Raw genomic sequence first — 71727 nt, 5'->3', positions numbered from 1 at the left:
GGTGAGTTTGCAAGGTGCATTCACTTCAAATGAATTTCCAGAATGACACCAGTTTGGAGATATGCGTCATTAAAATCGCCGTAAGAATTCACGGTTGTTCCACTTATTCTTTTAACAAGACGCTTTTTTATGCATTGAAACAAAAACGTAACTGGAACGCCCATGTATTTCGTCCCAAACTTTGGTAAATAATATCTGGAAACTGCTGAAAAAATTTGAAACCCACTCGAATTTCATGTGAGTCCATCTTGAAAACACGGACGCTACGATTGATAAATTGCGACAAGTGCCATAAAGTCATTCATTAAGAAGTCAATTAGTGTAATCATGTTCATTATTCATTGAAGCATATTGATTTCCAGGGCTACTAGTCTCCACTTTTTCGAATAAGGACGCCCAATTAAGGAAAGCAATTATGCTCTCTGTCACAGGCGATATCTAAAATTCCGTAGAACCTGGACATATCACCGCGTATGCGACGGACAAATACGTTGCATAGGCTTTCTACAACTGGCGATGAAGTGGTGGCAAATCTACGGTTACTTGACGAACCATGGCATTCTACGCGATGATGGCCCCCGTTGCTGTCAACATTGAGAACAAAGCTGCCGAGTTGCACTACTTTTTTTGTGTGTGCATGGACGAAAAGTTGTTCAATAAACAACTCCACATTTCCAACTTTATTATGCACATTTCACTGCCCACCTACGTCCATGGGTTACACGTCAGCTATGGCCACACCACCACTGCTGAAGGGGCACTTCACCATGTTTGGGCTATCGCTTGAAAAGTATCGAACCGCTACGCCATTTATAAAACGGCTAGAATTTCAAACAAACGCCCCGCTATCTGCCTCTGCAGAAGGATCCTAAACTAAAGTGCATGGGTAGTTAAGATTGCAAAGATGTAAGCGAGAATGCTTTGGCATGTTTCCGTTACTTGTGGTTTCATCAAGCGATCCCCTATGGCCGATATAAAAGACGTTTCGCGTCAGAACATGACATTGTGGCAGAAGCAGTAACACAGCCGTAATGCGTCCTTTCTATGGAACCTACACTTCAGTTTGCAAACCAGTAAAATCAATAGCGACCACTGTCTTGGAAGCGCTTCATCGTTTATATAGGTCTGCCACCGACGCAAATGTATTTGATGATTAGTGATGTCGAACGCTCCCGATTGCCTTAATAACATGCCCACCTACGGATGGCAGCGCCTTCAAAGCCAGAGAACAGGTGCTGCCCCTTACAGAACGAGAGAAAGCTCATGCACATTCACAAACACCACTGAGCACGGTTGCATAGGCGATGCGTACATAAAAAGTGGCACAGGAAGCCGCCAGCCTGAGCGAAAGCCCATTACTTTTTTTTCTTTTCGGTTCAGTTTCGGAGTGAAAAAAGGTTGCAAGCTTCTGTACAAGTTCTGGTTCGCGATAAAACAACGGTATTCTTTTTTATTGTTTTAATTTATCATTTGTTCTTTTGGTGGTTGTTGTTCAGTTCGAGTTCGATACACGGGTTTTCAGTGTCCCTGCTGATGTCTTCTCAGGCCGTAAAAAATCATGAGAGAAGAAAATTTTAAAACACAATTTTAGTAAAGATACACATAATGGGAAGGGTTAGAAAGTACGCACTGAAAGAGCCATGCCAGTAAATTCTATTGGCTGCATTTGTTCATGTCTATAAATATTGGTAGCAAACTAACGTCATCGTCATCATCATCATCAGCCTGGTTATGTCCACTGCAGGGCAAAGGCCTCTCCCATACTTCTCCAACTACCCCGGTCATGTACTAATTGTGGCCATGTTGTCCCTGCAAACTTCTTAATCTCATCCGCCCACCTAACTTTCTGCTGCCCTCTGCTACGCTTTCCTTCCCTTGGAATTCATTCCGTAACTCTTAATGACCATCGGTTATCTTCCCTCCTCATTACGTGTCCTGCCCATGCCCATTTCTTTTTCTTGATTTCAACTAAGATATCATTAACTCGCGTTTGTTCCCTCACCCAATCTGCTCTTTTCTTATCCCTTAACGTTACACCTATCATTCTTCTTTCCATAGCTCGTTGCGTCGTCCTCAATTTAAGTAGAACCCTTTTCGTAAGCCTCCAGGTTTCTGCCCCGTACGTGAGTACTGGTAAGACACAGCTGTTATAAACTTTCTTGTTCCAAACTAACATAAAAGTCCTCAAATACGTTTTAGTAATCGCTCAGTTCCTTTTGTAGGGCAGTACCTGGTCACTGCAAACAATTAAATTTTTGACTGAAGTAATTGTAATCGGTTACCTTTTTGCTTTAATATCTACGAGTCTGACTGCAGCAAATGCAAACCCAAGACGCATTTTGCAAAGAAATTTTATATGCCTTCTTTCCCAGCGTTTGCTGTGCCTTCTTGGTTGGGGTTAGTTTCTGGCCGAATAAGACTGCACAATCGTGGACATAGCTCAACCGAAAACCTGATCGAGCCTGAAGAGAGTGTCACAGCAAAATGAGCCAATGGCCGACATTGCGATCTTCGGTCACGTGGGTTACGTGACTGGGGGTCTGTACGCCTTGCTGTATTGCCCGGCATGCACGGTATCGCTGTGCTGCAAAGCGCTCTGCAGAAAATGAACAGTTGTATTTAACTTAAATAGCTGCTTCACAGAGTATTGGCTTCACCTAAATTGTAGTATTTGGATTAGATCCGCATATTTCTTTTTTATTGAAGTGTCCAGTGACGATATGATACGGGAACCTATACACTTACCCATACTTTCCGCAAGGTTCCCGAAATAAGGCAAAAGAAAAGCTTCTAAAAAAAATGTGCGCTTCCAACGAGCTGTGGTAATAGGTTTAGGCGAAGCTGTCGATGGTGATTGAGAAGAACGGGCTGTTTTTGCCTAACCGTCATTTACAATTACAGAACACAAGAACAAGCTAGATCCATTTTCACCGAGAAGCGCATCGGTGAACATAAACATGAGGCGCTCGGTCGTGCCCATCCCACTCATGGCGACGAAGCAACGACGACAAAAGAACAGCCACGACAACATCACGGCGGCTGTATGAGGACAAGTGCGTGACGATGCTGGATTCACTTCTACAGAATAACAACAATGGAACGATCATGATGGCACGACGGTCGCATGACGACGGCACGATGGAGGATGCAGAGCCGTAGTCACGATAAGGCCCCGCGATTACAGGGGCCCTCACGTTGCGCGGTGCTGAAGTCGCAGTGTCTGTAAGCAGTCAAGTCTTGTACCTTAAGACGGCGGAAGCACAAAAAGGAAAGCGAGAACGCGAGCTAACAGGAAAAAAAAACGGGCAACACGCTATGATGCGGGCATGTAATACGTGCGGTGCCGAACGGAAGAGAACAGAGCGTGGATCCAAGGCCTCAGGTTGAAATCGCCTGTCACCCAACTCCTCCTTTTTCACAACGGAAGCATGCGCAGTCAGTCTTGTACAAATTTCAGTATGCAAACACTCGAAGCTGAAAACCCAACGACAGCGGACACTCTACACTCTATACACTCTACCATGGGGAAATCACAGTGCTCATCAGTGGCGTGCATATAGATTTACTTTTGTTTTAGTTTTCAAGGAGCATCACTACTGCTAGAATTGCGACACTGTGGCACACGTGTGATGCGTTTTCTTTTGGCCACAATGAGCCTGAGACGCAGTGTTTCAATGAAAAGTTGTTTTAAAAGCATGACGCGTGAATTGAAGAGCAAATTAACAATTCACGTGCCACTTGGCTCATGCCTGAAATACAAATCACTGCGAAAAGACACTCGAAGGTTGTTTTGGTTGGGAAGCAGTGCACCTCTTGAGATGGCCGAGCGCACGGATGTCCAAGGGTACGAAAATCCGGCATGGCTGTGCTCATTCTTGTCAGCACAGAGTCCGGTAAACACGGGGCAAATAATGTCATTGTTGCACTTCCACAGCTACTATTAACTGTACTAGGATGACCGAGCCTCCCAATATGCATCCTGCTCGCAGCTATGCCGCAAGAAAGATGGCAGACGTGGTCAGCGTTGCCGGATGACTACGCGCTTGCAATATGTTCCAGAAGTTACTTAAAAATTGGCAGCACTGCAACTATTGGGTGGTTTTTCATTTTTACATACGGCTAGTACTTTCGGATGCAAGCAGGTTTTGGGACTCGCATGCAAGACGAAACGCACAGATAGGCAGCGCCAACACAAAGGAATGATCACAGAAGATCACCAATCAAAAAGTACACGAAAGAAAAAATTGATGTTTCGAATAAAATTTGTTAATTATTATGATATTGGGCAGTTTACAGGAGTAGTTTGCAACAGCAGTTTACAACAGTAGCCAGGTAGTTTGTTCCCATGTGATATTACAAACGGGAATACGGAATTCTTGTGCACACTGACATGACTTGCTAGTCAACGTATGACTACACTGTGATTTCTCCTTTCTGAGTGTCTTCATGAGCCCTGTAGGTAGTGTGAATGCGACATCTGAAACTGACCATGGCAAAAGGGATAGACAACTTAAGTCTTAAATAATTCTAGGTAGTGCAAGAGGTGGAAGGCTCGCTCGAGTAATTTTGTCCGTTACAGGAATCAGTCGTGGGTAGTCGTTGTATATAAATTGCGCTGCCAACTTTTGAATTCTGTCGACTTTGTTCTTTAAATGGCTTCCATAGGGACTCAAAATTATATGTGCATACTTGAGGGTCAGTCCTACAGATATTGTAAGCATTTATTCTGCCTTGCAACATGGCGTATTTTGATTTTCTTTTGAGAAAGCAGTTTGCCTTGGACTTGCTTCAACTAAGAGTCCACCTTGGTACTACGGCTGTACTGTCGTCGTGGTGGAGTCGATGAAGAACTTTGAATATGGACGCGCTTGTAAAGGCGCGAGTGCATGACTGGAAACAGTTTTCAAAGAACTTGGGCAATGATGTCTTTCAGAACACGAACCAGGAGCCGGATGGCTTCCGACGACAAGAAGCGCCGTTCCATGGTAATTGATGGCATTCCATACACCAGGTTCGTGGATGAAGAACTTTTCTTCAAGGCGAAGCAACTTAAGCTGCTGGAATGTGACGTGGTGCAGGTAAGGAAAATGGCTTGCTTTAAGGTATTATGCTTGAAATAAAAGACAAGCCACGGACACAGGTATGGACCGATTTCACGTTATGTCCATATACTATTTCAAACGTCTGCATTCTTGTGCGCTCTGTAATACGTAACATTAACATTGCGTACGCTTACTGTCCTTTCGGGCCTTTGCAGTCGCTCGCTCATGACGAGGAGAGCATTCGCAACATGAAAGTGGAGCTCTTCTTATTTCCCACGCTAGCGAGCGCCTTCTGCACTGTCTATATAACATGTGCATTCACTCTAGATGCAGGTAAACGGCGATAATAAATGTATTTCTCCGTTTTCTACGCAGTAGAAGCTAACGTACTGACATTCAGACGCGGCACGTCTGCGGCACACACATTTATTAGCAACGGCCTGCCTTCCTGTGGCTAAGCATTTTTCTCTGCTGCTTATTGGTAATAACTAGAGCCCGGACTTTACGTAAATGCCTATTTCGTCCTGCACGCCAGGGCCCCATCGTTTTGGTGTACGACCAAAATTATGGGGTGGTTTAACAGGACTTTAGAGTGCCCTTGAATGCATATTTCTGTCGCTTGGTCCTATAATGCCTATTTGTTATTCTAGCAACTGTAGATGCTGTTTTGGATGCTCTTTTGCTGTTTGAAAGCATATTCTGTTACTTCTTTCCGCAGTGCATGACAGCATTGGCAGACGCTGTTGCTAATGTCAGACCACAGGCGATGTCACCTATTTGCAATGAGACCTTCCATACGAGCGCTCGCGTTGTCACCGTTTGTTTAGATTTTTACGGCTTCTCACTATCTGCCAGAGCAATGCCAGATAAAATCGTCATGAAAAGTCTCTGTGTTCGACAGGGAACAGGAAACTACATGTTAAAGTGCAGGCACGGAATTTTTCGGAAAAATATGTACTGTAGGCTGTAGTTTCGAAATACTTGTACCAGTCTTAAGGTCACGTACGCACTCCCGTATCAAGTCAAGCGCAAAAGCGAGACTTTGCGCATGGACTCTCTTATGAGAACGGCGTACAAAACGGCCTTACAGCTACCGTCAAGCACAAGTACAAGGAAATTACTAGCGCTAGGGGTATACAACACCTTTGAGGACCTAGCAAGTGCCGCACTCATAGCGCGGAGGGAGCCCCTCAACAACACAGAACAGGGAAGGCACCTTCTTCAACGGTTAGGGTACCCACTGATACCTCAGTACTGCAAAGAAGAAACACAACTCCTGCCTAACCACATTAGAGAGAACGTTGTAGTAGACCCTATCATCAAGAACATGCACCCCACCTACAATGAAGAGAGAAGAGCAGCGCGTGCCCGCATGTTGCACAAACGCTGTTTCAGAGACCCAGATACATACTACACGGATGCTAGCCCGTATCCCTCGTCGCCACGTCGTGGGCCCAAATACACACTCGCCGTCGTCAATCAGGGGAACCTGGTAGCCTCTGCCTCCATCCGCGCCACATGCAGCGCAGCAGCAGAAGCAGCAGCGATCGCTCTTGCAATTCGCGACGCCGAGAGCAAGGGAAGGTCCGCCCTCGTCCTTACGGGCTCACAAGCGGCTTGTGGGTTATACACGAATGCAACACTCCCTATACAAGCCGTTCAAATCCTGCGCCACTCACCAGAATGGACCCACGGTATCGTCTGGTGCCCCGGGCATGAAGGCGTGCGGGGTAACGAAGAGGCGGATTGCACGACTCGAGGTCTCACTAGCCGAGTGGCAGACCACACCATTCTTCAACCCCCACAGACCGATGAGTGACCCACGAGTTAACCATAAGCCAACAAATACTACAGGACCAACGCCTCGAAAGAACACAATACGCTAACCCACACAAAGCTCTCAAAAACTCCAGGCAAGGGACTGGCGCCGCCTGCAAACGAACATATTCCCACATTTGTCTCGTCTACACGCAATCTACCCAGACAGATATACGTCCCGGACATGTCCCTGGTGTAGCAACGACACAGCGACACTCGCGCACATAACACATGAATGCACCGACCGTCCGGGCGACGCAATTTCGCCACGAGTCACAACACACACACTCACTACGTGGTCTTAGGAGGCGATACTCTCCGAACTGAACCTGGGAAACCAACTTGCGACCCTCGACCAGGCCCGGCGAGCCGCGATCGCCAGTGGAGCCCTGCCAGAGGGAACCACCCAGGAATAAACTGTCAAACGGTTTCTGTAATAATAAAGTTTCTTCCTCCTCCTCCTCCTCCTTCTCCTCCTCCTTCGAAATACTTAATTTTGACTTTGATTGCGCCGTGCGTATAGTAGGCATAGTTAGCCGCGTAACGTCGGACTGAAATACCGTCGACGGTAGTTGCGCAATACCCTTGCTTCGGCGCCTGACTTTTTTATGGCCGTAGGTATACACAGGCCAATGGCGGCAACTAACCTCTGTGAGCAAAAAGCTCTATGCCTCACTTTGTCCTACCCTCCTCTTTTCATTTGAATAAACGAGGAAATGCATGATAACGAGCTCCGCCACGTAATCAACAAGAAACACCTTGCGATACATAAACTCGTAGTACTATAGAAAACAGATAGTTCTTGTTAAAATTAGGTTATAAGGTTTTACGCGCTAAAGCCACTTTCTGATTATGAGGCACGTCGTAGTGGACGACTCCGGAAATTTCGACCACCTGGGGTTCTTTAACGTTCACCTAAATCTAAGTACACGGGTGTTTTCGCATTTCGCCCCCATCGAAATGCGGCCGCCGTGGCCGGGATTCAATCCCGCGACCTCGTGCTCAGCAGCCCAACACCATATATCCACTGAGCAACCACGGCGGGTAGTTCTTGTGAACAGCTCGGGAGCTGTGCCGCATCTTGTCTTGTCTTGTGTCCCAAACAGTGGCGCATACCCACTATGGGGGATTGGCCAAGAAGCAGGCGGTTTTTCGTATGCTTAGAAGTAAAGCCAAACTAGATTTAAATTGTGGACCGTGAGACTAGAACTGTAATTTACTCGTGTGATGAAAATATTGTGAAGAATTTTGGTAGCATAAGTTAACGTACATAAATTAAATAATAGAAAATATTGATAATTTTAGAAAGTCAGCAAGATACTCTACCGCGCCATAGCACAAATGTGATGCTCGCTATGTTTGTGGCAGCGCTTTTCCAATAGGTATGTGCAAAGGTGCAGTCTCAGACAAGAAACGTGAAATCTTTTTTTCTATTTAAAGAAATTTCGGAGGCTCTTAGAATCAAACGCATGAATTCCAGATTGTGTACACTCAGCATTAAAACGATGAATTTACCTCGGTCCATCTTGAGTGCTTGTATTCAGCCAGCAAGTTCATTCTGAGGAAGAAGAGGTGAGCAAAATCTTGAACCAAAAAACCTAGAAATGAAAATCATGTGTTACTGTTCTTATCTATTTTAGCAAGATTTGTTAGTAAACTAAGCAACCATTCTTTTGTTTCGAAAGCAGTTGTTGACTTCAATACATTAGGCGCAAATTTTAGCTTCTTTTATTAACCATAGAGCAGCATCTTATGTTTTGCGCTCTTGCTCCACTCGATTGGCCATTGTAAGCAGGAAGGGTATTAAATATACTACACTATTTCCTTGTAGTGTTGCGGCATACAAGATAACTAACATGTGGGCTCTTTCGGGCCCAGCGAAATAGTGTCAAGTGGCTTTCCCAATATAACGGTTGCCTTTCGGACATCACAGATCAACGCTATGTCAGTTACTTATGTGCAAATTGGCTACACACATTCAATACCTCAAACAGTCATGGTTTTCGAACAGTTTCTAGTGCCCAGTCCTTGCCCTAATCTTCTTAAAATGAGGCCTCTCGTGTCTGTTTTACTCCCATAATGCCCACATTTTCAATGCCAAAAAATTTTCTTTAGCAATAACAATGCCTTAGAGAAGCGATGTACCTCTGCAAGCATTGCTTCAGCCCCTAAAGATTTCATCCTTTAAACGGAAATAGCAATCCCCGTGCTACTTTCTTTGCGCGGTACTGCGTCTAACCGCATGCATGTTTGCTTGCGAGGTCGTTCCTGCTTTGGAAAAGGATATACTACCGGACGCAGAGAAAGGATTATTCGTTGGTTTTGATTATACGTTCGTTGTGTTAACCTTTCTGACGAGCCCTGCAGGTTGCTCCAGAGGGTAGGCAAATAAAATTTCAACTACACGTGTCAATGACGTGTAATGGGGACTCCAGATTAGTTGCGGTTATCTGTTTTATTTTTACGTGCGCCTATATCGAACTAAACACACTAACGTTTGTCGCATTTCGCTCCCAGCGAAATACGGCTGGCAATGCCGGAAATCTAACCCGCTATTTGGGGGTTAGTAGCGTGACGCCATAGCCATTAAGTTCTCGGGCTAAAGGCGGTTTAATCTGCGTAGCAAACTTGCTGCACTAACAGTGTCTCACTGATGTGCAGGTGGCGTTTCCAAAATGGGGAACTCACTGGGTGCAGCAGATCATACAGCTGATTCTTCACAAAGGAGAGGAACCACGTGTCTTCGAGGGGTTCGTCACGTGGTCTCCCTTCATCGAGTTCCAAGGCGAAGAAGCTATCGAGGGAATGGACGCTCCACGAACGATGCGCACTCACTTGCCATTTCGTCGTCGACCGTTCGAGCGGAACGCAAAGTACGTCTACGTTGCACGAAACCCTTGGGATACCGCAATTTCGTACTATCACTTTATGGCCATGATACCCGACTGGGAGCTGCGAAATCCTAGTTTCGATGAAGTGATAGACTCCTTCATAAAGGGACAAACCGGGTTCGGCGACTACTTCAAGCATGTTGCAGAAGGCTACGCTCACACAGAGGAACCTAACGTTTTCTTTAAGACTTACGAGCAGCTTGCGCATGACAAACTCGGGACGATCATCAAGTTGGCCCGCTTCCTCGGTGAAGAGCAAGGAAGTCAACTGGAAGACAACGACGACTTACTTCAAACTATCGAGGATTGTAGCAGCGTGACGCACATTAAAGGGTTTCTGAAGGCAATTCACGAGGAACTGGCCCCTCATTCGTCAAGGATCCCGATATCCTAGCCATGATGGCAAAACTAGAGACTGAAGAATCTTGCACACAGTTTAGGGAAGAAGTCAACTTTGTCCGCGTTGGGAAGGCCTGTGGGTGGCGCGAAGCCTTGACAAAGCAGCAGCTGGCGAGAATTGAGGACAATATACAGGAGGCTTCGAAGGACTCAGACTTCATGAGTCTGTGAGCGAAGGAGTAGCAGGACGCCAAGAATATAGCCAGCGCTTGATACACAATTTTCCATGACAGACAAAGTGAACTCTGAGAACTGTGCTCGAAGAGATGTAAGAACTGAATTGCTATTCAAACTTACTACAGTGGCCACGTGTTTGCGTAACGACTAGCTTCACAAAAATAAATTCCCCTGATGGACTCTAAGCAGGTCACAGAGAAATTTCCTCGCCTGTTATCTTTATTACCGCAGCACCAACAAGGGTCGCCTGCATGGAAAAACGCGTTTATGATCGACACTTTGACGTCGCAGGCGTCGGCCGCAAACAGTCACTGTCAAATGAACACGACCGCAGCTGGCGAAGCCGTAATAACGGCGGCCACACTTTCGTCACGTCACCATTGGCAGTTCAAATGTCAGTCCTTGCAAGCACGAATTTGGTGTTCGCAAGCATTCGCATTTCAAACCGTCAGGTTCGTCGTCATTGGAAGCCAATGAATAGCCTTTACGTCGGCATTGGGAACTACTGTTTTAGGCTGCTCGCACGAGGTGCCATGAGGGCACAGAAGTCAGCACCAGTGCTCAGGCAAGGGCACTGGTGAGAGGAAGTTGTGAAATCGTATTACTCCGCACACTTGTTCAGCACCCCGGTAGCTTCCTTTAACGAGTTCATGTATTACAATGTCTTTCGAAGCCCGTTTAAATAGGGCTCTAGTTATATGCGAACGTTACAACATCTCATTTCAGTATTTCTTTCTGTAACAAATCTATTTGACATGCAGCGTTGTGCATTGTGTATAGTTTTGTTCTTCAGAAGCTCAGAATATAAGCCTGTTGAAGTTGCATCTTCTTGCTGACTGCATTCATTGAAAAGGTAACTATTTATTGAGCATGTGCTATCTTAACATGACAACATATTTAATATAGGGAGTCCAATATAGGGAGCCTTATTAGACTGGCAAAAATATACAAGCACTCTAAAGGTAAAACGAGTTCGCTCACACAATTTGTCCGCAGTAAAGAAAATAGATCACTGTTAACATACCCACAACGTTCCGTGATACTCATTCGGCCATGCATATACGACACTCCCACTTTCCCATGCTCATAAGAAAATTCGAGGGCGTTTCTACCAACGCAGTGATATTACCTGCACAGTACTTGTTCGTGAGGCGCCGTTGGTGTACAAGAAACGTTCTTGCGTTCTTAGCTGCAAACAATGTCTCAAGCGCGTAAGGGTGGTGCTGCATTGGTACACGGCATAGACCTGTGTTACGGCCTCATAGCAAAGCCCGAGCTCCGTAGTCTTTGTGTACTATATACGGTTGCACCCGCCGTCACTTTGTGTTCCTAAACGCATGACTATGGTAAATTAATGGCGTGTGTGCTGTAAGTGGTGCTGTAAGTGGTGCGTAGGTGCTGTAAATTTGTACACCATTTTATTATACAAGCTTGGCCCGTCGGCAAAAATACATTCCCGGCTTGGCAGACATTCAGCGTCTGCAGTCATCGACTATATGCGGCGTCTGCACATAGCATCGAGCGCGACTTTTGTGCGTTGTATTTCCTCTGACGGAGTGCTGGAACTTAGCACATAGCTGCCTCCCACAGTTCCTGCAAGCGCCTTCCTCTGGTCGACAATACGTGCCGGCGGCAGCCAAGGAAGTCCTTACAAAGTAAGTTCACCCGTCTCCAGCATCCTTATGAAGATTGCACTAAATTAAAATATGGGGTTTTACGTGCCAAAACCACTTTCTGATTATGAGGCACGCCGTAGTGGAGGACTCCGGAAATTTCGACCACCTGGGGTTCTTTAACGTGCACCTAAATCTAAGTACACGGGTGTTTTCGCATTTCGCCCCCATCGAAATGCGGCCGCCGTGGCCGGGATTCAATCCCGCGACCTCGTGCTCAGCAGCCCAACACCATAGCCACTGAGCAACCACGGCGGGTAAGATTGCACTATATCTGCAGTTGCATGCGCGACAGCTAAGCAGCAGCTCCGCTTTCAGAGGACTTCTGTTTTAGCTTTCGTTCGCTCAGAAACAACGTCGAATTGAAAATTTGTCACAAGCTGCGCGAAAGCGTGAACCTTCACATGCATCGCCGTTCTGGGGGAGAACACGTCAACACCGAACATGCATTATACCGTCCCCACGCATCAAGCGTAGCGTCAAAACTGTTGCTTTGCTAAACACCACTCAGCTGGAACAACGAGCCTCTCCAAGTATTTTTTTATGACCGCACAATAAAAAGGTTCGATTTATTACAAATAGACAAGAAAGCGACTGGAATTCGCGAGCTCTGAGCGTGTCCCCTGCGAGACTCTCCGGCAGTTTGCTGGTACGATTACATATAGCTCAGCGAATTGTCGCTTCGATGATTGGCGAAGCGGTATATTTTAGCCGGCTCCATGTTATCCAGTGACGGTGAATCTAGGTTGGCATTCTGGGTTAGCTTGTTCGGAGGCCCAGCACTACGCAAGCCAGGCTGTGCGGCTGGTGATGCTTGCGTGCCGCCAGCGTCCACTGCAGGCCGGTGCTGGTGCTAACGGCTTTAAAGAGTCGGAAACGTCCCAGTGGGCACTTTTTCAAGCAGCACTGCTCGCTTCAACCAAGTCAGCCAACCCTGTCGTTATGCCGCTGACGTTTCCGGCGGGCGCCGCAGTATTCGGCGTCTAATTGCCAGGAACGCTGTCCGGACGCTCCTCGGCCAGCTTATCCGAAGTACCAGCGCCGGCGGTGGCTTCCTGTGCGGTCACTTGTCCCAGCGCGTTGCTGGAACCAGCTGCAGCATCAGCAGCGTCTGTCTTCGACGGTTCAGCAAAGGTAGCGACAGGGTCGAGCGGTGTGCCTTCATCTCCCGACGACGTGTCCTGGCTGGTTGCAGAGAATTGTGCGGCCTCCTCGTACACGTTCCTCGTGATTGTGTTCATTATCTGAAACGTACAAGACACCATAGGCAGAACGGAAGGTTTGTTGCCGAGTTCTCGACGTGTATAAACGACCATTTACGGGGCATAATACTGTTGCAGCCGGCTAGTTGTTTTATTTCCAACTAAGTATTTCGAGTAAACAAGAGCCGTGAAAGCATGAAAACAGCAAAATCTACCCAACGATGACTTGCAAATTTTTCCCTCCTTCAACATTAGGTACTGCTCGAAATGCACAACAGCATGTGGTTTCCCGAGTAGCCCGACTCACAAACAGTTTTAAAAACAAACTCCAAATATTGTGAGAGCGCTAACTTCTTTCTATCTTTTTATGTCCTTTGTTCCTGAACATTCTTCCCATTAGTACCCTTCGCTATCGCCGTTTAAAGACAACGCTTACAAAATTCTGTAAACGAATTAGCGTAAAACTGATACCTCTGAGATATTGATGCATTCGGATATCAGTATTCCTAGTAAAGATATATATGGGTTGCTGGAGCTCTATTTAGCATAAGATATCGTTTCGCAACACTTATACTGCAAGTTATCAGCCATAATAAGAGCGACTGTGGAACTTTCAATGACACTGCTTAATATACGTAAATATCCGAGTCGGAGGTGCTCCTCAACAGCAAGCAAGTCAAAGTCCTGCTTCGTATATGACAACACTACAGGTAATATTGTTAGGAAATATGTTCATTTAGTTTCATTTATTTTATTTATTTAGAGCTTATTTATTTTATTTAGTTTACTTATAGGAAATAACACATGCTCTTATCTTTTCCACCCTACCCCACCGCATTTCCCCTCAGAAACCAAACCCAACACAAGCGACATTTTGCTCCAGCGAGGACACTCAATATTTAGCCGAAATTTGCTTAGGCGCCTTCTATAATTCCTGGGTGATACATAGCTGAAGTATGAATAGTAAACCTTGAAGGTCGACGTGAAATGGATGGCACACAGCTTGTGGCGCCTCGGTTCAAATCCACCATGGCCTTTAGCATTTCTTTATGTTACCAGATGTTTTTGTGTAATCAGATGTAATGTTCATAATAAAAGATAAAAGTACAAAGCGCGAAAAGGGAACGAGGACAAGATAACAGACAGGACGAGGGCTCACAATTGAAATATTGTTAATGCTCTTGTGAATCTAGTACTGAGGTATTCTTAAAGGTTCGGATAAATCTAGTACTAGATGACTCTGTTAAATTTAGCATGTCGTAGCATATGTCATCATCCGTGCGTTATTCTGACACGTACATTCATAACATCATTATTATAATGAACTTCAGTAGTGGTTCAACGGTCGACAGGCTTCTATCGTGCCCTCGTTTTTTTTTTTTTGTTTTTTTTTGGCTCAGTATCGTTATGAACGGAAACCAACTGGTCCAACTTGCTATATCACGGCAGACGTAAAGTGATGGACTGCAGACCCTGCCACGTTAGATAAGCAAGGTTAGGTTAGTGGCGCTCGCACGGAGCAAGCGCCGCCAACTTATGTCAGGCTGTACTTCTGAAAAAGTGGCGGTTCGGTGCGTTAGTATTCCCACAGAAGGTGGCGTTTTCTTTTTTCTTGGAAGAGGGGCGGGGGGGGAGGGGATCGATTCTTCGGCTATTCTAAGACGAAAATAAAACACGTCGAGTCTAGGTCCACCTGCAGCAAGGAACACTCCTCCTCTCTCAAGAAGTGTCCGGTGGGGCCTAAGAAGTGCACCCTCACCTCGAAAAGCCTCTCCCACGCGTTGACGATGGCTGGCGTCATGAATGCTCTGTTGCTGGCCACCAGCTGCTCGAGCGCGGCGGCGAAGAGGCTCTCAAAGTTCGCGGGCCGCACGCCGGCCCGAGGGAGGTGATTGGCGGCGTTCTTGCGGATCAGCTCGACGAACACCTCGTCGTCCTCGATGCACTCGACGATGGCCGACAGCTGGTGGCCCACGGCGCATGCGTGCGCCCGGAATTTGGCGTCGTTGCGAAGCGCGCGCAGTTCCTTGTCCCTGAACCTGGGGAACAGCTGCAGGTACTCGGGGTGCTTGGCGAACATGCCGATGAATATGCGCACGCCGTAGTCCGGGTTCCGCTCGCAGAACTTGCGCCAGCTTCGGCGAATCAGCTTCTTGTCGTGTTCCGTCAGGCCACAGCGCCGGTCGCTGATGCTCTTGCGTAGAACATTGCCCATCTTGGATCTTCTTCCTCTTCTTCTTCTATAGGTTGGCTCTTCCTCGGTAAAACTGCGCAAGCACACTGAGGGATCAACCGTGGATTGGTTGGTACGAGGTTTCAAGCAAAATTAATAACTATGAGCAGAAAATTTTGCGACGAAGCTGCATATGGCAAGGTTCTAGAAAAAAATTTTCGGGCGTCTATCGAACCATGTAGATTGACACTTTCTCCCCATACGTGGGCCGATCCCGAAGATAGTGCAATACCGGGCCGACCCGCGGCGGAGGTGAAGCATGCTTTAAGCACTCCGCCAACTTGCAAAAATTATTTATATATCTTAGGTTCAAATACCACCCCTATCAGGTATTAAGAAGATATCAGCTATTAAGAAGCTGATAAGAAGATGCTACGCTTTCACGCGCGTTGGCCGTGTCTACGTTCGCAATGCCCTCTCTTTGTCGGCGTTCCAAGCACATGTGCATCGTCTTTCCTTTCCTTTCACTCATCCGTGATGCCAGTCGCGTAACTGTGCTGGCCGCCAGGACCGCGACGCGTAAAGAAATGCGAACCGTCCATATGTGGCCCCCATCCCACAACCTTGGAACTTTTCATCGGAGCAACGGCCAGGTTTCAAAGGGAGTTTGTGGGGAACCAATTTTGTGTGGACAGCTGTGTTTTGTGTGACCGCTCGTGGTTTTCGAGTGACCTCACAGGCATTACTGCACAGCCAGACGTCGACCAACGCACGATCGCCTTGGTGGCGGTGAAGCAGTGTTGATTGCAGTGGTGAAGCACATTCATTGATTTTCCTGTAAGGTTCCAGTTCCCCACTTTCGTTAAAGCGTTTCTCTCTTTGTCCTAGGCAGAAGCAACAAGCATCCATAAAAGGTACTCGAATAAAATAGAGTGGTTAAACAATGTTTGCGCAACAGCATTTAAAGATACATAATACAATTCAAAAGAAAGTGTACTTACAAATTAAACTGCGGTACTACTTGCAAGGGAATCTGCGGTACACACTGTCAGACATAGGCTAAGAACCGTGAGATACAAAACAAAATTAAGTCTCATTGAGCAAAAGGAAACTCAAGAAAGAAAGAGAAAGAATCAAGCAAGCCTGCTTTTGCATTTCTGCCAAATATATACCGACATTTACGCCAAATTTAACTCGCAGGTGTGCACATCAAATTTAATACAAATGTGAAGATCATGAAAATAGCGAAAATCACAGTGTAATTAATAAAGAGATGCGCTTCTGTGGACTGTCTCCGAGTTTCGCCAGGATTGTCTTTGTTTCTTGGTGTTTCCTTCTGAGAATCAATCGCCTTACAGATGTAGGAAACGACGCAACCGCTTTATGGTTCGATTGGTGAAAAAAAAAAAAAAACTATGTGAATATGCAAAAAGTGGATTGCTAGCTATGGCACTTCTAGTCGAGCCGATGGCTGCGCGCCAGTGACAGTGATGATATAGAAACACAGTGTTTATTTCAAGTGACCAGATCTTCACTACAGCACCTTATAGCACTCACCATATTTATGCTCCTATTTCACATACACTTACTGATGCGCTGCTAAACAACGTCTTACAATAGCCAATGTAAATATTTGTTCGGGTTTCTCAGATCCCATTTGGTACATTTCTCACAAACACTGCGAATGTGCAGACTCTGCTCGGTGGAGGAGAAGTATTTTGTTAACGATGTTTGAACTTCAAGTTATGGTCTGACGTCATGTTGAAATTGCCGGCCGTCATTCCTGGCGCCGGACAGATCGAATATGTCACTGACGCACTGCGTCATGGAGCGTTTGATCTAACAGCTCTTTAACGTTGTCATGAGGGGCATTTGTGGTTAGCTTGTATGTCAGTGAAACAATTGTCGGCGCCCTTGTACCTGGCGGTGTCAAAAAATATACTGCCTGTATAACGTACATTTTAAAAGTCTCCTACATTTCGTTTCTCATTCGCGTATGCTTCCTGTCGTGCTCCCTAGAAGTTGCTGCCACACGAGCACGACAAGTGCATCTGTGTTCATGCTACAATATTCTATTTTGCTGCTGTGCGCAACCAGCATACAGCAAGAGATAAAGCACAGCCGGTTTTGTGGGGACACTCGCCGAGGCCAGCATGCTATTCTCAAGCGAGAACACAGCGGGAAACACTGCACTTTCCATACGCTGTATAGTGTGCAGAATGTTTCTTTTAATGCCTCGACACATGGCGAGTTGCCTCACGAGTAAGCCTAACGCTGTGACATAAACTCAAATAATCATGCAGAACGAAAACACAGGACAAACGAAGAAATGGGCTGTGAAAGTACTTTAACGAACCGATGATAACGTTGCGGCCCGTGAAATATAGTGGGACAGTCTTGAACATCTCCGATCTCCGTAGGCGTTGTGCCCCGTTTCCTAGGCGCTGCGCACGTGTCGCTTCGACGGGAAACTGCGTATGGGACCACTGCACAAAACAAGAGTGAATCACTGACAGTCAGCATGACGTGTGCCTGCACTGAGACGTCCACTAATAATTGTGGCGCTGCAGTGTACCCCGTGTGTCTGAGGGATAAACTCGCGGATTTTGACGTGAAACGTCCTTAAGAACGGTCAGATGGGTTCATACGAAAAGATGTTATAGCATTATCGCTTATATTGTTGCAACCCTACTACGCATGCACGCTGCTTGGCTATCGTTCTGTAGAGGAAAGACGCCATCGCTCAGTCACACATGTGTCATGCGAACAGGTGATGCCGTTGTCGAAGCTACATTTAGCTTCGCGCTTAACTTTCACTGAGGCAGTACGTTTGTCAATCCGAGCTCGAGGGGTCGCGTTTCAGAGAATGAACTAAGCCAAAGTAGATATAACCACAGCCATGTATTAGTTTGTTACTTTAATAATAATGAAGCATTAAAAGAATATTGCGTAATCTATCAAATTCAGACCTGTGCTCATAAGGACTTGTGAGGCCTACACGTCTCAAATGGTATAGCACTGGAGCCAAGGAAATTGAATTACGTGCGAAATATAGGTGCTTATTTTTGATTTTGTAGCCATTCCTTCTACGCGCTGAAGTGCACGAACTGCACATAAAACAGAGATGGACTGGTCGACTTGTTATTTCATATATCCGATGAATCGAGAAATATTTATTGAAGAGAAGGATCGATGGCCTGCAGCCTGCTTGTAGTTGTTTTTCTTTCGGGAGGAGGGGGGAGGAATGACTTAAATAATGAGATTATATTCTTATCTTCTGCGTAACGCCAAAAAGCAGTGAGGTCTTCCTTGTACGTAACTTGATGGATTGTTTAAAGGGACACTAAAGCGAAACAACAAATCAGTTTAGACTGATAAAGCATTGTTTGGGAACACTGCAGGCAGTCATGTCAAAATAATAGTTTGATTATTAGATGAGGAAATGAAGGTCGAAGTATCAGCATTCGAATTTCGCGCCGAAACCCCGACGCCGGTACGTCAGTGTGACGTCAGGGATTCCAAATTGTGTTTTCGCATTTGGGCCGCGTTAGCTGAGTAAAGGTTCGCGAAACTTGCCATGTAAATTATTTGGTTCCTTTAGGACACAATGTAGTCAATCTGTAACGCTATATAATAAATTAGGCCGTAGAAGATCTCATCAGAATCCATGACGTCACAGCGACCAGGTGCGGGAACTTCAAGGAAGCATCGCCACCGATTCTATCATACTTGCGCTTTTTCTGGCTTACCAAGCGTCTTATCGTAGCAAGAGTGGTGTTTTTGGTCTACTAGAGAGTTAATTTACTGAGGCAGAAGAAATCATTTTTCTATTTAGTGTCCCTTTAATAGACATCAAAGAAATGAAGAAAAAGGAAGTGGCAGAAGAAATTACGGCTTCGCGCACTCTGTCTAGCTTTGACTGTTGACACTTGAACGGCAGTCAGCAGTGCGGGATGGGCCTAAGTAAGTAAAGTTCTAGGAAAATAGCATATAAGCTATTACCGTATATAAAACAGAGAGAGAGACATGCTGCTTATTAGAAAAACAGATATTTTTCTGGCACGTATAGAACATGGCATGCGACTCTGTATAGGGATGGGGAATGAGATTAAAATATTGTGGAAAAAAATAAAAAAGAATTATAATAAATATTACTGTTATTAACTATTAAATAAATTATAAATATTGAATACCCTTAGTATAGTATGAATATTAGTATCAGGCCCACTTGTACAACAGAGTGGCTATGTAAAACTGTATACTTTGTATGTACAGTGGATTTCTTACGAGTATGTCGCCTGGCCCTGCACACTGGCCCTGTTCATTCGTGTACAGCCATCAAGTGGCAACGCCATACTGCTTGACGAAGTCACAGAGTTTTGTGAGCTGCTTGCCAAGCGCGAGAGTGACCGCGTGGCCACAGCAGCGCCTTCCGTTGGTGGCTCACAGCAGGCGTGTTGCGGTAGCAGCTGAAGAGCTGATACCTCGGCGCCAGAAAAGCGCTGCACCAATGAGGCAACTCTTCGAGGGCTTCCACTTCACCATAGTTGTTGACACTGCCCATAGTGGCGAGACCGAGGCGTTGCCTGAGCGTTTATTCTTTGCCATATGTTGGGCGTGTTGGTAAACTGGAAGCATATTTAGCGCCAGCAAACAAGGACGGAAGGGAGACGACACCATAATGCGCTGACTTCAACAACTTGATTTTCAGGAAACGCCCACCTATTTAACCCATGCACAGTGGCGCCACCTCATCCAAATCTTAACCATCCACAAAAGCCCTATCCTTATCCAACAAGTTGCTTATTCTTGTGCTGTCCTCATTGTTTGTCTCCGACTCTGCTTAACTCCGTGCAAAGCAAGACTAGACGTTTCAAGTCTGGTGTAGCCGCAGTAACATATGGCGAAGATTACCTTGGTTGCTGCTGAACCGTTTTCAGGTTGTCCCATCTGTTTTATTGTCTTGTTCACTGCCCATTTCGCTAGCGTATTCTGTAATGACTGCTTCTGTTCCTAGTTTGTGTATAAGTGCTTTATTTCCTCTGCTGAGCACTTGAAGCAGGGAGCGCTCACTCGCAAGGGTACTGTTGTGCATGATTTCGTAGCTACGAGTGTTTGTTTGTAGTTTCGTGATCTTTAGCCCTTAGTGCGTTAATACTCCGTGGGTCGCGGGGCAGAAACGGTGGAAATTTGCGTTGCTGTCATGCAGACTATCGCTGCCGACGCAGCCCGCATGTCCCAGGACCCAGTCCGCCCGAGGTGATACTATACTGGGTCTGTATTGTCCGGCAGTTCGCTTTGATATGTTTGAGAGTTGTGTTATTGAGTGTGGGTGCAGTAGCGCGATCAAAGGAGGAATGTCCTTAGTCTATGCTGGGGTCGCTCTACTCTGAAACTAAAGACGCTCCCATGCTTGTTGTTCTTGATTGTCGTCGCTGTCGTTGCTGTTGTTCTGCTCTTATCGGTGTTGCCATAGTCGTCTCAACAAATGAAACATGCTGACAGGGAGATGCATGATCGCCATAGTAGTTTGGATGTTCTTTATTGGTGACTACTATGATGACCTCAGTAACTCTTGGCACAAGTTCGTTACGTATTATCGGCCTGAAATTGAAGACCATATACAGAAAGAATTTATGTAATTCTTAAATTGGGTACAGATTTATCGCCCCCCCGCCTCACCTTTAAAGAACACATGAAAAATCAAAAGCTGATAATAGTGACATTGACGCCAGCCCAGGAAAGAACCTAAAAAGTTGAATTGAAGATATTTAGGTGAGAACCGACGTCGAAGAAACCCGCTCACATGCCTCACTGTCATTCACACCATCTGCAACCTGCTCATAGACTCCGGAGCATCGGCCATCCTTCGGTGCAACTTCCCTTTCGCCTTCGGCCAGATGCTTCCGTACGCCTTGTAGCCACGGTAGTCACGCCTATACCGCACCACTTGTGAATTTGGCACGGACTGCGCTAATCAAGGCACCACTACTCTGAATAGTTGCGCTTTATGCAAGCCGCCCACCTGATTTGATTTGAATTGAATAGACACAAACACGTGTACCGTTCGACTGATCGCGCGACTATTGCCACACGACCGGCCACTCGATGCACTTTGCGTGTATTCGCGGGCTTCCTTCACGCTCGGAAAAACACTTTTATGTAGCACGTATATTGAGCAACAAAAAGCTTTGACGGGAGTATTTCATGCTGCTCTACAATGTTTTCATTGGGATATTTTGTGCAAATAAAATAGTTGAGAAGTTCAATGACTAATTAAGGATGTATTTAGGCCGAATGTCGCAAATGATCTGTGTATCTCCATGCGACGACAAACATATATACCTTGGTTCGGTCCAGTTACGTCGCATTTGCATATTGTTAAATCTTGGTGCATATTAGAACATCCTGTATATACATACAATACGCGCTCACACACACACACACATATATATATATATATATATATATATATATATATGTGTGTGTGTGTGTGTGTGTGTGTGCGTGTGAGCGCGTATTGTATGTATATACAATACGCGCTATTTATTATATATATATATATATATATATAATAAATGTGGGTTTGTGCACGTGGGCTCTATGGCATGTTTTTTTACATTCTTGTTGCCTCCTACCGCCCGACACATGGAAGTATACTCCTCTAGTGGGTGCTACCAATTCATACGCGCATAGTCAGCGTAGCAGCAAGAGCTTCCTTGATTTTTTTTCTTTTTTACTTTACGGTAGTCATTTTCATACATGAATGTTCTTTATCTACCTACTGCCGCCCGATTTTTTGGCCTATCCCCCTTAGTGGGTACGAGCCATGATAAAGGTTGATCCTCATCGTCATCATATGATAGGCGCAGGCCCCCTGCTTTCAAGTCCGCAGCAATAATGACTCCGTGTGACAAGGAAACAGTCGACGGATGAGTCCCGACCTATCCTAGCGACAAGCACGCTCTGGTGTCTACAACGTCCCTGCCTCGCAAGAAGTCAAGCAAATCCCCCCGGAGGAGCCACAGTGGGCACATCAAACACCAGCCGCCGCAGGGTAAGCGAGCACACGACTGACCATCTGTCGTTACTGAACCTTTCACTGAGTTCATCGGAAGAGCGGGCCAACATTTTTACGTCGGCGTTGCTCAACACAAGCAGACTGCAATGCATGGTTGCGTCCTATCTCTTCTCTTACTGAAGCAGCCGGACACGAGGCCTAACAAAGGTACGAGGCCCCGCCGACAGCAGACGAAACTGCTTTTACAAGATAAGATGAATGAATGGACTTCTAAACATAAGTTCCCCCCTAGGGTTGCTTCATAACTGGAAGAGCGAAAGAGAAACCACCACAATGAAAAAACAACAACGCTTGCGATATATATATATACGGGCCGTCCCAGTTGACATGGACCAAGAATTAAAAGAAAAACCAGAGCTGTAGAGAAATCGTACTGACTGCATAGTAGCGGAAGTCATATGTACTTATTTTTCATCACGAAGAATTAATTAGTTAATTGCTTTTAATTAGCGAACTCTGTTATTATTGGTTGAATCGCAGACATATTAATTACAATGTTGTAGGGCACCTTAAATAACCTCCGAATCGAGCATTTATTTCGTGCTGAAGGGGTCCTGTTTGATTTTCCTGAGAAAAAAAACAAAAGCCCGCGTAATACGCGAAATACGAAATAGACGCGCACTCGTATGCCGCTACTCAAGCGCCTACAAGCAACGATTGAAAGATATACAGCTGCATTCTCTTATCGCCGCATCGTACAAGGCTACGATACGCTTATCAATGCGTCAGCGGCGTGTTCTCTGGATGGTGCGACCATCACATGGCGCGAAACCCTCTATCGAGCTGCCGCTGCTGGTAAACCCGTGTATCCGTGGTTATTCGCTTGGAAGAGCGTATCTATTTCGTATTTGGATGTTTCGCGCGCGTTTGTTTTTTCTCGGTAAAACCAACTCGGCAAAACTGAGCCCTAAACAAGTGCTTGATTAGGAGGTTATTTGAGGTGCCCTACAACTGTGTCATTAACATGTTTGCTATTCAGGCAATAATAAAAATGTTCACTAATTAAAAGTAATTAATTAAGTAATACTTCGTGATGAAAAAATACTGGCCATAGGTGCATATGAATACGACTACTATGCAGTCAGTATTTCTCTAGAGCTCCTGGGTATTTTTAAAATCTTGGTCCAAGTTAACTGGGACACCCTATATATATATATATATATATATATATATATATATATATATATATATTGTTACTATATGTTATATTATACTTATTATATATATATACACATATATAATATATAAACATTTAGGAACATAGGGAAGCACTGCAACGAAATCAATCGCCTACATCTTTTTGAAACAGTCATGACAACACCTACAGTTTCTGCTTTTGAGGATTGCACGAGAGTAGCAGTGCTTCAGTTATCAATGAGCATTTTTCGTCTTACTCTTCATTATTTGACTACGTGTCCATGTACGGAATTTTCGTCATATATCCTGTGTCATGTACCCCACAACATTAATGCCCTATGGATGATTGTAGTAAAAAAAAAAGTTCGAATAAAGAAAAAAGTACTTTCCAGAAAGGGGACACGGATGAGAAACAGTAGCTGCAAAGAGGGCAAGAAAAATGTTACTCGCAAGTGGTTGCCGGACGAAAACAGGAGTAGCTTGATGTGCAAAATTTCTGGGTAGGAGTGCGGTTTTTCATCGCTCGTTCCCTTCCTTTAGCTCAGTTTCCTATAAAATTAGTGTGATGGTTAACCAGCTTCCCAGAATTAAGTTTATGTTCCGCTGTAGCCCAGCATTACAGATCGCTGCCGCTTTTTGTAAGCAGCTTTGAAACACTGCTTTATTCCTCCGGCTGTGAATCAGTGAAACGCTGCACTACAAATCGTAGTATATTCTAGGAATGGATGCAGAAGCCGGCACGACAACGTGTGAACTCGACATGAAGAGGCAAGCTGGTGCAGGGGACAAATTTCGTGACAGCCAACGCGAGATTTCGCATGCAATACAGGCTAGATCAGAGGAGGAACACGGACCAAAGCAGCACCACCACCAGTCCCGCAAGTGAGTTTGATTACTTTCCTGATTAATTCCTGATGATGGCTTTGACACGGCTCGGGAAGGTTGCAGTGATAGAAACTGTTTCAATGACAAAAAATGAAACATTTTGTGAGTTAAATAGCATTACTATCTTTTGAACTCTTTAGAACTGTGATTTCATCGCCATAGGGTCTGTTTTCACTACCGCGGGGGCAAAAGGAAATGTTACGGCTCACCACCGCTGGATTGATTTTACTGTAGCTTAGTCACTCTTAACACCAAACGCAGTACAAGAGTCTAAAAGGCAATTACTCCCAAGGAATTCGTGGCTAAGTTTAACTTGCCATAACTTGGCCAGTGTTGTGAGGAAGTTGTGTTTGAAAGGGATAACACGCCCGTCATACGTACTATCTCGTTGTTATCAAAACCCCGAAGTCGGCGTACCGTCTTGTCGAATGAAAATGTGCCAGGATTCTTTTACAAGCAGCATTGGAACCGCTTCCGGCTTCCATCGCCACTACTGCGGACAATGCAAGATTAAAAACAGCCGTAAACAACATTTTTTGTTAAAAATATTCGCTCCACATGTCTATGTTGTCTATGTAACCAACCGTTTCTGTAATGCCTTCGGGCCTGGGAAGTATATTAATAAATGGTAGGTAACTAAATAAATAGATAATTCCGACTGTACACATTTTATTGACATGTGTGAAAATGCATAATTGCTGTCTAAATGCATTTATGTTCTGGTCCCCTAAAAATTCCCCAACCACGTTACTCGGTCGGAATCGATCTCGCTGTATTAAGCTTGTGGCATAACCTCACAGTCAGTGAGGCACTGTGGCCGCCCCGTGCCAAATACAGGACACGTGGTGGCATTTGGAGCTGCTTGACAAGCGGCTAATTCCTGTAGATATCATTCATTCGGGCCCAGTGTCCTGCGTAATGTGAAACTTGAGGACGCTTAGAGACTGACCAAGGAAGCACAGTTGGAGAAACGGACGCTGGCTGAGCTCCAACGTAAACGGAAAGACATACATGGTAGATGTAATAAGATGGCGCCATTATATATGTGTCGTCCAAACACATTTTACCATTGTTTGGAGACACCGATGCCAAGCTGTTAAATTATTGTAAAAATGTGTCACCAGCCTCAAATACATCACTAAGTGATCTGTGGATAGATTACGCGTAACATAATTACCAATTAGCCTCAGCTAACGACCTGTGTAGTACTTCGTTTAGACGTGAGAAAACTATAACAAGCACCAATATCCTTTCATTTCTCATTGTAATGGCGAAGGTGGGAGCTCTTGCCAAGACCTATTTACTGCTTCCGTCTGAATCACCAGCTTTTGCAGTGGTTGGTATTGCGCGCACAGCCAAGTGGAATTATTTGCTTCTGGTGCCTCAACATTCCAAAACCTCTGGGAGCGAACTGTAGTGTTGACTCGTGAATGTTTTGCATCTTGCGCACTGTTACCCGCATCATCTCGTCGATGCTTCATAAAAGTTATGCCAGCTAAGATCAACCAGCCTTTTCATAGCGGAAGCAATATACATGAAAGAAAGCAGTGCTTCGCGAACCAATCAGCGGAAAACCAATCAGCGGAGCTGATTGGTTCGAGCTTCACGCCGCTGCTGCATAAGACGATGTCCCAGCGGTGCTTACAACGCTGCATCGCGCCCTAAAAAAGCTTGGTCGGAGGCATCGGAGACAATCGCTAAAGCGTTCGAAGCGACACTAAATATTAGCCCGAATGGCTCGTCCTAAAGAGATTCCGACTGACGCCGATGTCAGCGGCAAACTAGTCCGTGTGGCCGATGCGGGCACTCACGAGCAACGGCTTGCGCCTTGGGCGCACGTATAAACATACAGTACCTCCAAATGCCACTGTACAGTAACAATCGGAGCATCCGATGCATCCTCGCGTCGCGTGAGTCAGTCGCGCGCGTATCCTAGTGCCAAAATGCTTCCTCATACACCTGGCTCAGAGTACCACTATACGAGTTGCTTGTTCGTTTTCGTATTCCGCACCGGTGCAACCTGCTTTTTTGTTGTTCACACGCTCACTGCAGCCGTCAGCACCAGCACCACAAGGGCCGAAAAAGGGGCAGTGGATCATGGGATCGTGACTCAAAAGACGCACGTCAATGCAGCAGCGATACCGAGAAAGAAGCCATGGTATCGAAGCCTGAGGCGCTGTTGGTAGCTTCTGTTTGCAAGCCGCTGGATGAGCAAGCTGTGGGATCTGTCAAATCACTGGTACGTTGCATACGGTACGAATCGTTATGATTGGTGTAATGGTGTCTGCAACAATTCATGCTTACCGAACTGCGCTCAAGGCGCGCTGAGAGGATAAATTTGAAAGCACGTACCCACATGCAAAGCGTCAAGATGCTTTAGAGAGGTTATATTTCAAAGTTTCTTTTGTGGACATGGAAAGAAGGAAATGCTTCAGGCTTTGGCACCATTATTACAAACGCGCGTATTAATGACCTTTCGCCGCTCAAATTCGGTCGCTAACGGCAGCCGTTAAGCAGTAACCAGCACAGCTAATGTGCTCTGCACATTCGAGCGAATAGCTCGCTGTTTTTTTTTTCTACAATTTTCTGCTGTCGGACATCCACCGCCGCTAAAAGCGGCTGAGCGCAGCAAAACACGAAATGCGAAAGAAGGCACAGGGACACACAGGCGCAGGTATTTACAATGAGGCTTTTGTGCTCGTGCTTTCCTGCGCTCAGCAACATTTAGTCAAGATGTTACCAACAAGCCCGCATCGCCAGCCTTTCCACCGTCAATGCAATGGGTGCGCACTCTTGACGGAGCGCATTATTCGGCGAACGTGAGCTAATAAGATCTTCGAGACGCATTTGCCGTGCATACCTATATTACCACCACAGATGTGCTCTAGTGAACGGCTCTGCTCTCTTTCCAACTACACAAGGAAACGACGAACGCTACCTAGGCATTTTTACCGCTACAATAATACGGCGCCAGAGGCAACATTCATTTGATAAAGCGAATAGCTTTTTTTATATAGAGAGAGAGAAACGCTCGGCTGGACGCTTACATTTGCAATAATCGTCGATAGTTCCTGCACATCTTTTTTTTTTTGCGCACTGAGATAACGGAGACTGTAAACGACCAAGTTGTCGCAACGTACTTGCTATTATTATAGGATAGAGTGCACTTCAAGCTATAATGCTTTCGAAACTTCACAAGCATACTCAGTGTCATATACAGCTTCATGCTCAGAAATCCCTTACCTGAGCACATATAAAAATAAGAATGCGAAGAGTGCGCAATGCCCACCTAGACTAAGTTTTCAATGTGAATGAATTAGGAAGAAGCGTGCACTGTAAAAAATGAATGTGTAAAATCAAAAAGGAACTGAGAATATTTTGTATGTACTACAGAAGTTTCTTTCTGTGGAAAAAAAGAAAGACATATTAGAAAAAAAGACAGGAATGACCCCATAAGGTAAAGTAAAATATTTTGTCCGCGATACTGTGAGCGGAATTAGATTTGTTCGTCTCTCTATATCCTCTATTCAAATTTCTGCGCAGATTCAATAGTTGCGCAAGTAAAGGCACATGGACCTCGTATAAACGAGCCATTGGTGTTAGGTTCGTAAAAAGATACACCTGCAATCAAGGCGACTCATGCCGTTCGGCGCATGGCTATGTACAATCTCGTAGAGCGGGATACTTGGATGTGTGGTGTAGTGACGGGTGTCTTGGCACCAGCTGTCTTGTCAGCAGTCTAATCTCACACGTTCTACGTAGCGTGCTTATCTGTACACGCACGCATGATCTGGTACATCCCAAGGTTTGGGATCTCCGTACCACATGAAAGCTGCTCTCATGGGGGGAGATAAAGTTGCTTCCTTAATGAAATAAGCTTGGCTTTGGCTTTGAAACCAAGTTTGGCTTTGAAAAAAATCTGGTCGTGAAACTGAGATTAAGAATCCTCCGTTTTGTCCCGGACATCCACCACAAGTCAGTAGGACTTGGTAAACTTCATTCTCTTGTCCATCAATAAATCGATTACCCTACTTGTAAAAAGAACCAGAAGCGACATTACTGTTCACGCGTTTGTCAGGTGTCACCTAGCGTTTAGCGCTGATAACAACTGACTGCCACCCGTTTTCCTGCCGTCTTACATAGCGTTTTCTAATGCGTAGTTAAGATGTCAACCGGTAGCCAACTAGCCCAACCTCGTATACACCTCACGTTTGTAATGTACATATTTTTTAAGGCCCTGTATACATTCGCAACATTTGATCTGATGACACGTAGGGGGACAATTCGCGTATGGTTACCGCGTTAGCAAACACCCTATTTATACCATCAGACAAACTACAACCCTGCGCTGTTTTCAGAGCGACGAGGGCCGATCCCAACCAGAGGCGGAAAGGGAGGCGATTGGATCTCAACCAAGCGTCAAATCGGCTCACAAACCTGATACTGGGCCAGTGGAAAGGAAAACAGGGCATGGAAATAGTAAAAGCAAAGGCACCAAGGCTTCAACAAGTGATATATGGGGTGAATGCATTGGTAAGTTAAATGTACCATTCCGTAATTTTGCGTGCTCAACTCATGATCTGATCATGAGACTCACCGTAGAAGGGCAGGGCAAAGGGGGAGGGGGGATTTCTGGGTAATTTATACCACCTGCTATTGGCTATTTAGCTGCCTACACGTGCACTCACGCTTGTGTGTGTGTGTGTGTGTGTGTGTGTTACATGATTTAAAGCGCTTTCACTAACAAGTATGCCGTACCAAGTAGTATAGTCTTCAACTTTAATACGTCACCTGATTGTGCCTAGGCTGTGCGTTCCGCGAAAACAGTTTCAGGTTGTTAAAACTAGGAGATTAGAAACGGACTTGAGCTACACTGAGTAATCTTCAGAGCAGCGGCAGACCTAAACATTACCGCGACGATCACAAAACTAATTATTATTTTACGTCATTTCACTTATTCGATTTCGATCACAAATTGTTGGGGACCTGTTGTAATCGCAAAATTCAAGACTGCCAGTACAGAAATCACAACTGTTTGCTGTAGAAACTATGTGCCTTGCACGAGTTGCGAGAAAGAACTCTTCAAAATCTGCAGCAACATGCATTCTTGTTCCAGTTAACATGCTTGGGCACCGTGGAACTATGCAGCACTAAATGTGTTAGCTTTAACAGCAACGCATCAAGAACCTTATTTCTCGCAGCAGGCGCCATGTTCATATTTCCACACCAGCTGTGTGGAATTCTGTAAATGCGTGTCCCTGAAATTTCTTAACTGAAAAGTTCAGTGATTTCAATGTTGATTTTAGCGATTATCGCGCAAATTAGGAATCTTTTAATTTCTGCGATGGAAACTGACCTTCAGAAATGGACATTATTCCTGACATTTTCTAATTTTTATAATTCGATACAATTGTTGCATAAGCACGCGGTGAATGCGCGCGCAGATTGGTACAAAACATACTGCAGATACAATAAATACTCCATTGGTAACAACTGTGTACCTTGCATCTTTTGCAGTGCGGGGAAATAAAAAACAAATCTGTTGCATTATTTGAAACTAACTGGAGTTGTGACTTGTGGGAAGAAGGAAACAACGAAATATCGGCCACTTTTTGTTCCAAATGGCAATTTTGCTTTCTCCAGCAAAAAAATTAAAGTACGTTTTTGAAAGCGTGACCTGCCTGTCAACAACGATCTAGCATTGTTTTTAGCGCCCTTCTACGCTCCCTATCCAGCAGCGCCAACCGAAATTTCAAGCGCGGCCATACGTGTCTTACAAATAGCTACGGCACTCCGGCAGACACTGTTTCCGCAGCAGCACGCTGTTGTATCGCTGCAGGCAACAGGTAATTCAGTTACAGTGCACAAACACTCCCGCCCCCCTCGTTGTTGCGCTACAGACGCCAGGCCTCGCTCGTCAATGGCTACCGAGGAGCGCCGCTGGCTTCGCCGCCTGGCGGGCTGCTTGGTATCTGCGGCCATCTTGTGCGTCGTGGGTGCCGCCCTGTACGTCGCCATCTTTGTGTTCGCGGGTGACGCCGCCATTGCCGCCGGCTTCGTCAGGTACCCGTCGCGGGCTGCACTGCACCATCTGTGCTCCGGAACCGCCTGCGTGCGAGCACTGGATGCCTTGACGGAGAGCATGGAGGACGTCAGTCCTTGCGCGGACTTCCAGCGGCACGTATGCGGCAGATGGTAGGCGTTGCAGATCCGCGCTGTTTGCCAATGAACGAGCAAAAGGCACAGGTGGTCAGCCGGACAAATGAAAGAAAGCTACGGGAAAACTCCCACCTCACGTCCCTGCGACCCCCCACTAATGGAGGGGAATTTTGACGGGCAAATTTGGCATGTTTTTGTGATTTGAAGCATAAATGCGAAGTAAAGCGTCCTTCCAAACACAGGAGTATATACGCGTGCTTGATAAAACTTCGGGCAGCTAGCATGGCAAAGCACAGGTTGGCACAAGCACAGCTGTACGAGAAACAGTGAAAAACCTCTTCAATGCCCAGCTTTTGGCCTCTCTCATATTCCTGTTCTCATAGTGAAATTTCATATGGCACTCTGCCCTAGTATCATCTAATGTCCCTCCTGCACCCTCGTGTCCACGTCTGTTTTGTTGCAGATGTCAAAATGCAGGAAGTTGAAAGACAAACTTGTCATCCACCCTACTGCGGCATGAAGCTACAAAGGAAACTCATGCGGTATTCCCAGAATAAAATTTTATTGCGATAGAAATTATATGGAACCTCCAGGCGCATTTCAGCCTTCGCCGTCTCCGTGAGGGTCTGTGTAAAATCCAAGGGCGATAAAACAGCTGCCGTGCACCGTATTCTGCGTGTGCGAGTGAAAGCGTGAGAGGGTAAACCGTCGATAGCGGCTCAATATCGCGCACACAACGAGGGAAAGCGGCAAGGAAGCGCACCGCCTTCCATCGCGCGCGAAGCTTCCGGGGGAGGGCCGGGAGGCCGTCGCGTTCTACTCCGGAAGACCCGGGCGGCCGCCAGGCCAGTGTGTCTCGAAAGCCATCTGCGACGGGTACAGAGTCCCCGCTACGCTGTGTTTTCGCGGCTTAGTTCGCGTTGATGCGAGACGCAGCCCGATGGTCAATTCGCTCACTACTGCTGCCGCGTTTCCTCACTGCAGCCCCTTGACAGCTAGTTCCCGCGGTAATCGAGTGTGATGTGTTCATGTTTGCTTGTGCGCGCGTGATACCATGCTTGTTAATTTAGTTCGTATGCTTATGTTTACATGTTTATACGGCCGATAAAACTGCTATCGTTACTTCTTATAGCTGTCCACTAGTTTGCTATCGCAATCGATGTTTCGCCTTTCGGGCGAAGCTGGTACTTTTTTCTTCAGCTGCGACACTTTCTTGATCCGACGTCCATATGGGTTTCCTTCTTAGCTTCGTGCTAAAGTCGGGTTTATCACAGTTTTCTCTTTAATGAATCTCGCGGGCTAATCTGCAGGATGTTACATGGCCCTCGCGGTACTCGCAGCGAACACCTACTAAACAGGGTTAGTTTCAATGCTCTCATGCTATAGCTTTTGCTTTGCCGTGGTGCAGCTGGCTTGACTCGTTCTTGTCGAAGTAAGAAATTTTTCCTTGTACATAGGAGTACTCATTTGTGTGCTTGTAGACTGCCGCTTATGCACACAAGACCAATCGTTTCAATGCTTTCGCTGTACACAGACTGCGAGGGCCTGTCTACAGCCTGCACTACCTTATAGTAATATATAAAGTCAATGAAGAGAAAGCCGCTTGACCGTTCCGCTACTTCTGAGCATCGCATAAGCCTCTCAACCTTTCCTTTACAGTGTAAGTGTAAAACGGCTTTTGCTGTTTATCCTGTTTGTGGAGGGTGTGTTCTGAACGCAGATCAAGTATTGATATTGTTGACATGCCTTCACAGTGTAGCCATTCTATGTCATTACACTTTATGTAAAAATCTTAAGTAGTTCTATATATGTGAGGAAACATTACCGACGTTGCTAACCCCAGTGCTGAGCTGCTTGGTTATTGCTAAATATTGTGATCTTGCGCACTTTCTGAGTGCATGCTGGACAGATTTCTCAGATTTCTTTTAATGATTCAATTTAACCATCTATAGGCTCGAAGAGACCTGTGCCATGCGTCTCAGATGGGCTACGTAACTCAGCCTTGCAAGATACAAAATTGTGAAACGCACAGTGAAGCGCCTGTCAGAAATTAAACCTTTTTTCATAAAATGTGTGCCAAAGTATGTCGTAGTTATATGTAGTGAGGAACAGTAAAAAAGTTTGATATAATTCTACCTAACAGAACTTTCTACATCATCTTTACCAAATGAGATCACTCAGTGTGTCATTAGAATTGAATTCACGCCGAGTTACTTGTACGCTTTACTCTTTATTACACTCCGACGTAATAGTTCTGCGGAAGCCCGAAAGGTACGTGGAGAGAAGTAATTAATAAAGGGGAAATCAGACATCCGCCCGTTCGTAGCAATTGCTACAAAAAAAACTATACGCGTTCCTCGAAAGAAAAGCCTCGCAGTTGAAAAATTCATCCTGGTCCGGGACTCGAACCCAGGACCATCGCCTTATCGTGGTCATCGCCTTTCCGGGGCAGCCGCTCTACCATCGGAGCTAACCAGGCGGCTAGCAGATGGCAGGTCGAAGTCGAATTTGTCGACAACTCCAAGCAACGGCAAGAGTTTGACGTAATAGTTCTGCGGAAACCCGCAAGGTGGAGAGAAATAATTAATAAAGGAAAAATCAGACATCCACCCGTTCGTAGAAATTGCTGCAAAGGAAACCCATACGGGTTGGGTTCCTCGAAAGAAATGCCTCGCAGTTGAAGGAAAATTCGTCCTGGTCCGGGACTCGAACCTGGGACCAGCGCCTTCCGCGGCATCCGCTCTACCGTCGGAGCTAACCAGGCGGCTGGCAGATGGCAGGTCGAAGTCGAATTTGTCGACAATTCGAAGCAGCAGCAAGAGTTTGACGTAACAGTTCTGCGGGAACCTGCAAGGTGCAGAGAAATAATAAAGGTAAAATCAGACATCCATCCGTTCGCAGCAGTTGCTACAAAAGAAGCCTATACGGGTTCCCCGAAAGAAAAGCCTCGCAGTTGAAGAAAAATTCGTAGTGGTCCGGGAGTCGAACCCAGGGTAACCGCTCTACCATCTGAGCTAACCAGGCGGATAGCAGGTGGCAGGGCGAAGTCGACCCTTGCGGGTTTCCGCAGAACTATTACGTGAAACTCTTGCCTTTGCTTCCAGTTGTCGACAAATTCGACTTCGCCCTGCCATCTGCTAGCCACCTGGTTAGCTCGGATGGTAGAGCGGCTGCCCCGGTAAGGTGTGTTACGTTTCGCCTACGACGCGCGGTATAGCCGGCGCGGATGCAACGGACGCCGGGGCTTCGTTCAAAGCGGCGGACATTTTGGCCCGTTCAGCGCTGCCGCAACGCCTCCCCGCCAAGCACGTCCAGGCATGTTTCAATGCCACGTGTCTTCGTGTGTGCGTGTGTGTGTGTGTGTGCATGTTGGTGCCCACGCGTGTCAAAGCGCGGCAGCCGGGGAGAGGAGCTCCCCCAACTGTGAAGCGAGGAGGTCTGACCGGCGCTGGCCCGGCGGATGCGTCACCTACTCGTCTCAACGTGTCTCTCAGCGTGTCCGTGCCCCGCATCACGTGCGCCTCTGACGAGGCGTTCCTTCTTGCCCTCGACTCCGAGAGTATAAAAGCAGCTGCCCCCGGACGCCAAGAGAGAGGCTCCGATTTCTTCCGTTGAGTAGCGTGCTCTCCCGTCTCTCCACTTCGGTCGATCTGACCGGCCGCTCTTTTGCGATGCTAGAATAAACAAGTTGTTCTGTTAGCAGTCGACTCATGCTTTGCCAGGACCTTCGGATACTTCCAGTTGTGCCCCAGGCCGCCAGGCCAACGCTACCCTTGGGGCTTGCGACCCATTTGCAACAACGGGCGTCCGCGGTGAGATTGCAACAGGTGGTGGTCCTGGGTTCGAGTCCCGAACTAGGACAAATTTTTCTTCAACTGCGAGGCTTTTCTTTCGAGGAACCCGGATGGGTTTCCTTTGTAGCAATTGCTACGAACCGGTGGATGTCTGATTTTCCCTTTATTAACGTAATATACTCAAACGCTGGTATGACAAAGAAAAGTTCGCTTAGCGTATTGACCTGTGTATGTTGCGATTGTACCTCTTCGCGCATTGTGTTTCGAGATCTGGTACACATATTGAATTTATTGGCTGCTTGGAACACGAAAACATTATTTTTTCCCACTTAAGCCATAAATTTACTCTGATATTGTGACTGGAGACGCGGAAAGCATGATGTCACAGTGGCGCAGCATGTAAATTACAAGGCTTTGTTTATACTTGAAAGCCCATTTTGCTTGAGGGTTACGGGAGCCAACAGAGAGGCAACAGCAATTTGTTTCATTGCATTCCTTATAGATGACTTCTGTAGTACAACAAGCAAAATGCGCGAATCCTAGTGCACGCAGAGATAAAACAATTGTGTGCAAAGGAGAAACCGTCGCTAATTGTCCACGGACTCTGCTGCTTGGGATAACTCTATAATTCCCTAGCTAACGTTACGTTCTATGACTACTCTACTTTGAGGATAGCATGCTGAGCAGCGCATGAGCAGTGCCTGTTATTTCGATGTATTAAGTTCATGACCCATGCATTACGCGATATATTTAACGTCTTTCTTTTGTATTTGCGCTTTGCATCAGGTTTTCCCAACACTCTCGGCGAGAAAGCTACGAGCAAGAGGCCATGGATGTCTTCTTGTCGCGCATACATCACGCGTTGCTAGATACAGCACAGCAGCCTGTTGCGCACGGCCACGTGACCAAGGAGTTCAACATGGCCAAGCTTTACGAGAGCTGCCTGAAGTTCGCCGTGCAGGAACAAACGGTGAAGTCTACCGATATCCTTGAATCCATGGGCATCGGGGCCGAAACCCTTCAGGTGAGCCATATATCATAATTTACATTTCCAATGAAACAAGCGGTGAAACCTACTGACGGATAATTGTCCATTTGCGTTTGTATTTGGCACACGATGTTTTCTTTTTCTTCTTTTGTCTGCATCACGGATGCATTGAAAAGACGTACAGAGTTCTAGAACATTAAGAAACTTTATTTGCTTCCCTAAACTTTTGCTAAAGTTACTGGTTATAAATTGGAACTCGGAACCACTAGACAGGCTGACACGTCAATTATTTCAAAAGTAGTGACTGACAGACGCCAACTATTAATTACCTTCGAAAAGTATGGGGATGCCAGTCATCTTAATCTTACTCAGACATTAAGTGGCAGATCATGTGTGCACAATGGAAAAGAATTTCTTTCAAGTTTTCGATGTTTACAAGATATGATTACAAAGTCGGGGACCTAGCTAAATGTTTCTCTATGGGAGCTGTTTCTACATTGAACTCCTGAATTTTTTTTTGTTATACAGTGGCTCATTTTTTCATTGCCTCTCTTGGTGGCTGAGTGGCTTTAAGAACTTGGGCTCGTATTCACAAAAACGTCTAACGCTAGTATTGTTCGTAAGGGAAGATTTCTGCCAATCTTGATGCTAGACATATATTAACAAAACCAGCTCTCCCATGGCAAAAAAGCCAACTTGTGAACGAAAAGCTTTGTCAGTTCGGCCTCTGAGGTAGTAAAATAATCTGCAGCCATCTAAAATGGCGCATGTCATAGCTTGCACGTTTTTATTTTATTATTTTATGTTCAACCTCATCAGTGAATCACCAAGCCATGTATATATACATAAATGAAGACTTTTCTTCCTGTAAGTGAATAGTACAAGCCTGAAGGGTATTAATGCGAAGTGATTGTATGTTCCATGAGGCAGTAAAGCCAGCATTGTCCGCAGCGATTGGTAACGAAAAATTCACCGATGATTCTGACATTCCCCAATGCGAAATTAGAGCACAGCTGTAAACGAGTTTTCATTTCGCAATATATTGGCTGGCGCGGATAATCTGTCCGTGCGGCAAGTTGCAAACGGAGCGAAATGTGGCGCGACTGCCTCGTTAATTGGGAGATCACAAGAGGCAGCACGTCGCTGAAGCGTGGGCGCGATTCACAGTAGTCGCCACAGAGAGACATCCACTCATGCAGCGCTTTCTTTACAAATATGGCGTCGGTGGCGTCATCGGTGAACAGACGAAGCGCGCTACTCTGGCGCCACCTTGTAGCCATCGTCACCGCAAAGCCCATCTTGCATGGCACTACGCTTTTCTTCTGCCCACCTCTTCCGCTTCCCGTTTCATGATTCCGCTGTGCCCTCCTCCGCTTTGCTCCTCGCGTTCTTTTCGCTATCGCCGTCTTTCATCCGCACTCCCCGTTCGCTCGTTCATCCTTCCCTGTGCTCGTTCGCTCGGTTACGAGCACACCGAGGGACGACGCCGATGCTCGTCGCAGGAACGGGCGCCTAAGATCTGCTTTCTAAAGTCGGCATCATCAGCGACATCATCAGCGTCTTTTATGACGACGGAACTAATACAGGCTTAAAGTTAGAACAACTTAGAGTAAGGTTACCTAATGTGGAGTAAAGTGAATGGAGGTTAATTAAGACTAGTGCAAGTTAGAAGAAGGTTGATTGAAGTTGATTAAGATGAATTAGGGTTAGCCTAAGGTGGATTAAGGTGGACTAACGTTTGTACAAATTAGAGCAATGTGGATTAAGGTAGAGTTGTGGAGGACACGTCGCAGTATAAATTCACGTATCACGCCCGTAACCAATTTGAGAAGTCATAATGCTTTCCCATTCAAATCACGTAAGCATTTAGGTGACTGTCATTTTTCCTTGATATTTACGAAAGGAAACCACTTGCTGCTGTAGCTATCAGCTTTCTTGCACTCCATTTATCATAGCGTCATCTAATGAGCAGTAAACGCGGCACCTGTAAATTTTCTTACGGTCTAGAGATGTGACGGTTGTTATTCTGATATGCTTCCTTTATTCAGGACTTTTCCAACGTAAACAAACGCATATGGTCCATACGCACTAATGCTGTATGTGTATACAGGTTTTATTTACGATCAACGTATTTGAATAATCAAATGGGATTTTTCCCATGTTTGGGGCAATGCTTGTACCATGTACCATGTCAAAGCCTTCATGCGACTAGAGACTGTGGCCCTTTTCTTTTGCCCCTTTACAGGACTCATTAGGGCACCGTTATGTTAAAATATATATTATACAAGCCCAAGAACTCCTCCATGTCTGCAAAAACATATCTATTCATGGAGCATCTCGATGTTGCCTATAGGTCTGTTTCAGATGTATAATTATGTATTTTTATTAGAAAACACGTGCTTCTTTGTGAAAAACGTACAAATGCCTATATAGGATCAGTTTAAAATGTCTAGCTTGATAGTACATGTGAAAGAGGCTCTTTAGCCTTAATAACGTATAACTGTTCTGAATTTGAAAGAAAATATATTCATTTATATTTGTCTGCGTGACGCCGCTAACTGAAGAGGTGGCAAGATTTGTCAAGCAGTGCTGCGACATAACTTTTCTCTCGCCATCATCAGTTCCTTGTTCATAGATAGATAGATAGATAGATAGATAGATAGATAGATAGATAGATAGATAGATAGATAGATAGATAGATAGATAGATAGATAGATAGATAGATAGATAGATAGATAGATAGATAGATAGATAGATAGATAGATAGATAGATAGATAGATAGATAGATAGATAGATAGATAGATAGATAGATAGATAGATAGATAGATAGATAGATAGATAGATAGATAGATAGATAGATAGATAGATAGATTGTGGGATTGAATACTCCTTAATCAATAAATTATTATTATTATTTCATTGATTTATTGACTGATAATTTGATTGACTGACTGATTAATCCATTGTAGTTTGAACATATAGGCTTTTATTTGGGACCCACGTATGTTCATATGAGGTGGACATGCGGCTTAAAGCTTATTTAGTTTTTTGGGATATAGGTACTCAGCTAACAGCCACGCGAATTAATTACTGCAGTCGGTCAGAAGTCCAGGTGACCTTTTCCGGTTCGTCGTGGGAACGAGCCTCTCGACCGGACTGTCTTCCGTGGTCGCAATCTCCCTACGGAGGGGTTCGTCCCTTCGGGCTCCTTTCGTCCCGGCAGTGGACATGGGACAGACGCTGCTCGTGAGTCTACACTACGTTCACGTCTCTCCTTACCTCGAAGATGCCGTTGCTGACTTCCGAGTTTCGGACGCCGAAGCCGTCATCGCCGCCGTGACCAAGATTGACGAGGATGTGGAAGCGTGGCGAGCCAAGGCCGACAGGCTGGAGCCATTCGCGATGATGCGCCTGCGAGAGCTCCGGGATGTCGTGGAAGGGGCGAGCTGGATCGAGGCCCTGAACAGTGGCCTACTCGCCACAGGAGAATCTCTGCAGTTCACGAACGAAAGTGCGGTGATGACCAAGGCACGCAGCCAGATCTACGGTGCCTTTGCGACGCTGCTCTTTGGCCAGGCTAGCATGGAACACGCACGCGTCTACGCCGTGCTCCTTCTGCTAGCGCAGGTGAGGACGTTTACAAGAACGACATTGTTCATTTGCATCGATGAGCTAATTTCGCGTCCACTGCGAACTTTCGGGGAGCAATTTGCGATGCGTGCCATAGGCAGAATACCATGAAGAAGCTGCTTTTCTTTTTTTATTATTATTCATATCTTCATTCCGACGCTCTCTCAGGTTCTTTGGTTAAATCAGCGAAATAATATATTGTAATCTTCATCGCAATTGGGCTCACAAAATTTGTTTTTTTTATTTCAAAAATAAAAGTGGTTCTTTTAGTAAATGAGAGCCAAGTGATCAGGAGGGTTGCTTTTGTTCCTGCTGCCATGACTAGTTCGGCTCGAATATTTATGAAGAGCGTCTGACTAAAAAGTCCAGCAGAACACACCTTGCAATGAAAGTTGACGTTAGCGTGATTAGCATTGAATCAATGTATCGACACATGATAACCGCCACTACGAAACCACGTCATTTATGAAGCGTGTATGTAGCCAGAATGCTCTCTCGCTTTTCGCTTATTATTATTATTATTATTATTATTATTATTATTATTATCATTATTATTATTATTATTATTATTATTATTATTATTATTATTATTATTATTATTATTATTATTATTATTATTATTATTATTATTATTATTATTATTATCATTATTATTATTATTATTATTATTATTATTATTATTATTATTATTATTGGCATCGACGTTGAAGAGAAGCGGGGAGGAATACTACCTTAGCCTGCCTGATTTATTCAGGTTGTACTACATCCAGCCCTACATCTGGCATTTTGCCTATGTGATCTCGATCTTAACTCGTATTTAAAACCTCTATTACCTACACGACTCCGGCTCTATCAATCTCTCCCCTGCTTTCAGTATTCTAATCGCCCGTCACGTATCTCGACTGCTGACCAGTTAATCATTTCATCTTCTTTAAATCCCAACGCTGCTGGAAGTTTGACATTCCCTACGGGTCTCACTGGGTCGGTATTGTTACGAGCCACCTCCTTGAACTAACGACGAAGTCGACGATCACCGCGACGTTGCGCGCGTTCAACCATCTTGGCCATATCTGTAAGTAGTCTGTCTACAAGTCGTACTTCTCTTTTCATCTATTTGACGCCATGTCACAACATTTTAGCTGTCCATTAAGATGTGCCGAGTCGTTTTCGGAATAATTAAATTTTTAAGCACTACATGCCTGATCCTGGGGCGTAAATTCGCTCCGATATGTTTTTTTTTTCTTTTTTGCCCTCAGGCAGCCAGCTCGGGCATTAAATAGCAAGGGACTCTCCTTTGAGTTATCATACACATTTTGCCTCCGTATTTCTTTCGTGCGGCTTTGTAAATCTCTGTGGTCTTTCTTATTTCCATGCTTTGCATCGAATTTACCGTCTGTGTTTCTCCGACTTCCTTTTTAATCACCCCTGCTTGTCTATGCAGAATTTTGAATCACCCGGCACTTGACTGCCAAATTTCTTGACCTCTTCCTCCATTCCATGTCCACGCTTTTGAGGTACAGATGTTTGAGCACTTTAGCCAGCCATCTCCTTTCTTTCCTGTTCCTAAGACCTTTCTTCAGAACTAATCTTGCTCTGAGCTTCTCTGACTTCTCTGACGGTGCTTCCCTCTGGACACGCTGCGCCATCTAGCGCTGCCGCAGTGAAGTAGCCGCGTGGCGCTTGTGTTAACATATTTGCAGAGAAGAGTGACTGAACGTTTATGACGCTGGTTCGACTCCGCCTAACACCAGATAATTTTAAATAAGTTGTTTTCATTAACGAGCATATACGCAGTGGTGCACTCTGGGTGACCCAAGTTGGTCTCGAAGAGTTTCGTAGAAGAGCAGCACGTACTCAATGGCGTGTACCCATTGTCCGAAGTTAGCGTGAAACAGGTTTATTGAAGAGCGCCACACACCTTGTGGCACATACCCAGCCGCATATACCCAGTGACCACACGTTTGACAGACGAGTCAAACGTGCGAAATGCAATTTATGGAGTTATGTACAGCACCATATACGAAATGCATAACAGTTACATTGCTGCCTATTTCATTTGGAAAAAAAAATTCGCAATTTTCGTTTGCACTCGTGCTCTTCAAGCGAAAGAAGTAACACAGCTGTTCAGAGAGGCTATGTTTTTGTGCCCTTCCTCTGGCACACATTGTTGCTGAGACATGAAGTCCCGCAACTTTCCAAGGCATCCTACATCCTCGGCTAGAATTACAGTATGTGAATCTGCTTCTGCCATTGCATATTCCTCGTTGCACTCTTCTTCAAGATGAACATTGGAAAAAATTTCCAGATCTATTAGTTCAGCACAAGTAATGAGCTCACTGTCCCTGCACATAGTCTTCAAACGAAGTGCTGCTGTCAATATCCAGCTGGTGACAGACCTCTGTCCACATCGCAGGGCCGATCACCTCGTCGCGCTGTTCCTCCTGCTCGCTTTCACCGCACAGGAGGGAAATGCCTGATTGATGCCAGCAGTTTCTAATTGTAGCCGGTGTTACTATCCACCAGGAGCCTCAGGTTCATTCAACTGAAATATTCGCTATTCAGAAGTTTGTTTAATTGAAAGATTTTTGCATAGAATGCATAGGAAAACCGCTGGGGATATTCTAAAAGTTCGTTATTTTGAAATATTCGTTAAGCTGACATGCGTACAACTGAGAGTTTACTGTAGCAGAAAAGGCATTTATTTCCTAGCGTCTTCTTCTTATCATCGGTTTTATTATTATATGTGAAGTCAATTTTTAATATGTATTTCAACTGGACAATACTAATCACTTTTGAAGTCCACTGCGGAAAAATTGTATAATATTGTGCCTTCTCATTCTAAGGCCCCCCCAACACGGTTTTTTCTTTCCCTAACCACCTAACATCACGGTCTTTCTGCGTAGAATCTCTGTCTGTTAGTTAGATTCTCAAGCTATCTCAGCGAATCCTTCCTATATTCATTCACGACGCTTATTATCTAGGCTATTCCCCTAATGTCCACGCAACACATATCTCCTCATCCTATTGTTTACATCTCCTTATTACTCGAGACAATAATCTCATGAATCCCTTATTCGCAATTCGCTGTAGTCATTCGAGAATGTATTGTTCTGTATGCGTGGTTACCGTTATGCTCTTAACATACAGAGAAAGAAATAATTACCGTCTTATAGGCGACATCTGCACAGTTAAGGTTTGTTTAAATATAAACAATGGTCACATGATCGGGCACAAGTGGACAAGAATTGCAAGAACCTTAATTTCTCCAATGGTCCTGGCACATTTAGGGCTATAGCGAAGACAAGAGAAGCCCGAAGTCGAAGAGCTGTGCCGACAAGATGTGTGGAACAGAGCCATTATTCAGTCTAATTTACTACCTTCGTAACATCAATTACGCGGAAAAGCAGTGCCTGTTACATAATTAAGTCTGTAAAATTTTTGTGAGCGATTTAATGAAGCTTTTCAAAGCACCTTTCAAAATATTTCTTTTTTACGATTAAGCAGGTCATGAAGTACCGCTATCTCCTGGAACGCACTCTCGAACGCACCTTGAATGACCACGGCCAGTGCCTTCGCGTGACAGGAAGCCTGACGAGCGCACAGTTCACGCCTTGGGTAACGCAGACGCTGGTCCCTACAGACGCCATCGAAGACCTCGGCCACATGGTGGAAGGCCTCAAGGAGGCCATGGTTAGCCGACCCGCCCCAGTGCCGGAGCTGAATGTGAGCGATAGTGACGTTGCCAAGTGGACTGTACACGTTATAGGTGAGCACGCGTTTGGCCATTTAGCGCTTCTTTAGCTGTCAGTCGAGCGCATACTTCGGCATTCGGTTGAAGCATTCAAGATTTGACCATACTTAATTTGTGGACACATTGCTCTGTCCGACATTTTTCTTTAGCGATAAGATCTAACTTTTCTATACCATTTGGTCAACTTAGCTATGCATGACTACCCAGTGAGGCAAGTTAGCGGGAAAGCAGTTAGATACGCACAAAAACAGGCTGACAAATCTGCAGCCTCTCTAAAGTATGTTAAGTAGTCTAAAAATTCTAATCGCATTAAATAGAACGTCATGGCATATCCTCATTGCGTCCCTTCGCTAAGAACACAGATGGCTTGCTTAAATGCTTAAATCACATTGTTCAATCACTGCTTTTCTTTTCTTGGATAACAGTGTCCTTAGACGTTAGAGGACTGAAAAAAGTGATGGAATGTATTATCAAGAAGGGAGGAAGAAGAAATCCTTGTGGCGGCGTCGGAAGGAAGGGAGCCGGAGAATTGCGGATATGCTACACCTGTCAGCCGGGCGACGAAACGGGTAGACAGGCGTCAGCCTGCTGCCACTGCAATATTTGACAGAATTTACCTGCGGCCCTTGCGCCACAAAACACCAAATTCATCATCATCAGAGAGTTTATCGAAAGGAAATATTTTCAAACCTCAACGAATGGGAGCCGTTCTGATTGAAGTGACAAGTTATATGGCCTGCAGTACAATTGTGTATGACGCTAGCCCTACGCTGTGCATATTCTTCCGGTGCTCTCTATAGAAAGGCGCTCGGTACACAGAATACGCTTGTATGCAAGCGCTACCTGGACGTTAAGCCCATATAACTAGCAGCCCGCGACATATTTGCACAGCAGACAGGAAGTCCTCAGTAGGCGACTGGCAAGATGATGCGATGCGGCAGGCCTTAGCTGCCATTGAATTCTGAAAGAAATGCCTCATTATGTGTGATTTTATAATATTTTTCAATTATTTTCGGAAAATCTGGCTTTATATTCTCGTGGTACAAGGAACATTAACACTGACGTGTTCAGTATTTAAATACCAGTGAGTAGCGGTTTTGATAAAACGATATGCTTACGATGCAGCCTCAAAATTTACATTCTTTTGGTGGTAATATTTACTTTCTTGAAAGCTTCACAAGAAAACTTAAATGCAAAATGGTCTCAAAAGTACTTTAGCTTTTATTTTATGATAAGCCCCACTGCAGAAAATTTCGCCTTGCTGACAGTATCGTTGCCTTCTTTGTTACAGCTTTAGGTCTTCAAACACTTTGCCTCTACTCATACCATTTATAAACATAATTACAAAACAGCTAGTAAGGATCGAATATTGCTACGTTTTACTAGGTATGCACACTGAAGCATTTTACAGCGTTTGTTCAATACCGTTAGAGCAGAGGCGAATGCCTTCGTTAATTTCACTTTATTGTACTCGAAACGGACACCTACTGCCCAGTAATGGGTTCGACAGCAGCGTTCAGAACGGGACTACCGGGAAGGACATAAGACTGAGCATCATCTGCCAACTGAACGTCTATTTCACGCAAGGAGACCTTCAAATGTTAGGAAAAGTGAAAAACAGAGAGAATAAACAACGTATAATCAGGAAACAAAAATAAAAAGACATTAAGTCAAACTAGAAACCAATGCCGAGCGGTCAAAGTTGTTATGCTGTTCGTTTTCTCTTTTTCTTTTCGAAATCGAAAAGCCACCTTGCGCCAAATAAACCTTCAGTTCCTAGAAGGATCGACATTTGGGCGAGTTGGTACTGGTTGAACATCTTGAAGGGGCAGCGCAATAAGACGAAGACAGAATGCAGGAACACACAGGACAGCGCTGTCCTGTGTGCTCCTGCCTTCTGTCTTCGTATTATTGCGCTGCCCCTTCAAGATGTTCTTCAATTGGTAGTCGGCGCTCCGCCTTGTGACCTTCCCGGTAGTCCCGTTCTTAGCGCTGTTTGCTTTCGAACTTACATACCGACTAGCTCACGAGCGCACGGTATTGCATTAGTAGTAACGTCAGGTTCAAACTTGACAAAAAGCAATCGCCCTGACTCCGAGGCAAATGCGCATTTCGTTTGCATGGCCGACTAGCAGTGCCTTGGATATCAGTACTTTATTCGGAACTGCAAAGTTTGCGCCTTTTTCCGGAGCAGGGCATCCCCTTACACGCACATCTACCAACGCATAAACACCCTACGTTGTGTCCGTCGGCTACGTCACTGGCGTGCTCTTATTTCAGGATCGGAGAGAGCCCTTCACCAGCCTTCCGCCGTCTCGTCGCTGCCCGCAGCGTCTGCTCCATACGACGACCGCTTCCTGCTGAACGTGGCTCGTGCCAGCAGGGACAACGTTTTCCCCGCCGTCTCCAAACACGAGAGCACGTCGTCTGACGGCCGCGACGATCCACTGGGCGAGGACGTGGACGCCCGCACTCTGGCGGCGTGGCAGATTCGAGGAACGATGTCGTACGACAGTCGCACCGGACGACTGTTTGTGCCCGCCGTGTGGCTGTCGGACATCGCGTTCGTGCGCGACAGTGCCGTTCCGGCCCTCGACTTCGCTACCCTTGGCGTCCGTCTCCTGGCGGTCTGGATTCGCAGTCAGCTCAGAGAGAGACCGCACCTGCGGGAGAATCTTGAGAGCAGCTCACGGTGCCCCTGGCGCGAGGTCGAGACATCTCTAGAGGACGAAAACTCCGACGAAGTCGTGCGAAAGGTCGCGTCTATGGAGTGGGCCCTTCGCTTGGCCTTTCTGGCATCCAAACAGCCGTTGCTGAGGAAGGGCCTCGCGAGCGACGTGCTTAGGGATCGAGTCTTCTTCTGGAGGTTTTGTCAGTCTCACTGCGGAGACATGGTTAGCGTCAATGCCTGTGGTATTGCGGTTCGTCGCACACGATCTTTTCGGGACGCCTTTGCGTGTCGCGAATCCGATGTGCCTCTATGCTCACCCTGAAACGTAAGCCGACGAGAAAGCCGCATTTAATGCTGCTGGCTTTTTTTTTTTTTTGTCGTTGTTTCTTCAAATCAAACATAACGTGTGTTTACAGCGCGAAATTATTCAGCACGCTTTCGACGTTATTCTATCCTACTCTACTAAGTGAAGCCACATATGGTGTAATTTTTCGGAACTGCAAAAACTTCTCTTGCTTTTTCGTCGTATTAATGTTTCCAGCTGCTTACACTAGCTTTGGTACGTCGAATCCAGCCATGAGCACTACTTGTAATAAATGTATTTTAGGTCTCCAAGCCTCCCCCAAGCAGACCATACCATGCCTTGAGTCAGAAAACCAGAGATGCTTGTTCCGTACGGTCGTATTTGCTTGCTTCGGTCTCCGGGTCCATGCGGGTCCGCGTGTACTTAATGATTCGTTTATAGGTATGCATTGCGAAGAAAAATGGGAATACATATGAATTCGTACCAGCACATATGTATAGAGCTTTAAACTTTCGTAATATCACCGCAGTGGTGTCCCTTTGACTCGAGGCATCGGGTACCACTGGGCAGGTGAGCAGTGGGTTTCAGGTCTCATTGACACCTTCGCGATTGCGAAGGTGTCGAAGGCAGACTTCCCGGTTGTTGCCAACGACTTGGACCATGCGCACCGGTGGGATATCATTGTATTCAGTTGTGTACGGGATCGTCAGTTTGGCCTCAGTTGGTCAGGCATAGGCGACGCGTCCCAGTATGGCTGAGGCCCGGATTGTGGTCCGGTCGGCAATTCGGGTTAATGGAGAGTGTGGAGCGGAGGAGGAGGATTAGGAGTCCCACTTTTCTTTTTTTTTTTTTTTTGCCTTAAGGTTTCGATAATGCTAATTGTTCCTGACGTGAGGCGTGTTTAAAACCGGTCAGAGAGAGGTCGCTTGCTAAAATTGCATGGTAACGAAAACATGGTGTACTCAAATCGTTCATATTGACACGTGTACTTAACTTTATCGGGCGACCACGTTTCGCCGCCTAACAAATGTTATCGCACAGCGCGGGACGCGCCTGCATGTATCCGAAGTTTCTGGAAAGTTATCCATGCTTCTATCCGGCTGCCTGTTGTCGCCGAACCTTGTGTTATCTGATTTCATGGCGTGACGCGAATGGTGTAGAACTTTGTGGAAGGCACGCGGGTCCCAACGATTAGTCTGAAACGTTCGACGACTGCCGTATAAAAGCCGACGCGCTTGACCCGCTGATCAGATTTTCGACGATCGCCGACCGTGTTCGCCGCTATCGTTGTGCCATAAGTGTAGCCTGTTTTTGTGGGCACAGGTTGGCCCAAAAATAGTTAGTTTTGTCTTTCACAGTATTGCTACTGTGTTCTTCAACGTCACCACCACGTGACAATATGTTTGCAACCGAACTGCCCACGAACCTTACTTTGGTACACGTAGGTTGTCCAAAGGAAAGAAACCATTACTCGATCATGCGTGTGTCACGTGCACAGATGGTGCCGCTGTTGCATCACGCATAACATAATCGGAGTTCAATTGAGCATTCCGTTCAACGTTCAGTTAAGGCATAGCTCAGGAGTATATTTGTCGATCCGAGCAGCAGCGTCGCATTTGAAAGAGCGGGCATCTCAGACGTGGTAAATATATTCCATCAAACTTGAACCTGCACCCATCAGGAATTGGAAGGCCGAAATGCGGGAAATTTTTGCTGAAGCTTGGATTTTACTCGGTTATGGGGAGCCTGAGTTCGACACGCCGGCTTTCAATATAGCCTAAAGCAACTCGCGCAGCAGGACCTAACGGTTTGACAAACCCAACCTAACCTCTTATATGTCCGCTCTTATGGAAACCCACGCCTTTCCTGCAGCTATCGCCGCGGAATTTGCGGTCTGACACCCGAACAAAGGAAAGAATTGCGCCCGCGAACTTCGGCCATACTTGTTACAAAGCCTTGTCGTTTGATTCTGCATCCTGAACGTACTTTTCAAAGCGGCCGCTAGGTGGCTGTCAGTGGGGGCGTCTATATAGGCGGTGCACTACGCGTATAGGCAATCCGCAGACTTTTCAAGCCTGACGGGCTTAAGGCCATAATCCAGGCACACACCCGGCCACAAACTTTTCGTTAATGTCAATATACTACCTTTCGAGAGTTGACAATTTCTTGCTCCCACCGTTGTCGTGTGCTATAACTTCCCATTTATGTGCACAGTTGGAGGAGTGGCTTCTCTCATTGTTCAAGCGGTGGCGCCGGCTTCAATACGTGGTGACCAGGACGAATGCTCCTTCAAGTGTCTCGGAAAGAAATTTCTGAGAAATCCCTATAGACTTTCAAATACGACGACCACATGTCCGTACAGCGAAGCTTTCTTTGCGATCCCTGGCCGTGGCTGCTGCAGGGCGCTGCAGCCATCTTGATGAATGCTTCACAAAGTAGAGCATTCATACAACGATTCGGCTTATATAGATATATTTAATCTGTACTACTCTTCTGTACTATACTTAGTTCAAGGGAATTTTCCACGTCTCAATAATTTCTCTCGTCGTATTCGAGCGCTGATTGCCAGGTTATCGGTTGTTAACAAAACGTTCTCTCAAGTCTCTAAATATTTTAAGGCAGTTTGTCGCGTGCGTATCATGGCCACGCACGCTTATATCGCCTTCCGTTTCTCTACCGCGGGTGCGCTTTAAAACCACGGCGCTGCAATTATGCTTCAGAAACTTTCCTTTCCTTACTTCTTCTCCTCCCTTAACTCTTAACTACTACACGCAGAGACAAAGCAACAGCGCTCGCATTCGATCCCATAGATGAGATGAATAGATATATATATATATACATAGAGAGAGAGAGAGAGAGAATTATCAGTCATAGCACTCGTAGTACAGCCTTCTGGGCCGTTCTCTTTGCGAAAGTAGTCTTATTAGGGTCATTATAATTACACGAAGGTATTTCGCCCTCGTGGGCAGCAGTCCTTGAGATAGTTACTCGGGCTAGCTTCCCACGCTAAGCGTGCCGCGCTCGCCTAGCACGTGATCAAGCTTTTCCTAGTCTCTAAAGCCGCTCGAGTTCGCTCTTATCCACGGGCGGCCATTTTTCCAAGAAAGCACGCCTTCCAACCGATCGACCATCGCGAACAACATCAGTCCCTTTCCACGTAAGTATGAGGCTCTGGACAGAAGCTATTGCGCTTCAAAGTAACCTGGGGCTTGACGGACCAATGACTGAGCTATCTTTCCGGGCAACATCCACACGTCACGAGTTGAAAGCACCTGTTCTCTTCCCTTTTTTCCCCCTTTTTAATATGTCTTTTCTTTTAGTTTATCACTGTACGGGAACCCTCCGAAAAACAAAGAATTTCCTCTATTATGTATGGCCACACATGTGCAGGTCATAAATACCAGGTTCTCTAGTTGAGTGCCATCCGTGCGGTATAACCGAGCTCAGAATGGTCCACCTTGACTGATCAAATAAGGCACCACGGTAGGTTAAATGAGGCGTACAACTCCTGCGGGGGTGGTAGAGTATCCGCCTCACGCACAAGAGGACCGTGATTCGAATCCCGGTGCCGCGCAATTCTCCACCGAAAAAAAAAAATACCGTGTGTTGAGAAAATTGCACAAACAGGCTTGGAGTGCGGCCTGATCCCGGTGACCAGAACCGGTAACGCACTCTCTCACCAGAGCAGGATTGGCCACCCTGGTGCAGTAGTCGGCCACAACCTCCTATATCAATACAACAATCAAACCCCGGCCCTCAGTCCCCAGCAGCCGCGAAGCAACTGACCACGGCGGCGGTCAGATCTGTGACGCCGCAGAGGGTGCTAAGAATCCCTGGCTCTGGACTGGGTGCCATTGGAATCTGAACCTGGCAACGTTTAACGTTAGAACGTTATCTAGTGAGGCGAGTCTAGCAGTGTTATTGGAGGAATTAGCGGGTAGTAAATGGGATATAATAGGGCTCAGTGAGGTTAGGAGGACAAAAGAAGCATATACAGTGATAAAAAGCGGGCACGTCCTGCGCTACCGGAGCTTAGCGGAGAGACGAGAACTAGGAGTCGGATTCCTGATTACTAAGAATGTAGCTGGTAACATACAGGAATTCTATAGCATTAACGAGGAGGTGGCAGGTCTTGTTGTGAAACTTAACAGGAGGTACAAAATGAGTTGTACAGGTCTACGCCCCTAAATCCAATCATGATGACTAGGAAGTCGAAAGCTTCTATGAAGACGTGGAATCGGCGGTGGGTAGAGTGAAAACAATGTACACTATACTGATGGGCGACTTCAATGCCAGGGTAGGCAAGAAGCAGTCTGGAGACAAGTCAGTGGGGGAATATGGCATAGGCTCTAGGAATAGCAGGGGAGGGTTATTAGTAGAGTTTGCAGAACAGAATAATATGCGGATAATGAATACCTTCTTCCGCAAGCGGGTTAGCCGAAAGTGGACGTGGAGGAGCCCGAATGGTGAGACTAGAAATGAAATCGACCTCATACTCTGTGCTAACCCTGGCATCATAGAAGATGTAGACGTGCTCGGCAAGGTACGCTGCAGTGACCACAGGATGGTAAGAACTCGAATTAGCCTAGACTTGAGGAGGGAACGGAAGAAACTGGTACATAAGAAGCCAATCAATGAGTTAGCGGTAAGAGGGAAACTAGAGGAATTCCGGATCAAGCTACAGAACAGGTATTCGGCTTTAACTCAGGAAGAGGACCTTAGTGTTGAAGCAATGAATGACAATCTTATGGGCATCATTAAGGAGTGCGCAATAGAAGTCGGTGGTAACTCCGTTAGACAGGAGACCAGTAAGCTATCGCAGGAGACGAAAGATCTGATCAAGAAACGCCAATATATGAAAGCCTCTAACCCTACAGCTAGTATAGAAGTGGCAGAACATTCCAAGTTAATCAACAAGCGTAAGACAGCTGACATAAGGAACTATAATATGGATAGAATTGAACATGCTCTCAGGAACGGAGGAAGCCTCAAAGCAGTGAAGAAGAAACTAGGAATCGGCATGAATCAGATGTATGCGTTAAGAGACAAAGCCTGCAATATTATTACTAATATGGATGAGATAGTTCAAGTGGCTGAGGAGTTCTATAGAGATTTATACAGTACCAGTAACACCCACGAAGATAATGTGAGAGAGAATAGTCTAGAGGAACTTGAAATCCCACAAGTAACGCCGGAAGAAGTAAAGAACGCCTTGGGAGCTATGTAAAGGCGGAAGGCAGCTGGGGAGGATCAGGTAACAGCAGATTTGTTGAAGGATGGTGGGAACATTGTCCTAGAAAGACTGGCCACCCTATATACACAATGCCTCATGACCTCGAACGTACCGGAATCTTGGAAGAACGCTAACATAATTCTAATCCATAAGAAAGGGGACGCCAAAGACTTGAAAGATTATAGGCCGATCAGCTTACTGTCCGTTGCCTACAAAGTATTTGCTATGGTTCTCGCAGATCGAATAGGGAACACCTTAGACTTCTGTAAACGAAAGGACCAGGCAGGATTCCGTAAAGGCTACTCAACAATAGTCCATATTCACACTATCAATCAGGTGATAGAGAAATGTGCGGAATATAATCAACCCTTATATATAGCTTTCATTGATTACGAAAAAGCGTTTGATTCAGTCGAAACCACAGCAGTCATGGAGGCATTACGGAATCAGGGTGCAGATGAGCCATATGTAAAAATACTGGACCGATAGCGGCTCCACAGCCACCGTAGTCTTCCAAAAAGAAAGCAACAAAATCCCAATAAAGAAAGGCGTCAGACAGGGAGATACGATCTCTCCAATGCTATTCACAGCATGTTTACAGGAGGTATTCAGAGAGCTGGAGTGGGAAGAATTGGGGATAAAAGTTGATGGAGAATACCTTAGCAACTTGAGATTCGCTGATGATATTGACTTGCTTAGTAACTCAGGAGACCAATTGCAATGCATGCTCACTGACCTGGAGAGGCAAAGCAGAAGGGTGGGTCTGAAAATTAATCTGCAGAAAACTAAAGTAATGTTTAACAGTCTCGGAAGAGAACAGCAGTTTACGATAGGTAGCGAGGCACTGGAAGGGGTAAGGGTCACTACCTGCCCTATATAGGGCAGGTAGTGACCACGGATCCGGATCATGAGACTGAAATAATCAGAAGAATAAGAATGGGCCGGGGTGCGTTTGGCAGGCATTCTGAAATCATGAACAGCAGGTTGCCACTATCCCTCAAGAGAAAATTGTGTAACAGCTGTGTCTTACCAGTGCTCACGTGTGGGGCAGAAACCTGGAGGCTTACGAAAAGGGTTCTGCTGAAATTGAGGACGACGCAACGAGCTATGGAAAGAAGAATGATGGGTGTAACGTTAAGGGATAAGAAAAGAGCAGATTTGGTGAGGGAACAAGCGCGGGTAAATTACATGTTAGTTGAAATCAAGAAAAAGAAATGGGCATGGGCCGGACATGTTATGAGGAGGGAAGATAACCGATGGTCATTAAGGGTTACGGACTGCATTCCAAGGGAAGGGAAGCGTAGCAGGGAGCGGCAGAAAGTTAGGTGGGCGGATGACATTAAGACGTTTGCAGGGACAACATGGCCACAATTAGTACATATGACCGGGGTAGTTGGAGAAGTATGGGAAAGGCCTTTGCCCTGCAGTGGGCGTAACCAGGCTGATGATGATGATGATTTAGGCATGTGAACGAACTTTTCTGCTGTATTTAAGCGGCACAATATACGAGGACACCTTAGTGCAGTTTTCGGAAGTTCTTTTTGAATAAAGCGTTAAACTTTTCGCTTACGCACTCTCCACCTTTGCATGCGATATTGTCCTCTATGCTAGACCAACACGGCTATACAATCAGCAAGAGAATCTGTTTTTCCTCGATAGCTTCGAAAGCCTGTGTATATAACTTAAAGTATCATTCTATTAAAATTTTTCTTGCCAGCTCAGTGCTTCCACCTTGTTTTCGCTATTTTCCCCCACGATATGCGCGTTTACCAAGCAGTTGCAGTAATATTTTTCTTGCGATAACAACAAATGGGGACGCTCCAGACGCATTGCCGCCGTCGTCGTCGCCGTGGACGTTGGCGTCACCATGAGGTTTCGTGTAAGGTGCACGTGCGATACGATCGCAGCCGCACGCCCTATGCAGTAGGTGCGAGACAACGCGTGTTAGGGCGAGCCGGGAAACACGGCGGCTTTTTCTCGCGCGCGAGGGAGGAGGGCGGGTGCATGTGCGCATGCTATGAAGGGGGGAGAGGGAGCAGGTTAACGACGCTTTTCCTGTTCAACTCCGGCCACGGTCGTGCGCACCCTATTTGGAAAGAAGGTAACCCGAGAAAGCAGATGGCTTCGTGTGGGCTGTGTTCTCGAGCCCCTGGTTCTCATTGAATCGAGAGGCTACACGAAGGGCAATTCGCTCGCCGCTGCTGCCGCTCCACCGCGCTAGTGGTCCGACAGCGCGTCTCCGCTGTCATCGAGTGTGATGTGTTCGTGTTCGCCTGTGCGTGCTTGGCACCATGCTTGCTATATTTAGTTGGTAAGCGAATGTTTACAGCTGTTTGTATGGTTGCTGAAACTACTGACCTTATTTCCTATAGCTGTTTAACTATTTGCTATCGCAATTGATGTTTCGCCTTTCGGGCAAAACGATGACTTTCTTTTTCTACATTGCGTCCATGTGTCTTCTTCAACACTGAGTGACTGCACAATTCTGCTTTCTTAATGTCACTCTATTTATTATATTGTAAAATGTGTTGTATTTTTCATTTTCGGGTATTTTTTCACGGTTGTTGAAATACACTACAAGAGTCACCTCAGTGAAATAAATGAACAGGTTCTTGCCGAGGGTAATGGCAATACAAGACAGGTTCCTCGTCTTTTCTCGATTGGGGTTGGAGAGTGGACGCGTCCTGAACGTTGTGCTCATAACATAAACGAATCTCGTCTTCCTAAAGGTGGTAATTTTGAGGTCAAATAACTTCCGGGGATAACAGGTGTGAAATGACGAAGGAGGGTTATCCAAGCCCCCTATCAACACTCAGTGGGCTGTTTCTAGAGCCAGTGCAGAATAAAGTTTGGAACACTTCCCATTATCTGTGCAGTGACTGGTTCCACGCACAATTACCGACCCTTGTGCTTCCACAAATATTGCTGTCTCCGCCGCGTTAAATATTTCAGGCACTAATTATGTACATGCTGTTTATTTAGGTATTGACATATCCTTGACTCATTGCAGTTAAATATTTTACGCATATGCTCTGGTTTGTATTTCCTTTTTTTCTTTTTACGTTTGCTTAACACTCAGAAAGGGAAGCTGGTGCCATACTTCTCTACGACTGCTTCCTATACGTTCATATAAAATAACAGTTGCATGCACAATTTTATTTCCCCCATTGAACCATTGCTAGCCTCCAGCTACAGATGTAGGCAGCCCTCGTAATTGAATTGTACGCTGGTGCTAGGATGATATTGAACTCATAGAATTTTTTTGGAAGCATTTGTAGGCGGGATCATCAAACTCTGAGCGCCCTGAGAGAATGTGTTTCGGTTTGCAGTTTCACAGTGAAGAATATGGATCGTACTAGTGAATATTATCTATGTGTACGCAAAACTGAAAAAAGAAAGCCACAAGAAGAAATAGAATAGTAAAAAAACTACTTCATTTAATAAACTTCATCAGTATGACATCGACAATTTAAAAAGTTCATGTAGTGCAAAGAATGCAAAAAGTTTATTTCACTAAGCGAGTTGGCTCTCACCTGGCGAAAACAAGCAAACGGGTCATCCAAGGCACTATAAAGGCTTCTACTATAAATTTTTATTGCTGCTTGCTATCACTAAAATGTCACATGGAATTAAATAAACAAAAAACCTAATTGGCAAACTATTTGAAAAATTATAGCGCAGCAGTCAACAAGGCTAGTCAGGAAACCTATCAAATGTAAGAGAAAAGACATGGCATGTATTCCTTCACTTCGGCATAACGGAGTACAAATAGAAAACCGCTTAGACGAAGCAAAACGCTTGAAGTACTTTCCTTCTATTTTATCATTGAATATGTCGCGCGAAATTCCGCCTTCGAGCGCTGATCAGCGCACGAATGTGCACAAGAGCATTTGTATAAGTCAGCCGTCAGTTTCCCTGGCAAACGAAGAGATCTCGTTCATTCGTCACTCGTGAGTACATGTTGACTTTTATATGTAATCCACATGACTCTTAAAATTATGGGTATATTAATCATTTTCGTCAAATAAAAACTTTCAGTTGTTAGAGCAGCGTTTGTCCGGTCTTCCTTCTCGTGTTTCGTTTGCGTGTGTGCCGTCCAAGAATGGAAAGTCATTGAGCACTGGATGCCTACCGAACGAATGGAAGGTACCATACGTTGTGCCTATGCATAAATCAGCGCCTCGGGAATTGGTCGGCAATTGCGGACCGATATTTCTAACAAGTATAATCTGCAAAATATAGGAGCGCTTCTTCTGCACTAACGTAACGACACACATAACCTCCTTGCTCCAATACAGTGCGGTTTCACACAAGGACTTAAGGAGTTTCCTGTGTAACCCAATTAACCGAATTTGTTCATGAAGTTTGTGGAGCACTAGATGCGTGTTCGTGTGTTGATTCCGTATTTGTAGATCTTAGAAAAGCATTCGACCTAGTGGATCACAAATCACTTTTGTGTAAACTGCGCTGGTTTAATTTCAACAAATAGGTAACTATATGTATCCAGGAATACCTTTACTTCCGGTCTCAGCATGTTGTCCTAAATGGTGCAGAATCCGATGTGGCTCGCGTAACGTCCGGTGTCCCCTGAGGGCTCGGTGTTGGGTGTGCTTCTTTCTTTTTTAATATTTGTAAATGACCTTCCCGACACCATCGCTTCTTCCGTCAGATAGTGTGCTCATGATCAAATAATATATAAGGAAACTACAAGTGTCGCCCATGCCATTTATGTTATGAAATGATTTGGCTGAAATAGAAAACTGGTGTAAACAATCAAATGTGCGAATAAACGCACAGAAAACTGTCCACATGCGTTTTACGAAGAAGTTTATGCCAAATTCAATATATAATCTATGCGGCTGTCCATTGCAGACTGTTTCCGAGTATAAGTACTTAGGTGCATTTCTGACACCGCCTATGTGTTGGCACAGGTATGTTGATTTTATTACAGCAAACGCATGCAAAGTGTCCGGATTCTTGCGGCGTAACACGAAGCTATTGCCCCAGCAGGCCCGCGATCTTCTGTATAAAAGCTATGTCGTACAAATTGTAGATTATGGATGCACTATATGGGACCCTCCTACAGTTACCAATCGAGACAAACTTGAGGGAGCCCATAACATAGCAGCATGGTATGTAATCGGTAACTACGCAAGAAAACCTCAGCAATACTGCTACGGAACAAACATTAGATTGGCAGCTTTTAGAAAAAAGAGGGCAAGTTTTAAGGTTAAGGTTGAAGTTTTTTTCACAATACATTTCATGCCCAGATTGCAACAGACCGCAATCGGTATATCTTTAGCGGCATTATATATCTAGATGAACAGACCATGAACTCAAGGTCAGGGAATATAGTTTCAGAACTAATCTTTCTAAAAGCACTTTTTTTCCCCAAGGCCATTTCTGAGTGGAATCGACTGCTTGCTGCCGTGGATGGCACACTGGATAACGAAGCTTTCGCAGCTGCTCTTTAAAGTTCTCGTCTGTCTACTACTGTTGTTCCTGTTTTTTTCATACCTCTTCATTATATAGTTCTATAGTGCCATTTTCGTCTATCAAATCCCTAGGTGCTTAGTTTATTTTGTGTTGGTAATGTGCACTCACATATTGATGTACTACTTCTGTTTCTTAGTGATATTGATTGTGTTCCATACTGTACCGCTGTTGATTATAAAAATGCAATAGGTTGTTCACGCTGCTCTGTGCAGACCTCACCCTTCGCACCCCAGCGTAATGCCTAAATGGCACTGTGGGTATGAGAGTAAATAAAAAAAAAAGCTAAGGTGGATCGAGTGTCTAGTCACTTTTTTTTTTTTTTTACGGCGGCCTCGAAAATCTGTCCCGAAAATTAGTTTTGTTTTTATTGATTGATGAAGGGGGCGCACCACTCTGTAGGATTCACATTAGAAAAAAACGTTCAGCCTTTTATAAAAGCAGCAATATTTGGGGAAGAATCGAAGAAATAAGCCCTACGTATGACGTCTAACCACACACATTGATTAACATCGTCGTTACCAAAAGCTCTTCGGATCACAAAAAAAAATATAGTGGCCAACTAAAGTGTGCGGCGCAATAGAACAGAGTGTTCCTGTAAGCCACGATCAAGTGTGCTATTCGTATGATCGTCATGGGCCTTGAGTACGGCGTTCTGTCGCTATCCCATCAAGAATTCTTACATCTTTAAGGCCTCTCATATGTCCCGTGGCCAACATCTTTACCCAAGAGGATGTGCAAAAATATGTCTGGTACACGACAGCGAGCACAAACAACCCCTGCTATGAGAGAAGCCGCAATAAAAAAATTCGGCAGCCTTCGAGGTTGACGCAGACAGGGACAGGCAAACGAGCTACACTGAAATAACTAAGGCTTTCTATTTGGCGTGACGAAGTTTCCTTCCGCCGAACAACAAGTTATGCAGAGCCCAAGCGACCACCTGGCGGTAACTACAGCGTGATAGTTATCCAAACCCTCGAGCATATCATAGATTCTTCTCTGAGATCTATTACGACAGCCGCTGCAAGGTCCGCGGTTTAGAACCTGCTACACTAAAACGCATGCTCTGGGAATGTGAGGCAAAGACTGAAAGCATTAATCTTGAGGTCCTCTCGCTGAGGTGGGCCGATGCTCTGCACCACTCCACGCTCGCTGACCAAATCTGGGCTGTCCAGCAGGCCCGCGAAGCGGCGACTAGGCAAGGTATGGACGTCGCGGAGTAGGAGACCTCAGCCCTGGTCACGAATCTGCAGGACACTCAATAAATGTTTTTAAGAACCAACCAACTTAAGGCTACTTACGTGTCGGAATGCGAAAGCATTGTACCGTTTGTAGATCTCGGAAGGTCATGGACGCGCTCATGTTATATACTCAGGACGTGGCACCATCTCCTACCCATTGACTGTGCCGTCACGTGCCCAATGATGCACGTACTACGCCCACCTTTAGTCAGCCAGAACCATGGAGCCAACGTGGCGTCTCGGTCTTGCATTCTAGTCTTCCGAAAATTGTTTTTCGTCATTAGTTCCTACGAGCTGACTCACGGTCATGCAACCTTGTTTGTTTTGCCTGACTGCGCAGGGCAACTGGGTGATCCAGATCGCTTTGCTCTTTTCGACCCAAAGAAATAGAAACGCTGGAACCCTCGCAGCGACATCGCAACCATTTGAACTAATGGTGTGACCTATGCGTGCGTCATTGCCGACGTGACGGCGCAGCTAATGAGGACGAGGTGGCGCCACGTCATGAGTGTCAAAAGCAAGAACAAAAACATTTTCCTCAAGATCGCATCTCGCTCAAATGATTACGCACTTAAAGGACATTTACAATCAAGATTCAAGAACAATGTCAGCCGGATTGGTACCCACTTTTTATTAGGTGTTTAACTTCTTTCAAGTTTTTGTTGTGATGGAAGAAGTTTTCACCCGCCGTGGTTGCTCAATGGCTATGGTGTTAGGCTGCTGAGCACGAGGTCGCGGGATCGAATCCCGGCCGCGGCGGCCGCATTTCGATGGGGGCGAAATGCGAAAAACACCCGTGTACTAAGATTTAGGTGCACGTTAAAGAACCCCAGGTGGTCGAAATTTCCGGAGTCCTCCACTACGGCGTGCCTCATAATCAGAAAGTTGTTTTGGCACGTAAAACCCCATAATTAAAAAAAAAATTATGGAAGTTGCTTTGTGTGACGTTTTCTTGGTATAAACGAGAAGAGAGGGGGTTAACCGAGGGTCCCGATTTTTATTAGCCATATCATGAGAAGCCAACAAACACTGACACCAAGGACAACATAGGGGAAGTTACTTGTGTTTAATAAATGAAATAAGGAAACGATAAATTAATGGAAATTAAAGTGGATGAAAAAACAGCTTGCCGCAGGTGGGAACCGAACCCACAACCTTCGCATTTCGCGTGCGATGCTCTACCAATTGAGCTACCGCGGCACTGTTTCCCCATCCACTTTCTTGGGTATTTATGTGTCCTAGTAGAACCCTGGGAGTGTTAGCCAGCGCCATCACTCGCATACCTTGGCGGCGGACGTGGAACGTCCTTCTTGCCGCAGGCGTCACGAGAACGTGATCTTTTTGGGTGAAGGCAACTGGTCAATAAACCCACACATGCTACCTGAAGGCATCAATGTTGCCGGATTCGACACCCTCGTTATGTAATAAACGAGAAGAGAGGGGGTTAACCGAGGGTCCCGATTTTTATTAGTCATATCATGAGAAGCCAACAAACACTGACACCAAGGACAACATAGGGGAAATTACTTGTGTTTAATAAATGAAATAAGGAAACGATAAATTAATGGAAATTAAAGTGGATGAAAAAACAGCTTGCCGCAGGTGGGAACCGAACCCACAACCTTCTCGTGACGCCTGCGGCAAGAAGGACGTTCCACGTCCGCCGCCAAGGTATGCGAGTGATGGCGCTGGCTAACACTCCCAGGGTTCTACTAGGACACATAAATACCCAAGAAAGTGGATGGGGAAACAGCGCCGCGGTAGCTCAATTGGTAGAGCATCGCACGCGAAATGCGAAGGTTGTGGGTTCGGTTCCCACCTGCGGCAAGCTGTTTTTTCATCCACTTTAATTTCCATTAATTTATCGTTTCCTTATTTCATTTATTAAACACAAGTAATTTCCCCTATGTTGTCCTTGGTGTCAGTGTTTGTTGGCTTCTCATGATATGACTAATAAAAATCGGGACCCTCGGTTAACCCCCTCTCTTCTCGTTTATTACATAACGAGGGTGTCGAATCCGGCAACATTGATGCCTTCAGGTAGCATGTGTGGGTATATTGACCAGTTGCCTTCACCCAAAAAGATCACGTTCTCGTGACGCCTGCGGCAAGAAGGACGTTCCACGTCCGCCGCCAAGGTATGCGAGTGATGGCGCTGGCTAACACTCCCAGGGTTCTACTAGGACACATAAATACCCAAGAAAGTGGATGGGGAAACAGCGCCGCGGTAGCTCAATTGGTAGAGCATCGCACACGAAATGCGAAGGTTGTGGGTTCGGTTCCCACCTGCGGCAAGCTGTTTTTTCATCCACTTTAATCTCCATTAATTTATCGTTTCCTTATTTCATTTATTAAACACAAGTAATTTCCCCTATGTTGTCCTTGGTGTCAGTGTTTGTTGGCTTCTCATGATATGGTTTTCTTGGTATGTACTGCTTGTTGACCTGTGATTGCTTATGAACGCTTCGTGCTCATATGGTTAATATTTCCAGTGCGTTAATCATTGCATTAATTGTAATAATTACCATGTCTAAAAGAAAGAGCCGTGGTAATGTAATGCAATATAACAATATTGGTTTGACACTACTCATAATTCCATGCAATGAAGAAAGGAAGCCGTGGTGGCGTTGCAGAAAAAAGTTATGCTTCTTTAACGCACTGTATCTGTATCTGTATATCTGTATACAGATACACATGTACTGTATCTGTGATAATCCGACAATAAAGAAATATACAGATTTGGAATATACAGATGTGAAATCCGGCAATACAGATCTGTATCTGTATACATATACAGATGTACTGTATCTGTGATAATCCTACAATAAAAATAAATTGGTGGCTTTGCAGAAGCGTGCTCGCTTCGCACCCTGCGGACGCGGGTTCGATTCGCAGCTCGAAGAAATTTACCAAATTTTTATTTCAAAGCCGTTAATTTACTTTGTTTACAGAAACCTCCGTGAGAAATTTGACGTCAGTCCGAGCATTTTTGTCATATTTTTTTACTCTTCGTGTCGTTTGCTATTTTTGGTACCATCTTATGGGCCCGCCGTCTACGACGATGGATTTTCGCGAAATAGGACATATAATGCTTCCTCACTGAAACTAATAATTTTGACCACCTAGCGCGCGCCGAAATACCTCACGCTACAGTTTGACCATGATAGCTCTTAAGGTTTATTTGGTGCATTTGCGTCGCCAATCACAGCTATCACGTTATTGACAATTCGCCTAAAAAACTAATTAATTTGTCCGCATTAATAGTTCACTCTTAACCCTTCAGGTTAAGGGTGTTAGTCATGGAGCAAGCCAAGCATTATCTGTGCGGCCATAGGGGTCTTAAAACGTTTATTGTGTACGATGTGATCCTATTTGCGTTTCAAGGAATCAGGGCACGCAGAATGCCGGGTCGAACCGAGGCAGCAGTGAAGGTGTCTTCCTTCTCCTTCTCCGCCTCTTGCGGCAGTCGAGAGTAGGTGACCTTGCCGCGGCGTGCGAATATGGTTCCCAGCAAGCAGACGTAAACCAGCGCGGCTACCACGTGAACAGCGAAAATGGCGGCCGCCAGCATGGCGTCGCGCTGGCTGCGAGGGTTCCAGCGCTTCTGCTCCCTTGGGTCGAAAAGAACAAAGGCGATCTGGATCAGCCAGGTGCCCTGCGAAGGCAGGTATAGTAAACAAGGTTGCGTGATCCGGAGCGAGAGCGAGCGAAGCAATGACGAAAAAGGCACAGCTCCTCTCTAAAACAAAGACTTCTTTGGTGTCTCACATTGCCCTGAGCAGAATGTTCATCGTGTAAGTTGGCTGCCAGCAAAACTCTGCTCGAAACTGAAGCTCTCTTCCAACGGCCCATCTTATAAGCAAATATGGAATCACAGTAACAGCTGCCCTACACAAAAGGGCTTTCCAATATGAACGTTATGTGACCCGTCGATCTAATTCGTCTATTCAGTGTTCATGTCGACCCATTGAACCACCTATTAATATATTGAATTAAGGTATTAAACAGCTTAATTGTTATACTAGGAGCCTCCTCAACGTCATAAAGATTTGCCACTTTGTATCATGGTCAAGCGCTGACCATTTAGTGTCCCATTACCCACCAATTTTCTGCAGATTGTGATACGAAAAAAAAAAAAGCCGGGGTGACCACACTTACATTAACAGTGCTGTTTATCCTAGAGCTCCACGCTTGGGGTACAAATGTGCAATGTTTCGGAATGCTGTGAATGCACATACAAACACACAAAGAAGAAAAGTTTACGTAAGAATGTATTTTCTTTCACACTTTCATTTCTTGGCCCCTTGGCACGTTACGACGGGCCTCTGCAAAGCAGCACACTTACGGATTTTTGTGAGTGAACCGCGGACATCGGCCTGACCTTTCCCATAAAGATTGATACGTAATACCGCTCTGTAAATTTGTGTCCCAAATTGTCATAACGGCTCATATTGGCACGTATACTTTGATGCATCCATATCCAGTCAGCATACCCGCTGTGGTGGCTTAGCGGCTATCGTGTTGAGCTGCTAAGCACGAGGTCTCGGGATCGAATACCGGCCTCCGCGGCCGCATTTCGCTGGGGGTTAAATGCAAAGAAAGCTCGTGTCCCGTACATTGGGCGCACGTTAAAGATCCCCAGGTGGTCAAAATTATTCCGGAGTGCCTTACTACAGCGGGCCTCAAATGAAATCGTGGTTTTGGTACGTAAAACCCCAGAATTCAATCCAGTCAGTTGATCAGCGCAAGTCCGAAACCATTCCAAATGGGTCAAGCGCAGTGATAAGAACTAGACTGTCGCACGGAGATTTAAGCACGCTGACGCCATGGACTATGGCATTCAAAATGCACGTTAGGCGAAGCCGGTTCATTCGAAAGTGGCACACAAGCACATTCAACTCTCGCTAGGTCACACTCGAGAGCACTCGGAACAATGTCTCAGTTGTGTTGGAAGACATACATTGGAACATGAATGGGTTGGCATGCACATTTCTCGCGATCAAGTAAAAAAAAAAACGTGCGCAGCTTGCGCTAGTGGTGCAAGGCTGGAGTCAACAGCTGAATTTGTGATCACCTAGTTTTTACTTGGCTTGTACTAGTTGTTTGTATGTTTTGCGAGGTTATGCTAAATTTCGCTAAGATGTTGGTAAGCTTGGCTAAGTCGTTTCTAGGTTTTGCGAGGTTATGGTAGCCTTGGATAAGTTGTTTCTGTTTTGCGAGGTTATGTTAGGTTTTGCTAAATTGTTGTCTCGGCGGGCTTGACGCTAGAAGTTTTCGAGCAGTCGCAGGCCGGGATCGCTTTATCGGCGTCGTCGAGCGTTCAGGCGCCGACTGTGGCGTTCCCTGGACAGAAACTCGGGATCCTCGACTCGGTGCCGTCACTTCTTAGCAGCAGCTTTCGGCGCGGTGTTCCGGATCAGCTCGGCGGCGACGCATTGTTTCTCGCTTGGGAGTACGGCACTCTTCCTGATAAGCCGCTTCTTCTTCGGGCGTCCGGACTTTCTTTGGTCTTCCCATGGCAGCAGCGCGTACGCACGGAGTAGAGGAGACGAGAGGTGTTGCCCCGCCGGCTGTTCGGAGTTTTTACTTGCCTGTGACGTCACGATTCCGCCCTACGCGCGTGGGGTTCGAGGAGGTTTCGGGGCTCGGTGCTCTCGCAGGTGGTTGCTAGGCAACGCGAGGCGGCGCACAGCTGGGCTGAGTTTTTTTGGTAACGCTCCACGGCGGAACTGAAGCTTAAACAGCTCCGCTGTTGAACAACAGACGCCACGAACAGCGAAACACACAAGAAGCAGCGTTCGACCTTTCTGTATGTTTCTTGCATAGTTTTGTCACCTGCTGTCCGTCATTCTGTACGGTTGTGCCTGCACACATGCAAGCTGAGTACATCAGTAACTGCACCCAAAATGTAAATCTGTCTGCAAGCAAGCGACAAATTTTGGGGCCAGTGATCGTTGTTACAATGGTATTTGTGCAAGAGTAGCCTGTTGTCGTGTATCATCGCCGCGTACTCTCCGTTTAGTAGATTCCTGAAAGCGACCTTTCTATGGTCGTCATGACAATCTCCAATCACACCTGTACATGCGCGAACATAAATTGCGGCGATAAGGAAAGCACAGGAGGGTTTCTTTGGAGGCAGCCGGCAATGAAGTCAAAGAACCCCTGCCCCCACCAAATAGCGCAACCATTACAGACATCACAGGCGCAAATAAGTAAAGTCTGACGAGCCAGTGAAAATATTATTGCTTTTGTTTTATTTAAGCGCGGTATACTTCGTTCAAGCCGGTTTATGACGATGATGATTGGAGTTTAGTGGGGTGAAGCCCAGACGTGGCAAAGAGCGCCCGTTTAACGTTCAACAAGAGAACGTTCTTGCTTCAGTCTGAATTAAAACAGTAGCACGAATTGGGACTGAAAAACCGCTTCGTCCTGCCACACGCTCTGGCGTGCCTGTTTAGGTTTCGCCACAACGGACCACGTGTCCTACCTGCAATATTGCGCAGAATCCTCTCGCAAGCGCCGCCACGACGCTCGATCGTCGCGCCATCTCGACGCCAAGGCAGGCGGCCTGCGCCACGATGGCGTAGACGAGCAGCTCGTGCACGAGCACGTCGAGCGGGGCCCTGCCGTGCGAGTGCACGTGGAACACGAGCCCTTCGCCCACGAAAGAAAGCAGCAGCACGGCGTAGTCGGAGTCGGCCGGCAAGAGACCGGGTCCCCTCGACGACGAAGACAGCAGATCCACCGGTCCGCTGAGACCGCAGAATACGTACGTGGCCATGTGATGCCAGTTCCTGGGAGCCCACTCTCCCTTGGAAATGCACTTGTGTATCTACAGGCGACAAATAAAAACGGTTGTTTATGTTTTACATATGTTTTACTTATTTATTTATTTGTTTGTTTATTTATTTATTACATTCCCGACGGCATTTGTTTGAACGCACAGCCTTCTGCCAGCACCCGTACAATGTGATCTGGATGGAGGACGGCAACCTTGCAGTTGTCTCGAACAACGAGGTTGCCAACCGGAATCCGAGAAGCGGTAGCCAACGACAGACACGAACAAACCTAGAGATTACAGAAGCCTACAGTGTAAAGCCACTAACAGACATTCCTCAAAACTGTTCACCATGCGAAACCTCCGAGCGCTGCGCTTTATCATTTGTATTTGCACTACTTTGGACAGCGTGGCTCGTGTGCGTTCCATCGCTGATGACCATGGCTACACAAGTAAAAAAGAAACTCGTTCTCGATAACGAATAAATAATTTGACAGTTAATCAAGGGTCAGACTGTATTGTGTATGTGTGCGACTGTTTGCGCGTGTATGTGCGCAAGCTTTTCTGAGAGTATTGTCTACAGTGTAGTAATTCGTTCATGTTGGTTAACACGCTCAAAGTTTTTCTTAGGGATTCCTCGAACTCAGCCTCACCAAAGTTCTACTCAGTCGTGCTATGTAGAATTTTGACACCCGGGTAGGCCTCAGTGAGCCTGAGTGAGTCAACTCATGAGTGAATTTGCTTACTTAAATGCCTGCCGCTACTCGAATGGCACACCATCGCAGCAATTCCCACGGCGCGCCATTGTCTTTCTTTTTGAATCATGAAGACCCAACTTCGTTGAGAACTCATTTGCACAACACGACACGAGGCTTCACCGGAATAATCAACGAACGCACTACTTTCGGGCAATGGGCGGCCGGGAGGTCAAGTGCTCGAAGAACAAGAAACACATCACTTCAACAACTCTCGCCCGGAGTTACGGAACGATTATGGCTTACCTCAGTGGCCACGCCGACTGTCGCCGCAAATATTTTGGCCACGCCTTCAGCGCGGCCTCCGGATGCACTGGCCACAAAGCGCTCTCCGGTGGCGCGACACCTGGCATGACGCCGCCAAGTCCATAGCGACCACCAGGTGCCGAAGGCAAATAGTATGGCGCCTGGAAGCACGTGACCATAGAAGGTTCCCATGGTCGTCTGCAAAGGGGAATGCAGCCGTGGTCTGCCTGTTGTGTCAATCATTTTGCGGCACCATGATACGCAGTACACTTCATTAATTATTATTTATAGACACTGCAGCCCCATTGGGGCTATTGAAGCACCCATCTCTTAGCCACTGAGGAATCTGTGTCGCTTCAGCAGTAACTGAGGCGTGCATGTTGTTATTATTTCCGAAAGCGTAGATGTGCCGTAGTTAGGGCACACACAAAAGAAAATTCATCTAATGGTACGTTAAGACCGGTTCGGATATCCCATTAGTGGACGAGCGAAACAGAAGCAACATTGAGGTAATTTCAGTTGCTAGTTTTGCGGATGCAATTCATTTTCCTTCCAAGTCTAACCAGTCGAGGACACGAAACGAAAAATGAGGAACATTTATTGTGTACCAACACCCTAGGTAAGTATCCTGGTGCTTATTTATTGTGAAATTATCCAAATTTCCATTACCACATGAACGGTTTCTTTTTTCAAAGGTTTGCCGCTGACTGCCGAATGCAATGAAAATTACGACATCGTCTAACGGCATTTGGCCCACTTCAGACTCGAGGGGTAGCCGTTGACAACCCGTTTCCCCCTTTACGGGAACGGCGTAGTGTTTTAGACTGTCGCTATGCTTTATATTATTTCTGCTGTAAAGTACGGGCGTTATCTCGACGGTTTTCCTGAGACGGTGCTGATATCAAGGGATGGAGGCCTTGGATTGGGCCACACGCAGGCAGCTCACGACGTCACCACAGCAGAATGGTGGCGCTATACGTCACCACTACTGCAAAACACGCCGCACAGGCACCGCCGTTGCATTGCAGAGAAATCGCTATCTATTGAGCCGACACGCACTAAGCATTGCCTTGGATTTCTGTTGCTTCGGGCAGTATGCGTCCCTCGTTCGGGCAATCAATGACCGGACGCCGGACGCGTAAAGTCGGTTTAATAAGCATTTCGCGACTCGTTAACGCATCCTAAATGCCTGAAGTTCTCGATGCTAAATCTTAAGCTTCAGTGTCGTGTGTGACAACACTATATGGCTCCGCCAAGGAAGATCGCAGTGCCGACGGCAATGATTTCAGCGGAACGCAAGAGAAAGCGTATGACTGAGAATTCAGTAGGACCTTCTAAAGGAGCAAGGAATGCTGCGATCAGGCTAGGGGCTCAAACTATGCAAATCAGCGACAACAAAATAATGAATATTTCGAAGACGTATGCTTGTAAGCACATTTGTGACTACTCTCACTGTTCCCATGAGACTCAGCAACCGCAGCTTCTGCGGTAACCTACTTTGGTGCTGCAATCAAATAGCCATAATTTTGAAGCCTTCTTTGCGAGCTAATCTACCTTTTCTGTCAAAGTTTGGTCTCGCCAGGCAAGGGGAGCCTATGAGGGACGATGACTATTCAAATAGGTGAATAACATTATTAAGGTGAAAATGCGTGTGGATAAATTTTGAAGAACACACACACGCACGCCCAAACACGCATACACACTCACTCACACTCACACACATAATATATATGTGTATATATGTATGTGTATGTGTGTGTGTGTTTTCATTTAAGAGCGCCGAACTAGGCTAGGCTCACCATTTTAGACTGCATCTTTTTCGGGATCGGCACACGTTATTAGATTGCACTATCTTCACGATCGTTCCACGAAAACGGCGAGGTAGATAGTCGGAAAGAAAATTGATCGGACAATGCCAAAAATGCTATTCGCACTAAAACGAACAAATGGCTTTTAATGACATCATATCATTCGCCAATACTTACAACTTCTCAGTTCTCAGAAAAAAATATATACATTTTTTAAATTGTTATTTCGGACTTAAAACACGATTCTGCCTCTTCAGGTGCGTACTGCTGCTGGCGGACATACCTTATGCATCAGATTATACGATCTGATAGACATTTAACAAGATTTTGATTGTTAAGCTTCAAAGTATTCCTATTAAAGGCAAATAAAAATTCGGTATGACAGCCACGAGCAATGACGTTGTACTTCCATTGCAGGAATTCTGAACTCTTCTTACTTTTGCAATTTCAACAGGTTGCTTCACTAGAATAATTAGAAAGCCAATAAGTCATACTTAATTCATTGGATATTCGTACATTGTGTGGTATCGTGCTAATCATATGTCTCTCTTAAATTACTTCACCTCAAGGGGTTCAACTGCACCATAGGAGGCTGATAGTTTTTGACAAATATTTCTAAAAGAACAAGTTATCGGCCACCTCACTCTAAACCTTTAAACCCCGTTAGCATACTAGCGTTAGTCGCGTGTTCGACAGCGTCTATATGATTGACCAGCATAATATGTCCAAGAAAAATTTTCAAGCGCAGTTTTATACACTTCTCTAGCAGCTCTTGAATATTGGTCTAAGGTGTTCACTCTAGCTACAAGGCGAAACACGTCTTTGCCATTCTTAAAAACAATGTACGCTTTCCCTGCCACAAATAAAAGCATTCCTCGCTTCTAGACCGCCATTGAGCTACACATTAATCATTACTTTTCACTAGGGTATAACTTCTTGCGCGCAAGAAGTATCGGAGTACAAGAAACACCGGAGTATCTTAATCACAGAGAGTGCGCAGCAACAACAAGATATGGCTCACTACCAAAAGCAATACTGGCGTGATTTACTTTATACGGCAAATAAATTGCGTTCTTCAGAAAAAGCTGCCCTGTGATGCGTAATAAAGACATTTGTGTTGCTGTAGTTCACACTAAAGTTAATCTAACTGCCCAAACGCAAATATATATGAAAGAATGTCATTGCAGAAGATATAAAATTACCATGCTTGTGTTGTAATTTATGTTGTAGTTCCAACAGGACACATATAAGGTATCTGGTATGCCTGACCGAGTTTCTGCAGTATTCCAGAAGACGCAAAAAATTTCCGCAATGATTTGCAGCGGATCTAAAATTTGTTACTGCCCAAAAGTCTGATAAAATTAACGAACTGCGCCAAGAAAATACGAAAGCTTATTCCACCATAAAATTCAAAGTTTCAGTAAAGCTAACTTTATTTCACAGCATAGCACCACTCTGAATGTCCATATATAAAGCGCCATTTTCAACGACGACCAGTAAAATCCCAAACCAAACACACACTCTGGCTTGTGTACACAATATGAAATCTCCATCTGATGTGAGACTCTCGTGTTTAGAGGCAGCGTTATCGCCCAAAATCGGAAGTAAATTTCTTGCGCAGTACTACTAAACACCTAGACACAGAAGTACCAGAGCTCATGGCTGCCTTTACGAGCAAAAGTATTGCAATCCGAATGTTAAATCTGCTGATGAGAAGCTGCAGAATGCCTTTTTGTTTTGATAGCCATAGCGGAGGCTCCAAAATATTTTTGCTCCTGGAAAGCATGTTCTTACCCTAAATTATGAACTACGTATAACATATCGTACGTTATCGTAATTATAAACAGAGAAATCAGAACAGTGAAGTCACCGAGCCAGAAACGCCGTGATACCTGTTTGCCCCTAGGGGCGACGCGCCAGCACCTTCGCACGGTTCTGCAGCAGGTGACTCGGCAAATGCCGCACGCCGTCTGCAGAATCATTCATCGCTGCACGGTGGAAAGAACACCTGCCAAAATAACTTTTTTTTTCTGGGTGTGCTGACCAAACATATGCCTCCATAGAGCTCGTCTGTTTTTCTGAACGTGCCAGTATTTCTTTTTCCTCGCGTTCCTGCGACGTCGGCCTGTATACATAAGGTCAGATGCGTCGTTAACAGATGTGAAATAACGACGATAAGCGTCGCATCGAGGTCCGAGAATTACTCCTCGTACCCTACCTTATTGCCTCAACTGGAAAGGACATGTGGAAGTTGCCGCTGAGTTCTTTTGTTTAACTTATTCTCCAAATCTCGCGTTGCCGCTCTTGCCTGATGGGATCTCTGTAGGAGCCCGGTACTTATTTCTATAACGTGGCGCAACAGGGATAGCAGTGGATATCCCGTCGACCTTCTTTAATACTTAAAGATGACGTCATTCGCTTGGCGATAGAGCCACGCCAAAAGGGTTTACGCGTCATATGGTCCACTCGTGACAGCATCTTTTGATACCACTTTACTAATGTCGCGCTCTGTTGTGCCAGGTTACGGCAGTGTGGTTAGGGCAATTTCCTGCTGCCGATGCCTCTGTGAACTCGCCTGTGTTCTCAATCTCTTATTTTAGCACGTGTGCCACTAATTGCACCGCTGGTAGCGTGCTAAATGAAAAATGGGATTTTTTTTCACGATAGGCCACTTTCCCGAATACCTCTACTCAAAATTTATTTACAGAGATCTCATCAACCTCCATTCAATACATGTAAGCTTTGTATTAAAGGTATACTCCCCCTCCCCACCCCCCACCCTTTTTTTGCATTCTGTCAATCGATTTCGCTCACCGAGGAAAAGCCTTTACAAGGATCCTTTTCGCGAGCTTGGATGATGCATTAGTGCTCGAGTTGTCTTCTGCCTCGAGGTCTCGACACTAAATTGCAGCCATAGCAGCGTATGTGATACCCTGCGTAATTTTCCACATGGGACATCATGAGTACCATGCATTTGCATTTCTTTTTTTTTCCACATCAGTGTTATGTAGTTTTTTTATAAAAACCTTGAATTTCGCGTTACACTCAAAAATAGTTCAAACCGTCGCGCGTCACCTTAGTAGACCGCAGAATCATCGTAACCCCTATGTTTTTTTACGACTAAATCGGTTTACGGCTAGATGACCCACAACGTTCAAGTATTACCATGCACCAGATACAATGTCCTGGGTAGGCATAGTGGTGCCTGCACGCTGCCCGTTTAAGCTCAAGCTTTGAGCAATTGCTGCCGCGTTCGCCTGCTTCACGTGAAGTGAATTGCGATAGACTTTCGGCTTCTCTTTGCTTCACCTTGGCTGCAAAGTGTCGCGGCATCTCGCCGGCTTCCGTAATATTGGCTCTTTACGTCTAGAGCTAATGGCCAAGGCATGAAGGCGGATCAGTCTCGATCGTGACACACAGGCGGCTCGTCAGATTGGCTTGGCGTGGCTTCGGACAGCAGGCGCAAGCATGCGCTCTCCCTTTGCTACTAGCAGCAGCTAGCGCAAACGAATAATATGTTTACTCACGCATCGAGAGGCCGGGACGCATTAAAACGCGTAAATGAGCAGGCCCGATACTCAGGAACCATCTTCATCCTTTCATTCTCTCGACTCTCACGGCTCGAGGGAGCTGGTGTCGTGAGAGGGAGAGACAGACAGAGAGAGAAAACATTTATTTGGGCCATCGAGGTCGTTGCTCTTGAGGTCGAGCGGGTGGTGTCCTCATTCCAGGACTCCACTGGCCACGTACTTGCTGGACGAGAGCTTCTTGTCCCGCCAGGGTATCGCCGGTCAGCTGTCCTTTCCACCGCTCAAATGACGTCCTAGGCTTTTTTAAGTGTTGAGGTTTGCCCCTGCACCCCCACGAGATGTGAAAGAGTGTAGGGTGAGTGTCGCTGCACCAGGGGAAGATTCCGCGATATGTTTGTGGGTACATTTTGCTGTATCTGTGTAGGTTTGGGAATGCGTTGGTCTGAATAAGTCTGAGAGCTACTCAGAAGATTGAAACGTTCACTGACGCTAACAAAGAACGCTTCATAACGCTATATCTCGCGATTAATAAAGCACACTCGACGATGAAACCGAATCACATAGCAGTTTGGGAAACCTTAGTTATTGTTTCAATTCCCGATTTCTACGCCGCAGGCCAACAGTTGCGTTAGCAGTGTTCTAAGGCGACCTGGCATGAATTCGTCTTGAGAAAACGCTGCATCAATGGTAAAGAGCTCAACCGTAGCCATTTACGCAGTACTGCAGGTACGGTAAACCCTCGTTATAACGAAATCGTTTAATTACAGAAATGGGTTTATTCAAAGTCTTTGATGTTCGCGCGTCACTATAGCTCTCCTTTATATCCTCCGCTTTTAAGCAAATATTCCCTAATAACAAAGTCACTTC

At 45.7% G+C, this 71727-nt stretch overlaps 3 protein-coding genes and 2 non-coding genes across 5 annotated transcripts; 2 read left to right on the top strand and 3 right to left on the bottom strand.

Annotated features, from left to right (window-relative positions):
- Positions 1–4938: 4938 nt before the first annotated feature.
- LOC126543471 (sulfotransferase ssu-1-like) lies at positions 4939–10713 on the top strand. The gene is made up of 2 exons (XM_050190587.3): positions 4939–5078; positions 9522–10713. Exons 1-2 carry the CDS (start codon positions 4953–4955, stop codon positions 10143–10145), a joined length of 750 nt encoding a protein of 249 aa, XP_050046544.1. The 5' UTR covers positions 4939–4952; the 3' UTR covers positions 10146–10713.
- Positions 10714–12553: 1840 nt separating this feature from the next.
- On the bottom strand, positions 12554–15447 carry LOC126543469 (globin-like). Its single transcript, XM_050190586.3, has 2 exons — positions 14962–15447; positions 12554–13244 (listed from the first exon to the last, which is right to left on the bottom strand). Exons 1-2 carry the CDS (start codon positions 15415–15417, stop codon positions 12984–12986), a joined length of 717 nt encoding a protein of 238 aa, XP_050046543.1. The 5' UTR covers positions 15418–15447; the 3' UTR covers positions 12554–12983.
- A 186-nt stretch (positions 15448–15633) lies between these two features.
- Positions 15634–15832, bottom strand: LOC126546406 (U2 spliceosomal RNA). The gene has a single exon (XR_007602586.1). It is a non-coding gene; the product is annotated as a U2 spliceosomal RNA (small nuclear RNA).
- A 43665-nt stretch (positions 15833–59497) lies between these two features.
- On the top strand, positions 59498–59570 carry TRNAS-CGA (transfer RNA serine (anticodon CGA)). Its single transcript has one exon. It is a non-coding gene; the product is annotated as a tRNA-Ser (tRNA).
- A 1285-nt stretch (positions 59571–60855) lies between these two features.
- LOC126545746 (transmembrane protein 45B-like) lies at positions 60856–69293 on the bottom strand. The gene is made up of 4 exons (XM_050193711.2): positions 69223–69293; positions 65523–65720; positions 64231–64575; positions 60856–61398 (listed from the first exon to the last, which is right to left on the bottom strand). Exons 2-4 carry the CDS (start codon positions 65712–65714, stop codon positions 61123–61125), a joined length of 813 nt encoding a protein of 270 aa, XP_050049668.1. The 5' UTR covers positions 65715–65720; positions 69223–69293; the 3' UTR covers positions 60856–61122.
- Positions 69294–71727: the final 2434 nt, after the last annotated feature.

Source organism: Dermacentor andersoni, chromosome 10, assembly GCF_023375885.2.
Source record: "Dermacentor andersoni chromosome 10, qqDerAnde1_hic_scaffold, whole genome shotgun sequence".
Lineage (NCBI taxonomy): Eukaryota > Metazoa > Arthropoda > Arachnida > Ixodida > Ixodidae > Dermacentor > Dermacentor andersoni.
The sequence above is the reverse complement of the archived record's forward strand: the minus strand, read 5'-3'. Positions and strand labels throughout refer to the sequence as shown.

What these genes read in the sequence shown, in the direction of transcription:
- LOC126543471 (XM_050190587.3), top strand. Translation starts at nt 4,953, where the DNA reads ATGGCTTCCGACGACAAGAAGCGCCGTTCCATGGTAATTGATGGCATT. An exon ending in TGGAATGTGACGTGGTGCAG is followed by an intron (nt 5,079 to 9,521) that starts GTAAGGAAAATG and finishes ACTGATGTGCAG; the next exon opens with GTGGCGTTTCCAAAATGGGG.
- LOC126543469 (XM_050190586.3), bottom strand. Translation starts at nt 15,417, where the DNA reads ATGGGCAATGTTCTACGCAAGAGCATCAGCGACCGGCGCTGTGGCCTG. An exon ending in CGTGGGAGAGGCTTTTCGAG is followed by an intron (nt 13,245 to 14,961) that starts GTGAGGGTGCAC and finishes TGTACGTTTCAG; the next exon opens with ATAATGAACACAATCACGAG.
- LOC126545746 (XM_050193711.2), bottom strand. Translation starts at nt 65,714, where the DNA reads ATGGGAACCTTCTATGGTCACGTGCTTCCAGGCGCCATACTATTTGCC. An exon ending in CAGTCGGCGTGGCCACTGAG is followed by an intron (nt 64,576 to 65,522) that starts GTAAGCCATAAT and finishes TGTCGCCTGTAG; the next exon opens with ATACACAAGTGCATTTCCAA. An exon ending in GATTCTGCGCAATATTGCAG is followed by an intron (nt 61,399 to 64,230) that starts GTAGGACACGTG and finishes CTGCCTTCGCAG; the next exon opens with GGCACCTGGCTGATCCAGAT.